The sequence below is a fragment of the Salvelinus namaycush genome, unplaced genomic scaffold (genome assembly GCF_016432855.1).
Source record: "Salvelinus namaycush isolate Seneca unplaced genomic scaffold, SaNama_1.0 Scaffold4, whole genome shotgun sequence".
Classification (NCBI taxonomy): Eukaryota; Metazoa; Chordata; class Actinopteri; order Salmoniformes; family Salmonidae; genus Salvelinus; species Salvelinus namaycush.
Window position 1 is genome coordinate 990,781 of NW_024061007.1, and position 72,089 is coordinate 1,062,869.

The 72,089-nt window shown below is 43.4% G+C and overlaps 2 protein-coding genes across 3 annotated transcripts; both read right to left on the minus strand.

Moving 5' to 3' along the window:
* Positions 1–3,716: 3,716 nt before the first annotated feature.
* On the minus strand, positions 3,717–40,043 carry LOC120040994 (tripartite motif-containing protein 16-like). 2 transcript variants are annotated; one of them, XM_038985960.1, is made up of 7 exons: positions 39,447–40,043; positions 38,081–38,176; positions 33,136–33,369; positions 28,272–28,362; positions 28,087–28,146; positions 27,298–27,850; positions 3,717–4,463 (listed from the first exon to the last, which is right to left on the minus strand). In XM_038985960.1, exons 1-6 carry the CDS (start codon positions 40,041–40,043, stop codon positions 27,327–27,329), a joined length of 1,602 nt encoding a protein of 533 aa, XP_038841888.1. In that variant the 3' UTR covers positions 3,717–4,463; positions 27,298–27,326. The 2 variants fall into 2 exon arrangements, with proteins under 2 accessions (XP_038841888.1, XP_038841887.1); XM_038985959.1 differs by having other exon boundaries at positions 28,272–28,431.
* Positions 5,122–14,503, minus strand: LOC120041024 (tripartite motif-containing protein 16-like). The gene is made up of 6 exons (XM_038985993.1): positions 13,832–14,503; positions 13,313–13,408; positions 7,057–7,290; positions 6,198–6,357; positions 6,013–6,072; positions 5,122–5,781 (listed from the first exon to the last, which is right to left on the minus strand). Exons 1-6 carry the CDS (start codon positions 14,426–14,428, stop codon positions 5,273–5,275), a joined length of 1,656 nt encoding a protein of 551 aa, XP_038841921.1. The 5' UTR covers positions 14,429–14,503; the 3' UTR covers positions 5,122–5,272.
* Positions 40,044–72,089: the final 32,046 nt, after the last annotated feature.

Sequence of the window (72,089 nt, forward strand, 5' to 3'; positions counted from 1 at the left end):
CCCCTGTACACTCCTTCACTAGGTTCTCCTTCTCATCCCTGACACCCCTGTGCACTTCTTCACCAGGTTCTCCTTCTCATCCCTGACACCCCTGTGCACTCCTTCACCAGGTTCTCCTTCTCATCCCTGACACCCCTGTACACTCCTTCACCAGGTTCTCCTTCTCATCCCTGACACCCCTGTGCACTCCTTCACCAGGTTCTCCTTCTCATCCCTGACACCCCTGTGCTCTCCTTCACCAGGTTCTCCTTCTCATCCCTGACACCCCTGTGCACTCCTTCACTAGGTTCTCCTTCTCATCCCTGACACCCCTGTGCACTCCTTCACCAGGTTCTCCTTCTCGTCCCTGACACCCCTGTGCACTCCTTCACCAGGTTCTCCTTCTCATCCCTGATACCCCTGTGTCCTCATTCACCAGGTTCTCCTTCTCATCCCTGACACCCCTGTGCGCTCCTTCACCAGGTTCTCCTTCTCATCCCTGACACCCCTGTACACTCCTTCACCAGGTTCTCCTTCTCATCCCTGACACCCCTGTACACTCCTTCACCAGGTTCTCCTTCTCCTCCCTGACACCCCTGTACACTCCTTCACCAGGTTCTCCTTCTCATCCCGGACACCCCTGTACACTCCTTCACCAGGTTCTCCTTCTCATCCCTGACACCCCTGTACACTCCTTCACCAGGTTCTCCTTTCATCCTTCTCTGTTTCAGAAGTGTGTAAAGCCCTGAAATAAATTGATAGAACAAAATCCCCTGTCCCTGATGAACTAGACCCCCGCTTCCTACACCTGGCTGCAGACATCATTGCTCTCCCCTATATTTCTAACCTCACGCTTGACGTGAAGGAAATCCCCAAGTTATGTAAATCTGCTTTTGTACTGCCTCTCCTGAAAGGTGGAGATCCTTCGCTACTTGACAACTATCGACCCATATCAACATCGTCTGTACTGCCTCTCCTGAAAGGTGGAGATCCTTCGCTACTTGACAACTATCGACCCATATCAACATCGTCTGTACTGCCTCTCCTGAAAGGTGGAGATCCTTCGCTACTTGACAACTATCGACCCATATCAACATCGTCTGTACTGTCAAAGGTACTGGAGTCCTTAGTTAGTAGGGAGCTGAAGGCCTACCTCCAAGAAAACAACTTCTTTAATGGAATGCAGTCAGGCTTTAGGTCTGGCCACAGCACTGTTTCAGCAACATTGAAGGTTTTAAATGACATCCACTGTGCTCTTGACAACAAGTGTGTCTGTCTTTATTGATTTGTCGAATGCTTTTGACACCGTGGACCATGCTGTGGTTGTGCAAAGGTTAAAATGTTGTGGAATTACAGGTCATGATCTAGATTGGTTTATAAATGACCTATCAAATCGTACACAATGTGTAATGGCGGATGGTTGTAAATCTGAGTCCATAGAGTTGTGCTCAGGTGTTCCGCAAGGTTCTATTTTGGGCCCACTGTTGTTCCTTTTGTATATCAACAACATTGGGGATCTTATTGAAACAGCGGATGTTCATTTTGTATATCAACAACATTGGGGATCTTAATGAAACAGCGGATGTTCATTTTGTATATCAACAACATTGGGGATCTTATTGAAACAGCGGATGTTCATTTTAATGCAGATGATACTGTTCTTTATTCAAGTGGTAGTAGTTTATCTTTAGCTTTTGAAAATGCCCAAAGAGCATTTAACATCATACAACAGAATCTGTATGATTTGAAGCTGGTTCTGAATTTCAAATGCCAGGCATGTTACTAATCATGTCATTGCTACATTGTCTGGACATACTATAGAGCAGGTCAAAGTGTACCTATATTTGGGTGTGTGGGTTGATGACAAGCTGAGCTTCACTGTTCATGTAGAGAACTGAATAAGGAAGCTCAAGCTGAAAATAGGTTTTTATTACCGGTATAAGGCTTGTTTTTCTCTGAAGGCCAGGAAGGAGCTGGTACGATGTACATTACTGGTGGTTTTAGATTTTAGTGACGTTATATATATGCAGGCCTCAACCACTACCCTGAGAGCACTTGATTCAGTCTATCATGCAGCCCTCACCCACTACCCTGAGAGCACTTGATTCAGTGTATCATGCAGCCCTCAGCCACCACCCTGAGAGCACTTGATTCAGTCTATCATGCAGGCCTCAGCCACGACCCTGAGAGCACTTGATTCAGTGTATCATGCAGGCCTCAGCCACTACCCTGAGAGCACTTGATTCAGTGTATCATGCAGCCCTCAGCCACTACCCTGAGAGCACTTGATTCAGTGTATCATGCAGCCCTCAGCCACTACCCTGAGAGCACTTGATTCAGTCTATCATGCAGCCCTCAGCCACTACCCTGACAGCACTTGATTCAGTGTATCATGCAGCCCTCAGCCACCACCCTGAGAGCACTTGATTCAGTCTATCATGCAGCCCTCAGCCACTACCCTGAGAGCACTTGATTCAGTGTATCATGCAGCCCTCAGCCACTACCCTGAGAGCACTTGATTCAGTGTATCATGCAGCCCTCAGGTTCATTACCAATCAGAAACGTCTAACACATCATTGTGATCTCTACAGCGCTGTTGGCTGGTCGTCATTGACCTTGAGTAGTCTTAAACACTGGTAGACACTGATTTATAAGGCCATGTTGGGTACAATGCCATTTAGTCAGGTCAGTAAATAAATATCAATTACAGTCCCATTCTGATTTGCTTCTAACAGTACCAACAATTAGAACAGGTCATGGTAGACATAGTTTTAGTTACTCAGCTCCGTGGTCCTGGAATTCTCTCCTGAACATTTTAAAATGTGATGATCTAGTTTCGTTGGTGGAGTTTAAACACTTGATCGATGTGTATATCATAGAAGATTGTAATTGTTTTTAGGCCAGCTGTTTTTTGTCAAGATTTTTTTGTTGTTAATGTAATATGTAAATGTTGTACTGCATGTGTGTTTATAATGTTGTTTAATGTTGTGTTAAATAAAAACTATAATAAAAAATCAATACAGGTACTGTATGTAGAACCATAGTAAAGACCAGTATGGACTATCAATACAGGTACTGTATGTAGAACCATAGTAAAGACCAGTATGGACTATCAATACAGATACTGTATGTAGAAACATGGTAAAGTCCAGTATGGACTATCAATACAGGTACTGTATGTAGAACCATAGTAAAGTCCAGTATGGACTATCAATACAGATACTGTATGTAGAACCATAGGAAAGCCCAGTATGGACTATCACTACAGGTACTGTATGTAGAACCATAGTAAAGCCCAGTATGGACTATCAATACAACGTGACCATTTAGAATGAGGCCCAGTTCAATGAGAGGAAGTCTTAACAGAACTGGGAGATGACAGACAGGAAGTGGGGGGGTGGAGATCTAATATATTGTTGTGCCAAACACTAAAGCATGATATTGTAATAAATCTACACCCTATTCCCTACGTAGAACACTACTTTAGACCTGGTCAGAAGCACCGTAGTGCACTACGTAGGGAATAGGGAACCATTAGGAACAGAGACAGTAATTCCCCTGAACATCTTCCTCTTCCTCATCTGGTTTCTTGAACAGCCCTTCACTCCTCCCCTCTTCCTCCCCTCCTCCCTTTTCATTCCATTCTATCAGCCACACCACTAGCTCACCTCCACACAATACATTTACAAGTTAAAGACACACCTTGGAATAAATAACAAAGGAAAACTATTACTAGATGAAGTTTAGTGTTTTTTATTATTTCCCATCACCATAAATCATATTTAATCACTGAACAGTAGCAGACCTAACTTCATCTGTTCCTGACTCTGGATAGTGGATTAAAAAGACCATCAATCTCCAATGATATTAAAGTACTTTTCTGAACATTACTGATATACTGAGTGGCAAGTCAAGATATCTGCTGGTTTTATTGTTTGGTCAATAGCACCACCTGCTGGACAGGTTTCATGTTGCTGGACTGAGCAGTATGGGAGGATGAAAGATGACACATTTAGGGCCGGTTTCCTGGACATCTACATTGAACATACTTTTTAGTCCAGGACTAGGATTAATCTGTGTCTGGGAAACCAGTCCATATAGTTTAGTAGAAAGTAAGTGATACCAGCTTGTAGTGGGCTGACTAGTCCTGAATTGTCCTTTAGTTCCTGGACCATTTTCCATGCAGCTCCAGGTGACAGAGAACACATCAATTAGAACCAACAAGCTGATCAATGATACTGAGGAGAATTACATAGAGACAGAGAACCAACTGAGAAAACATATCAATGGTTCTGAATGACAACCAATATACATCAACACCAGACATCATGATTCATGGAAATGTACAAGATTAAAACATTGCAATTACTAAAATATGAAAACATTGAATTTGAATTCATAACATCTTCTGAAGATCAAATCAGTTAAATCATTGTAGATAAAACAGAGCAGAATGAATCATCACATCTGGGGACCATCACCACCAGGACCCTACTACAGTTTAACCAGCTCAGCTATAGACTACACCAGCATGACTAGTATCTATGTATCTAGTATCTATGTGGACCCTACTACAGTTTAACCAGCTCAGCTATAGACTACACCAGCATGACTAGTATCTATGTGGACCCTACTACAGTTTAACCAGCTCAGCTATAGACTACACCAGCATGACTAGTATCTATGTGGACCCTACTACAGTTTAACCAGCTCAGCTATAGACTACACCATCATGACTAGTATTATTACATTACATTAAAGTCATTTAGCAGACGCTCTTATCCAGAGCGACTTACAAATTGGAAAGTTCATACATATTCATCCTGGTCCCCCCATGGGGAATGAACCCACAACCCTGGCGTTGCAAGCGCCATGCTCTACCAACTGAGCCACACGGGACCTAGTATCTATGTGGACCCTACTACAGTTTAACCAGCTCAGCTATAGACTACACCAGCATGACTAGTATCTATGTGGACCCTACTACAGTTTAACTAGCTCAGCTATAGACTACACCAGCATGACTAGTATCTATGTGGACCCTACTACAGTTTAACCAGCTCAGCTATAGACTACACCAGCATGACTAGTATCTATGTGGACCCTACTACAGTTTAACCAGCTCAGCTATAGACTACACCAGCATGACTAGTATCTATGTGGACCCTACTACAGTTTAACCAGCTCAGCTATAGACTACACCAGCATGACTAGTATCTATGTGGACCCTACTACAGTTTAACTAGCTTAGCTATAGACTACTCCAGCATGACTAGTATCTATGTGGACCCTACTACAGTTTAACCAGCTCAGCAGTACCATTGAGACAAAACCCAGGATAAAGGGGCTGAGTGAATGTGGTCTGGACTCTGTGGAGGAGGGTCATTGTGTCAGAGACACTGTAGAAGGACAGAGTACCTGCCTTGTGATCCAGGTACACTCCTACTCTGGAGGACTGAGGGCCTGATACTTTAGTCTCAACACTATTGTGTCTGAAACAATAACCACCACTATAGTAATGTAAACTCCAGGACTTGTTATTGTCTCCAAATTCACCATCTTCCTCTGTTCTGCTGATATCTTTATATGAGACTGCTGTATCAACATAACCAGTCCACTCCACCTCCCAGTAACAGCGTCCAGACAGACCCTCTCTACACAGAACCTGCCAGTTGTTGGTGAATCTGTCTGGATGGTCAGGATATGGTTTGACTTGGGCTGTACAGGTCACCTTTCTGTTCCCTTCAGACAGAGAGAGGTGTGTGTATGCTGTGTTTGGGTCCAGTGTGAGCTGACAGGAATCTGGGAGAAGAGCAGAGACCAATGAGGGGAGTCAGAACAATAAGTTAAGTCAGATACTGTATCTACCCTGTCTTTGATTAGAGCACAGCAGAGATCAAATCAGAGAAATATGAGCAGTCAGATAGATACCCAGTCTTTGATTAGATCTACTATTGCTATATATTTCTAGAGGGATTGTTAGGAGTGTCAGTAAAAAGAGACTGTTAGTTACTTCACAATAAAGAGACTCACATCGTAACAACTGTTCTCTGGTCTTGGGCTCTGGAGGCAGTACAACATCCACTAAATTCACTACAGACACACAAACACATTGACAGAGAGAGGGAATGTTATCATCAGACCATATTCCACATGTATATGACTAGTAGGGAACTTTCAATGGTCTAAAGTTGATGTTCTTATTGTTTTCAACACACCTGTAGTGGAGATCTTGGTCCATTCTCCTTTAAGGAAGTCTTCTAGTTTCTCTCTCAGTTCAGACACAGTCTTACTCACATCTCCAAAGTACTGAAGAGGACGGACAACGATGCTGGGTAAGTCTGAAGATACACTGATACTGGAGAGAGACTGATAACTCTGGAGAGAGAGAGAGGGACAGAGAGAGAGAGAGAGAGAGAGAGAGAGAGAGAGAGAGAGAGAGAGAGAGAGAGAGAGAGATGGACAGAGACAGAGAGAGGGACGGACAGAGGGAGAAAGAGAGAAGGACAGAGGGAGAGAGGGACGGACGGCGAGAGAGGGGGACGGACAGAGAGATAGGGACGGAGAGGGAGAGAGGGACGGACAGAGGGAGAAAGAGAGAAGGACAGAGGGAGAGAGAGGGACGGACAGAGAGAGAAAAGGATGGACAGAGAGAGAGAGAGAGAGAGAGGGACGGACGGACGGAGAGAGAGAGAGGGACGGACAGAGATAGAGAGAGGGACGGACAGAAATAGAGAAGGACGGACAGAGAGATAGGGACAGAGAGAGAGAGGGACGGACAGAGAGAGAGGGACGAACAGAGAGAGAGGGACGGACAGAGAGAGAGGGGACGGACAGAGAGAGAGAGAGACGGACAGAGAGAGAGAGACACAGACAGAGAGATAGACACAGAGAGAAAGAGAGAGAGGGACAAGGAAAGACAGGGACAGAGAGAGGGACAGAGAGAGAGAGAGAGAGGGAGAGAGAGGGACAGAAAGAGAGAGGGACAGAGAGACAGACAGGACAACATAATGATGTAGATGAATAGTTTCACATGAAGTTCATTTCATATCACATGTAACAAGACAGTTTAGTTACCTGGAGGAAATTGATGTGATCCTCTGTGTGTGAGAGCTGCTTCAGCTCAGTGCTTCTCTTCCTCAGCTCAGCTATCTCCTGCTTCAGTTGCTCCAGGAGTCCTTCAGCTTGACTCACTTGAGCCTTCTCTTGGGCTCTGATCAGCTCCTTCACCTCAGAGCTCCTTCTCTCAATGGAGCGGATCAGCTCAGTAAAGATCTGATCACTGTCCTCCACTGCTGCCTGTGCAGAGCGCTGGAGAGAGAGAGAGAGACAGAGAGACAGAGAGACAGAGAGACAGAGAGAGAGAATGAGAGACGATGTGAGAGAGAGAGAGAGAGAGACAAAGGGAGAGAGACAAAGAGAGAGACAAAGAGAGAGACAGAGAGAGAGACAGTAGGTTCAGTATCCTCTCTGCACCTCATTGAGTCAGAACGCTGCCACCCTGCTCTCCAGGTCCACCAGGCCTTGTCCCCCCTCCTGGACAGACAGGTACAGAACACCTCTTGGTCCTGCTCTACTCTCCTCCCTCCTGGACAGGCAGGTACAAAACACCTCTTGGTCCTGCTCTACTCTCCTCCCTCCTGGACAGACAGGTACAGAACACCTCTTGGTCCTGCTCTACTCTCCTTCCTCCTGGACAGACAGGTACAGAACACCTCTTGGTCCTGCTCTACTCTCCTCCCTCCTGGACAGACAGGTACAGAACACCTCTTGGTCCTGCTCTACTCTCCTCCCTCCTGGTCTAGTGATCGATGACATCAGAGGACGCTGCCCAATCTTTTCAGACACATGGACCATCTTAAACAGTATCATCCACAATGGGGCAAAACTAAACACAACTAATGAGCTAAATGACATCTTCAAAAACTGAACATTAATTAGGAATAAAATCTGATTTAAAAAAGTAAGATCCCAAACAAATATTACATCCTATATTACAGAACTGCTTCTCTCTTTTGATGCTTATTTTGTGGTGGACGCATCAAAGTGAACCTCCTATTTGCTACTAAATTCTGGAGATACGTTGCATTTGATGGAGTCTTGTACCTTTGCCAGAAAGGGTCAAACTCCTTCAAAAGCTCCATACATTCTAGAAAGTTCCCTCTATTTGTGCTTCCACTAGATTCATCATTGTCACGGAAACAAAGTCCCTGTCTTCCTAACATTGATGTGACCACAACAATTCTCCTCAGATACTCCCTTCTCTCCGCAATATCACTAGCATGGGCAGATGTTAAAATCTGACCAATGTTCCCATGATTGCTAGTTGCCTGGTAGCTTTGCCATGCCACAACACTGTCTCTGTGTGTTTGTGTTCATCTCATGTTTGACAAAGATAAACAAAGCTCTTTTCCAATTTTTGCAGCCATTACTGACAAAATAATAAAATGTAATGTTTTTTGCCAAAACCTCTACATGGAAAGCAGAAAGCTGTGATCAACACTGTCACCTTTTCTACACATGACCTCCTGATAACTGTTTTACAACGGCTACTGAATGAAAATAACTGAGTATGAAAAGATATGTGTCTGATGTTACGTCATCTGTCTCATTTATAGCCTGGCACAGATAGTAAAACTACATTAAATACAACGTTAACTAGATATCATCTGTCTCATTTATAGCCTGGCACAGATAGTAAAACTACATTAAATACAACGTTAACTAGATATCATCTGTGTCATTTATAGCCTGGCACAGATAGTAAAACTATATTAAATACAACGTTAACTAGATATCATTTGTGTCATTTATAGCCTGGCACAGATTGTAAAACTACATTAAATACAACGTTAACTAGATATCATTTGTGTCATTTATAGCCTGGCACAGATAGTAAAACTACATTAAATACAACGTTAACTAGATATCATCGCCACATAACTTATGTGGAATTTAAAAGACACCGTTACCGTTAGCGTTAGCTAGCTCACAACATCTGTCAGAGTCTTTTCTGGGTGGTAGGTGCATGGTTAACCTGTTGGGGACCAGGGGGTGCTATTTTCACTTTTGGGGAAAATCGTATGATTTTTAAACGGCCTCGTACTCAATTCTTGCTCGTACAATATGCATATTATTATTACCATTGGATAGAAAACAGTCTCTGGTTTCTAAAAACGTTTGAATTATTTCTCTAAGTGAAACAGAACTCCTTTTACAGACCATTTCCTAACCGGAAGTGAGATTTCCAAAAGCGAACTCTCTCTTCAAGAGCTTGTCTATAAAAGGGCATGTCACTTATGACTGTAGAAACACGTCATACGCCTTCGCCTGGGTGTCATGCGGAAGTGAGAGAAGAAATGACTTGATTATCTCGTGGACTGAGACGTGCGCACTTTTTTTTTTTTCCTGGGCGCGAAGTAGGACCTGTACTCGGCTCATGGAAGAACCTTTTTAAAGGTGAATATTTACATTTACATTTAAGTCATTTAGCAGACGCTCTTATCCAGAGCGACTTACAAATTGGTGCATTCACCTTATGATATCCAGTGGAACAACCACTTTACAATAGTGCATCTAACTCTTTTAAGGGGGAGGGGGGGGTTAGAAGGATTACTTTATCCTATCCTAGGTATTCCTTAAAGAGGTGGGGTTTCAGGTGTCTCCGGAAGGTGGTGATTGACTCCGCTGTCCTGGCGTCGTGAGGGAGTTTGTTCCACCATTGGGGTGCCAGAGCAGCGAACAGTTTTGACTGGGCTGAGCGGGAACTGTACTTCCTCAGAGGTAGGGAGGCGAGCAGGCCAGAGGTGGATGAACGCAGTGCCCTTGTTTGGGTGTAGGGCCTGATCAGAGCCTGAAGGTACGGAGGTGCCGTTCCCCTCACAGCTCCGTAGGCAAGCACCATGGTCTTGTAGCGGATGCGAGCTTCAACTGGAAGCCAGTGGAGAGAGCGGAGGAGCGGGGTGACGTGAGAGAACTTGGGAAGGTTGAACACCAGACGGGCTGCGGCGTTCTGAATATGATCTCTGGCTTCGATTTTCTTTGATACATGTCACAATATCATCCTAAAGTATGTTTTTTCAATATAGTTTAATTATATTATTGAAATTTATTCTGGACTTTAGACGTGATGCGTCGCAAGAATTGGTTCAAGAACGAGAGGTTAGCAACGCACGGCCAGTGTGCTTGCTAATTCTGAGGGAAATCGTTCGTTATGGATCCAAATAAAGTCGGTTCTGAACAAAGGACCCCTTGGAGAACATTCTGATGGAAGATCAACAAAGATAAGGACCCAATTTGGGATGCTTTTTCATATATATCTGTCGAACTGTGCTATGCTACCGTTTGCCTTGAGTCAATGTTGTTGTGATGTTAGCTATTGTAGTAAGCTAATATGACGATATATTGTGTTTTCGCTGTAAAACACTTGAAAAATCGGAAATATTGGCTCTATTCACAAGATCTTTGTCTTTCATTAGCTATCCACCATATATTGTTCTGAAATGTTTTATGATGTGTAATTAGTAGTTGACGTTGGTGTCTGTATTTTCTGGCTACTCCCGTGTGATTTCTGACTGTAGCTGTGATGGTGGCTATGATGGTAGCAGTAATGTAAAACTGATTTATAGCTAAAATATGCACATTTTTCGAACAAAACATAGATTTATTGTGTAACATGTTATAGGACTGTCATCTGAGGGAGTTTTTTCTAGGTTATTTAGGTTGGTTCTAGGTTGGTTCTAGGTTAGTTAGGTTAGCTACTTGCATGCTACCGTTGCTGTGAAAAATGTCTGTCTGTCTTTTGTATTTGGTGGTGAACTAACATAAATATATGTGGTGTTTTCGCTGTAAAACACTTCAACAATCGGAAATATTGTCTGTATTCACAAGATATTTGTCTTTCATTAGCTATCCACCATATATTTGTCTGAAATGTTTTATGATGTGTAATTAGGTAGTTGGTGTCTGTATTTACTCTGGCTACTCCCGTGCGATTTCTGACTGTAGCTATGATGGTAGCAGTAATGTAAAACTGATTTATAGCTAAAATATGCAATTTTTTGGAACAAAACATAGATTTATTGTGTAACATGTTATAGGACTGTCATCTGAGGTAGTTTTTTCTAGGTTATTTAGGTTGGTTCTAGATTAGTTAGGTTGGCTTGTGCATGCTACCTGCAGCCTACTTGTGCTGTGAAAAATGTCTGTCTGTCTTTTTTTATTTGGTGGTGACCTAACATAAATATATGTGGTGTTTTCTCTGTAAAACATTTAAAAAAGAGGACATATACCTTTAGAGGACATATAAATGCCGTCCCTTGTGCTCAGAGTCCCATCTCTTCTGCCACACATCTATCAAAATGTCTCTGATCTTACATTTGGCCTCACCTCTACCCAGTGGAACATTAATATATATTATATCTTGTTTCAAAGCTCTTTTAGATAACTGGTCTACAATTTAATTTCCTTCCACACCTGAATGTGCTGGGACCCAGCAGAATCTCACTACTACACCCATTCTCTCATTTCTCCATAATAACATTGATACCTACAACTGTCCAACCAAAACCACTGCCTTGTCTACTAGTATATTCCCAACAGTCATCTAGAACAGTAGCAGTGGGATGCTCAACCTCACAGCCTTTCAACCCAATAAGCTAATGACAATTTATTACGCCGTATATCCAAAGGCATCTCACCTGCCTCCACTAGTAAGACACATACAGATGTTGATTTAAATGCACCAATACATATCCTTAAAGCTATATACTGGATTCTGTCCAGCTTCTGAAGACAAGTCTTTGCTGCTGTTCCATAAACTATACACCTGTAATCAGTTGTTGTCCTGATCAGAGCTCTATAAATATCCATCAACGATTGTCTGTCAGCACCCCATTCATAACCAGAGACCCACACAACCAACTACCACGAAAGTGATGGAATGAGAGAGAGAGAGACATCGTTACAACACTGTACATAGACATAATATAACGTTTCTTCTTCTTTGGAGTTTAACGGTGGTTGGCATCCAATATGTTGCATTACCGCCCCCAACTGGACTATAATATAAATCTATTTTACTTTGTGATACAAAACGGGAAAAGGGGAAATTATCATAATACTAAGTAACACCATTCCAACTAACCCTACACTCATCAAAAACCCACTACCCCATTCCACTACTTTGACCCTATCTGCTCCTGCACCATGACAACTAACCCTACACTCATTAAAAACCCACTACCCCATTCCACTACTTTGACCCTATCTGCTCCTGCACCATGCCAACCAACCCTACACTCATTAAAAACCCACTACCTCATTCCACTACTTTGACCCTATCTGCTCCTGCACCATGCCAACTAACCCTACACTCATTAAAAACCCACTACCCCATTCCACTACTTTGACCCTATCTGCTCCTGCACCATGACAACTAACCCTACACTCATTAAAAACCCACTACCCCATTCCACTACTTTGACCCTATCTGCTCCTGCACCATGCCAACTAACCCTACACTCATTAAAAACCCACTACCCCATTCCACTACTTTGACCCTATCTGCTCCTGCACCATGACAACTAACCCTACACTCATTAAAAACCCACTACCCCATTCCACTACTTTGACCCTATCTGCTCCTGCACCATGACAACTAACCCTACACTCATTAAAAACCCACTACCCCATTCCACTACTTTGACCCTATCTGCTCCTGCACCATGCCAACGACCTGGGAGGACGGGACACCACCACTCAACACACCCTGGAACTCTTCTGAAGTCAAATCTCGTATGACCAAATACTTCTCTGGTTCTGAACTCTTCACCACACCTTCTACCTCACTTAACTCTCCCTCATTCATTTTTCATTTCACCTCCAGAACGACTCACTCTGTTTGCACTTGAATTGTAACATTTGAAATGTCTCTATTCTTTTGAAAATAAATGTTGTGTAATGTTTACTGTTCATTTCTGATTGTTTATTTCACTTTTGTTTACGGTTTATTTCACTTGCTTTAGCAATGTAAACGTATATTTCCATGCCAATAAAGCCCTATGAATTTAATTCAATTGAGAGTGAGAGAGTTGAATTGAATAGAGAGAGAGCTCCATTTTAATGTATCGGCGACATGAGTCAGTCATGGTTACTCATGGTTATGTGATGAGGTAGCCCAGTCAGTTACATGAACCAGTCTATTCTCTGAAAGGGGTCCAGACAGCCTGTTCTCAACAGTGGGGTCAGTGGGATTGGATAAGGGCCCCTCTCCCTCTCTCTGACTAGAGGAGAGAAGTCAAATAATATGTCTCCTCTGGTCAACAATACTCACCTTGAAAGACTTCACAGCTTTTTGGAGATTCTTCAGCTCCTTCTCTCTTTGCTGGAATCTCTGCTGGACCTTCTTCTGACTCATCCCCAGCTGCCTCTGTGGAGAATCACTCTTCAATGAGCTATCAAGCTTTATTAGTCCAGTAGATCAATAGTATAGTAATGTGACATAGGACCCATAGAGAGGAAGGTCTACAATCCTGAGGAAGTCCCTTTACAATATGATATTATGTTGCTATGTGAATGATTATAGTTTTTATGGTAGGCCTACATGTATCAAGGGGTTGAGACTGAACTTTGAACTCATAAAAGGCCATTCAGAATGATAATAGTGTTTGACTTTAGAAAATGGTGATACATTTGGAGAATCTGGGTTAACATATCTATATACTCAAGGTTTGTGTTCATATTTGTGGATCCATTTCATTTGAATTCTCTCATATTCAAACAGATTTAGTTCCTACTGTATCTTTAATTCTTTGTTTATCAGACAGTCACCAACAAGTTGTTCTGGTCTTACCTGTTTCTCAGTCCTCTCTGCTGCAGCTGACACTGTATCATGGCCTTTATGTTCATCCATTGTACACAGATAACAGATACACTGCTGATCGGTACGACAGTAAACCTCCAGCAGTTTGTCATGATGAGAGCAGATCTTCTCCTGTAGTTGTGCGGTGGCTTTGACCAGCTTGTGCTTCTTCAAAGCAGGAGATTCATAGTGAGATTGGAGGTGAGTCTCACAGTAAGAGGCCAGACACGGCAGACAGGACATGAGGGCTTTCTGCTTTCTGGTCCCAGTGCAGACATCACACGCCACATCTCCAGGTCCAGCATAGCACAGAGCAGGAGGGGGAGCAGCCTGGAGTCCTGTCTTCCTCAGTTTCTCCACCAGCTCAGCCAACATGTTATTTTTCATCAGCGTAGGCCTTGGAGTGAAGGTATGTCTGCACTGAGGACAGCTATAGACCCCTTTCAGAACATCCTGATCCCAGCAGCCCTCAATACAGATTCTACAGTAATTGTGTCCACAGGCAGTAGTGACCGGCTCCTTCAGTAGATCCAGACAGACAGAACAACAGAACTGGTCCTGGTCCAGCAGAACTCCTTGCTGAGCCATTTGGACGGTTGTTCACTCTCACACAGACAGACGACACAGAGACTCAGATCAGTTTCGTTTCCTCAGAAGAGAGCTTGTTGGAGGGGGAGGGACTTCCTGGTTCTGCCAGAGGGCTGGGGCTAGAAGGAGGGAGGGGTTAGAGGAATGGAGGAAGAGAGAGAGGAACTGCATGCAACAGCAAGAGGGAGACAAATAGTTTTGTTCCAAGGTTAGAGCCCTTAACATGGAACAAATGACATAATGAATGTTAAAATGTGAGTTGTTAGAATATCTGAAGGGTAACAGTTTCTATGAAGTAAGTATCATTATTTTAATGACCTTTATAATGCCTTATAATACACCTATGTGTTGTAATTAATCAATAAGGCCTGAGGAGGTGTGGTATATGGTTAATATACAGCACCACGGATAAGGACTGAGGAGGTGTGGTATATGGTTAAATATACAGCACCACGAATAGGGACTGAGAAGGTGTGGTATATGGTTAATATACAGCACCACGGATAAGGCCTGAGGAGGTGTGGTATATGGTTAATATACAGTACCACGGATAAGGCCTGAGGAGGTGTGGTATATGGTTAATATACAGCACCACGGATAAGGACTGAGGAGGTGTGGTATATGGTTAATATGCAGCACCACGGATAAGGACTGAGGAGGTGTGGTATATGGTTAATATACAGCACCACGGATAAGGACTGAGGAGGTGTGGTATATGGTTAATATACAGTACCACGGATAAGGACTGAGGAGGTGTGGTATATGGTTAATATACAGCACCACGGATAAGGACTGAGGAGGTGTGGTATATGGTTAATATACAGTACCACGGATAAGGACTGAGGAGGTGTGGTATATGGTTAATATACAGCACCACGGATAAGGACTGAGGAGGTGTGGTATATGGTTAATATACAGTACCACGGATAAGGACTGAGGAGGTGTGGTATATGGTTAATATACAGCACCACAGATAAGGCCTGAGGAGGTGTCGTATATGGTTAATATACAGCACCACGGATAAGGACTGAGGAGGTGTGGTATATGGTTAATATACAGCACCATGGATAAGGCCTGAGGAGGTGTGGTATATGGTTAATATACAGTACCACGGATAAGGACTGAGGAGGTGTGGTATATGGTTAATATACAGCACCACAGATAAGGCCTGAGGAGGTGTGGTATATGGTTAATATACAGCACCACGGATAAGGACTGAGGAGGTGTGGTATATGGTTAATATACAGTACCACGGATAAGGTCTGAGGAGGTGTGGTATATGGTTAATATACAGCACCACGGATAAGGCCTGAGGAGGTGTGGTATATGGTTAATATACAGCACCACGGATAAGGACTGAGGAGGTGTGGTATATGGTTAATATACAGTACCACGGATAAGGTCTGAGGAGGTGTGGTATATGGTTAATATACAGCACCACGGATAAGGCCTGAGGAGGTGTGGTATATGGTTAATATACAGCACCACGGATAAGGACTGAGGAGGTGTGGTATATGGTTAATATACAGCACCACGGATAAGGACTGAGGAGGTGTGGTATATGGTTAATATACAGTACCACGGATAAGGACTGAGGAGGTGTGGTATATGGTTAATATACAGTACCACGGATAAGGACTGAGGAGGTGTGGTATATGGTTAATATACAGCACCACGGATAAGGACTGAGGAGGTGTGGTATATGGTTAATATACAGTACCACGGATAAGGACTGAGGAGGTGTGGTATATGGTTAATATACAGTACCACGGATAAGGACTGAGGAGGTGTGGTATATGGTTAATATACAGCACCACGGATAAGGACTGAGGAGGTGTGGTATATGGTTAATATACAGCACCACGGATAAGGACTGAGGAGGTGTGGTATATGGTTAATATACAGCACCACGGATAAGGACTGAGGAGGTGTGGTATATGGTTAATATACAGCACCACGGATAAGGACTGAGGAGGTGTGGTATATGGTTAATATACAGCACCACGGATAAGGACTGAGGAGTTGTGGTATATGGTTAATATACAGTACCACGGATAAGGACTGAGGAGTTGTGGTATATGGTTAATATACAGCACCACGGATAAGGACTGAGGAGGTGTGGTATATGGTTAATATACAGCACCACGGATAAGGACTGAGGAGGTGTGGTATATGGTTAATATACAGTACCACGGATAAGGACTGAGGAGGTGTGGTATATGGTTAATATACAGCACCACAGATAAGGCCTGAGGAGGTGTCGTATATGGTTAATATACAGCACCACGGATAAGGACTGAGGAGGTGTGGTATATGGTTAATATACAGCACCATGGATAAGGCCTGAGGAGGTGTGGTATATGGTTAATATACAGTACCACGGATAAGGACTGAGGAGGTGTGGTATATGGTTAATATACAGCACCACAGATAAGGCCTGAGGAGGTGTGGTATATGGTTAATATACAGCACCACGGATAAGGACTGAGGAGGTGTGGTATATGGTTAATATACAGTACCACGGATAAGGTCTGAGGAGGTGTGGTATATGGTTAATATACAGCACCACGGATAAGGCCTGAGGAGGTGTGGTATATGGTTAATATACAGCACCACGGATAAGGACTGAGGAGGTGTGGTATATGGTTAATATACAGTACCACGGATAAGGTCTGAGGAGGTGTGGTATATGGTTAATATACAGCACCACGGATAAGGCCTGAGGAGGTGTGGTATATGGTTAATATACAGCACCACGGATAAGGACTGAGGAGGTGTGGTATATGGTTAATATACAGCACCACGGATAAGGACTGAGGAGGTGTGGTATATGGTTAATATACAGCACCACGGATAAGGACTGAGGAGGTGTGGTATATGGTTAATATACAGCACCACGGATAAGGACTGAGGAGGTGTGGTATATGGTTAATATACAGCACCACGGATAAGGACTGAGGAGGTGTGGTATATGGTTAATATACAGTACCACGGATAAGGACTGAGGAGGTGTGGTATATGGTTAATATACAGCACCACGGATAAGGACTGAGGAGGTGTGGTATATGGTTAATATACAGTACCACGGATAAGGACTGAGGAGGTGTGGTATATGGTTAATATACAGCACCACGGATAAGGACTGAGGAGGTGTGGTATATGGTTAATATACAGCACCACAGATAAGGACTGAGGAGGTGTGGTATATGGTTAATATACAGCACCACAGATAAGGACTGAGGAGGTGTGGTATATGGTTAATATACAGCACCACGGATAAGGGCTGAGGAGGTGTGGTATATGGTTAATATACAACACCACGGATAAGGACTGAAGAGGTGTGGTATATGGTTAATATACAGCACCACGTATAAGGACTGAGGAGGTGTGGTATATGGTTAATATACAGCACCACGGATAAGGACTGAGGAGGTGTGGTATATGGTTAATATACAGCACCACGGATAAGGACTGAGGAGGTGTGGTATATGGTTAATATACAGCACCACGGATAAGGCCTGAGGAGGTGTGGTATATGGTTAATATACAGCACCACGGATAAGGACTGAGGAGGTGTGGTATATGGTTAATATACAGTACCACGGATAAGGACTGAGGAGGTGTGGTATATGGTTAATATACAGCACCACGGATAAGGACTGAGGAGGTGTGGTATATGGTTAATATACAGTACCACGGATAAGGGCTGAGGAGGTGTGGTATATGGTTAATATACAGCACCACGGATAAGGACTGAGGAGGTGTGGTATATGGTTAATATACAGTACCACGGATAAGGGCTGAGGAGGTGTGGTATATGGTTAATATACAGTACCACGGATAAGGACTGAGGAGGTGTGGTATATGGTTAATATACAGCACCACGGATAAGGACTGAGGAGGTGTGGTATATGGTTAATATACAGCACCACGGATAAGGGCTGAGGAGGTGTGGTATATGGTTAATATACAGCACCACGGATTAGGCCTGAGGAGGTGTGGTATATGGTTAATATACAGCACCACGGATAAGGGCTGAGGAGGTGTGGTATATGGTTAATATACAGCACCACGGATAAGGCCTGAGGAGGTGTGGTATATGGTTAATATACAGCACCACGGATAAGGACTGAGGAGGTGTGGTATATGGTTAATATACAGTACCATGGATAAGGCCTGAGGAGGTGTGGTATATGGTTAATATACAGTACCATGGATAAGGACTGAGGAGGTGTGGTATATGGTTAATATACAGTACCATGGATAAGGCCTGAGGAGGTGTGGTATATGGTTAATATACAGCACCACGGATAAGGACTGAGGAGGTGTGGTATATGGTTAATATACAGTACCACGGATAAGGACTGAGGAGGTGTGGTATATGGTTAATATACAGTACCATGGATAAGGACTGAGGAGGTGTGGTATATGGTTAATATACAGTACCATGGATAAGGCCTGAGGAGGTGTGGTATATGGTTAATATACAGCACCACGGATAAGGACTGAGGAGGTGTGGTATATGGTTAATATACAGTACCACGGATAAGGACTGAGGAGGTGTGGTATATGGTTAACATACACATATTTATCAGATGCTATTGCAGGTGTAGTGAAATGCTTGTGTTCCTGGCTCCAACAGTGCAGTAATATCTAAAAATGCTTGTGTTCCTGGCTCCAACAGTGCAGTAATATCTAACATTGCTTGTGTTCCTGGCTCCAACAGTGCAGTAATATCTAACAATGCTTGTGTTCCTGGCTCCAACAGTGCAGTAATATCTAACATTGCTTGTGTTCCTAGCTCCAACAGTGCAGTAATATCTAACAATGCTTGTGTTCCTGGCTCCAACAGTGCAGTAATATCTAACATTGCTTGTGTTCCTGGCTCCAACAGTGCAGTAATGTCTAACATTGTGGTATCCCGGGAGGTCTACCCCGGGGGATGGTAATAGAGGGGAGGTACGTGAGGCGACGTTGGCTCCCTCTGCTGGGAATACGGGAGCTGGGCACCTCGACACGGACAGCTAAGTGGAGGTAATTAGAGGAAAGTGCCAACCAGCCGTGAAGGCTAAATAAAAGGTGCACGATGTCACACCTCTGGAGAGAAGGAAGAGAGACGGACACCAGTTAAGAGAGAGAAGGGAGAGAGAGAAGGGAGAGAGAGAAGGGAGAGAGAGAAGGGAGAGAGAGAAGGGAGAGAGAGAAGGGAGAGAGAGAAGGGAGAGAGAGAAGGGAGAGAGAGAAGGGAGAGAGACGGACACCAGTTAAGAGAGAGAAGGGAGAGAGACGGACACCAGTTAAGAGAGAGAAGGGAGACCGAGCAAAACCTAAGTTATTTCTTTGATATATTTATTTGCTGCCTTAAGTAAAGTTGTTTTTCAGACTAAAGCTCTAATCTGATAGTGGTAGTGGGGTGGTAGATGTCTAGTCTCCCTTATGGCTCTAATCTGATAGTGGTAGTGGGGTGGTGGATGTCTAGTTTCCTTTATGGCTCTAATCTGATAGTGGTAGTGGGGTGGTCTAGTCTCCCTTATTGCTCTAATCTGATAGTGGTAGTGGGGTGGTGGATGTCTAGTCTCCATTATGGCTCTAATCTGATAGTGGTAGTGGGGTGGTGGATGTCTAGTCTCCCTTATGGCTCTAATCTGATAGTGGGGTGGTAGATGTCTAGTCTCCCTTATGGCTCTAATCTGATAGTGGTAGTGGGGTGGTAGATGTCTAGTCTCCTTTATGGCTCTAATCTGATAGTGGTAGATGTCTAGTCTCCCTTATGGCTCTAATCTGATAGTGGTAGTGGGGTGGTAGATGTCTAGTCTCCCTTATGGCTCTAATCTGATAGTGGTAGTGGAGTGGTAGATGTCTAGTCTCCTTTATGGCTCTAATCTGATAGTGGTAGATGTCTAGTCTCCCTTATGGCTCTAATCTGGTAGTGGGGTGGTAGATGTCTAGTCTCCCTTATGGCTCTAATCTGATAGTGGTAGTGGGGTGGTAGATGTCTAGTCTCCCTTATGGCTCTAATCTGATAGTGGTAGTGGGGTGGTGGATGTCTAGTCTCCTTTATGGCTCTAGTCTGGTAGTGGTAGTGGGGTGGTAGATGTCTAGTCTCCCATATGGCTCTAATCTGATAGTGGTAGTGGGGTGGTGGATGTCTAGTCTCCATTATGGCTTTAATCTGATAGTGGTAGTGGGGTGGTAGATGTCTAGTCTCCATTATGGCTCTAATCTGATAGTGGTAGTGGGGTGGTAGATGTCTAGTCTCCCATATGGCTCTAGTCTGGTAGTGGTAGTGGGGTGGTGGATGTCTAGTCTCCATTATGGCTCTAATCTGATAGTGGTAGTGGGGTGGTGGATGTCTAGTCTCCCTTATGTCTCTAATCTGATAGTGGGGTGGTAGATGTCTAGTCTCCATTATGGCTCTAATCTGATAGTGGTGGATGTCTAGTCTCCATTATGGCTCTAATCTGATAGTGGTAGATGTCTAGTCTCCATTATGGCTCTAATCTGATAGTGGTAGTGGGGTGGTAGATGTCTAGTCTCCCTTATGGCTCTAATCTGATAGTGGTAGATGTCTAGTCTCCCTTATGGCTCTAATCTGATAGTGGTAGATGTCTAGTCTCCCTTATGGCTCTAATCTGATAGTGGTAGATGTCTAGTCTCCTTTATGGCTCTAATCTGATAGTGGTAGTGGGGTGGTAGATGTCTAGTCTCCTTTATGGCTCTAATCTGATAGTGGTAGTGGGGTGGTAGATGTCTAGTCTCCCTTATGGCTCTAATTTGATAGTGGTAGTGGGGTGGTAGATGTCTAGTCTCCCTTATGGCTCTAATCTGATAGTGGTAGTGGGGTGGTAGATGTCTAGTCTCCCTTATGGCTATAATCTGATAGTGGTAGTGGGTGGTGGATGTCTAGTTTCCTTTATGGGTCTAATCTGATAGTGGTAGATGTCTAGTCTCCATTATGGCTCTAATCTGATAGTGGAGTGGTAGATGTCTAGTCTCCTTTATGGATCTAATCTGATAGTGGTAGTGGGGTGGTAGATGTCTAGTCTCCATTATGGCTCTAATCTGATAGTGGTAGATGGGTGGTAGATGTCTAGTCTCCATTATGGCTCTAATCTGATAGTGGTAGTGGGGTGGTAGATGTCTAGTCTCCCTTATGGCTCTAATCTGATAGTGGTAGTGGGGTGGTAGATGTCTAGTCTCCTTTATGGATCTAATCTGATAGTGGTAGTGGGTGGTAGATGTCTAGTCTCCATTATGGCTCTAATCTGATAGTGGTAGATGCCTAGTCTCCTTTATAGCTCTAATCTGATAGTGGTAGTTGTCTAGTGCGTTAGGAGTAGTGACTAGTGTGTTAGGAGTAGTGACTAGTGCGTTAGGAGTAGTGACTAGTGTATTAGGAGTAGTGACTAGTGTGTTAGGAGTAGTGACTAGTGTGTTAGGAGTAGTGACTAGTGTGTTAGGAGTAGTGACTAGTGTGTTAGGAGTAGTGACTAGTGTGTTAGGAGTAGTGACTAGTGCGTTAGGAGTAGTGACTAGTGCGTTAGGAGTAGTGACTAGTGCGTTAGGAGTAGTGACTAGTGCGTTAGGAGTAGTGACTAGTGTGTTAGGAGTAGTGACTAGTGTGTTAGGAGTAGTGACTAGTGTGTTAGGAGTAGTGACTAGTGTATTAGGAGTAGTGACTAGTTCATTAGTAGTGACTAGTGTGTTAAGAGTAGTGTATTAGGAGTAGTAGGAGTTTTTCTTTGCATATAAAATGATGCATAGCTTACCATGTTGTTAGTAGTGTTATGTTGTGTGTTTCTCGTAGCATATAAAATAATGCATAGCTTACCATGTTGTTAGTAGTGTTATGTTGTGTGTTTCTCATTGCATATTAAATGATGCATAGCTTACCATGTTGTTAGTAGTGTTATGTTGTGTGTTTCTCGTTGCATATAAAATGATGCATAGCTTTCCATGTTGTTAGTAGTGTTATGTTGTGTGTTTCTCATTGCATATTAAATGATGCATAGCTTACCATGTTGTTAGTAGTGTTATGTTGTGTGTTTCTCGTTGCATATAAAATGATGCATAGCTTTCCATGTTGTTAGTAGTGTTATGTTGTGTGTTTCTCATTGCATATTAAATGATGCATAGCTTACCATGTTGTTAGTAGTGTTATGTTGTGTGTTTCTCGTAGCATATTAAATGATGCATAGCTTTCCATGTTGTTAGTAGTGTTATGTTGTGTGTTTCTCATTGCATATTAAATGATGCATAGCTTACCATGTTGTTAGTAGTGTTATGTTGTGTGTTTCTCGTTGCATATAAAATGATGCATAGCTTACCATGTTGTCAGTAGTGTTATGTTGTGTGTTTCTCGTAGCATATAAAATGATGCATAGCTTACCATGTTGTCAGTAGTGTTATGTTGTGTGTTTCTCGTTGCATATTAAATGATGCATAGCTTACCATGTTGTCAGTAGTGTTATGTTGTGTGTTTCTCGTAGCATATAAAATGATGCATAGCTTACCATGTTGTTAGTAGTGTTATGTTGTGTGTTTCTCGTAGCATATAAAATGATGCATAGCTTACCATGTTGTTAGAAGTGTTATGTTGTGTGTTTCTCGTTGCATATAAAATGATGCATAGCTTACCATGTTGTCAGTAGTGTTATGTTGTGTGTTTCTCGTTGCATATAAAATGATGCATAGCTTACCATGTTGTTAGTAGTGTTATGTTGTGTGTCTCTCATTGCATATTAAATGATGCATAGCTTACCATGTTGTTAGTAGTGTTATGTTGTGTGTTTCTCGTTGCATATAAAATGATGCATAGCTTACCATGTTGTTAGTAGTGTTATGTTGTGTGTCTCTCATTGCATATTAAATGATGCATAGCTTACCATGTTGTCAGTAGTGTTATGTTGTGTGTTTCTCGTTGCATATAAAATGATGCATAGCTTACCACGTTGTTAGTAGTGTTATGTTGTGTGTTTCTCGTTGCATATAAAATGATGCATAGCTTACCATGTTGTTAGTAGTGTTATGTTGTGTGTTTCTCGTTGCGTTTCAAGTCCTGTGCCGTCACTCTCTCAGGAGGAAGTTCAACAGGAGGAAGAGCTCCAGACGACACGTTATTATCAGGGTTCTATGAGAAACAGATATCAGAGTGTTCACGGTGTGACTATAGAACAGAGGCCTTAAGTCTCGGAGTTGGACACTGGGAATGTTAGTGCTAATTAGGTTTCATTTTTTAGTTAAATGTTTTATCACTGTTTGTTCATTTATAAGTTATTTCCAGGTTGATGTAATGTTGAACAGTATGGAGTTAAATGTTTTATCACTGTTTGTTCATTTATTAGTTATTTCCAGGTTTATGTAATGTTGAACAGTATGGAGTTACATGTTTTATCACTGTTTGTTCATTTATTAGTTATTTCCAAGTTTATGTAATGTTGAACAGTATGGAGTTAAATGTTCAGAATGGGGGACTGATGGATTCTGGGTTGTGACTCCTAAACTTGGACTAGTGTTAATTATCAGGTATCCTATTGAAACACTGAGTGGTCTAGAGAGTCTCAGAAGTTAGTATCTGTAGGAGGAATGTATCTGGTGGAGGCAGTTAACCAGGAATGTACTGAGTGAAGAAAAGATCATCACATGTTGACAGGCACTGATAAGGATGCAGAGCTGTGGATTAGTGAGGAAGGGGGTTGAGGTCAGGACAGGTCAGCTGAAGGGAGAAGGAACAGTTTGAGGCCTGTATAACTTCACTTCCTGCCTAGTAATATGTTTAGACAGGAGGAGATTCCACCCTAATTGGGGTATATATACTACCACTGATGTGAATATGTCTTTTGTAGCTGTATCGACCCAATGGGTGAATAAACTTGGTGTGATCTTTGATAAGCATCAGTGAGTTTTAACAGGTTCACTTAGAACCGAACAATAAGCAGTGCTTGATTGAGTTTGTTATAATGGAACCAATAGAAAAGTCCTAAAAGTACAAACATTAAAAACATTTCTTGCTCAGTTAGTCCCTCCCTGTTTCAGTTCATTTTCTTCAGTTTGGTGCCTCGTGGATATGATTCATGTCTCCGTGGAAACATCAATGTAAATTCACCTTTGATTTTTACTCCTCACTTTCCCTTTCAGGTCCATGGGGTTTTACTGCCCCCTGCTGGAGACTGGAGCACACTGCAGTCCCTTTCAGGTCTATAGGGTTTTACTGCCCCCTGCTGGAGACTGGAGCACACTGCAGTCCCTTTCAGGTCCATAGGGTTTTACTGCCCCCTGCTGGAGACTGGAGCACACTGCAGTCCCTTTCAGGTCCATAGGGTTTTACTGCCCCCTGCTGGAGACTGGAGCACACTGCAGTCCCTTTCAGGTCCATAGGGTTTTACTGCCCCCTGCTGGAGACTGGAGCACACTGCAGTCCCTTTCAGGTCCATAGGGTTTTACTGCCCCCTGCTAGAGACTGGAGCACACTGCAGTCCCTGGCTTTCTTTGTGCAGCCGGATGATGAGGCCCTCATCAATACAGGTACTGTATGTAGAACCATAGTAAAGACCAGTATGGACTATCAATACAGGTACTGTATGTAGAACCATAGTAAAGCCCAGTATGGACTATCAATACAGGTACTGTATGTAGAACCATAGTAAAGCCCAGTATGGACTATCAATACAGGTACTGTATGTAGAACCATAGTAAAGCCCAGTATGGACTATCAATACAGGTACTGTATGTAGAACCATAGTAAAGCCCAGTATGGACTATCAATACAAAGTGACCATTTAGAATGAGGCCCAGTTCAATGAGAGGAAGTCTTAACAGAACTGGGGGATGACAGACAGGAAGTGGGGGGGTGGAGATCTAATATATTGTTGTGCCAAACACTAAAGCATGATATTGTAATACATCTACACCCTATTCCCTACGTAGAACACTACTTTAGACCTGGTCAGAAGCACCGTAGTGCACTACGTAGGGAATAGGGAACCATTTGGAACAGAGACAGTAATTCCCCTGAACATCTTCCTCTTCCTCATCTGGTTTCTTGAACAGCCCTTCACTCCTCCCCTCTTCCTCCCCTCCTCCCTTTTCATTCTATTCTATCAGCCACACCACTAGCTCACCTCCACACAATACATTTACAAGTTAAAGACACACCTTGGAATAAATAACAAAGGAAAACTATTAATTGATGAAGTTTAGTGTTTTTTATTATTTCCCATCACCATAAATCATATTTAATCACTGAACAGTAGCAGACCTAACTTCATCTGTTCCTGACTCTGGATAGTGGATTAAAAAGACCATCAATCTCCAATGATATTAAAGTACTATTCTGAACATTACTGATATACTGAGTGGCAAGTCAAGATATCTGCTGGTTTTATTGTTTGGTCAATAGCACCACCTGCTGGACAGGTTTAATGTTGCTGGACTGAGCAGTATGGGAGGATGAAAGATGACACATTTAGGGCCGGTTTCCTGGACATCTACATTGAACATACTTTTTAGTCCAGGACTAGGATTAATCTGTGTCTGGGAAACCAGTCCATATAGTTTAGTAGAAAGTAAGTGATACCAGCTTGTAGTGGGCTGACTAGTCCTGAATTGTCCTTTAGTTCCTGGACCATTTTCCATGCAGCTCCAGGTGACAGAGAACACATCAATTAGGACCAACAAGCTGATCAATGATACTGAGGAGAATTACATAGAGACAGAGAACCAACTGAGAAAACATATCAATGGTTCTGAATGACAACCAATATACATCAACACCAGACATCATGATTCATGGAAATGTACAAGATTAAAACATTGCAATTACAAAAATATGAAAACATTGAATTTAATTAATTCATAACATCTTCTGAAGATCAAATCAGTTAAATCATTGTAGATAAAACAAGGCAGAATGAATCATCACATCTGGGGACCATCACCACCAGCATGACTAGTATCTATGTGGACCCTACTACAGTTTAACCAGCTCAGCTATAGACTACACCAGCATGACTAGTATCTATGTGGACCCTACTACAGTTTAACCAGCTCAGCTATAGACTACACCAGCATGACTAGTATCTATGTGGACCCTACTAGAGTTTAACCAGCTCAGCTATAGACTACACCAGCATGACTAGTATCTATGTGGACCCTACTACAGTTTAACCAGCTCAGCTATAGACTACACCAGCATGACTAGTATCTATGTGGACCCTACTACAGTTTAACCAGCTCAGCTATAGACTACACCAGCATGACTAGTATCTATGTGGACCCTACTACAGTTTAACCAGCTCAGCTATAGACAACACCAGCATGACTAGTATCTATGTGGACCCTACTACAGTTTAACCAGCTCAGCTATAGACTACCCCAGCATGACTAGTATCTATGTGGACCCTACTACAGTTTAACCAGCTCAGCTATAGACTACACCAGCATGACTAGTATCTATGTGGACCCTACTACAGTTTAACCAGCTCAGCTATAGACTACACCAGCATGACTAGTATCTATGTGGACCCTACTACAGTTTAACCAGCTCAGCTATAGACTACCCCAGCATGACTAGTATCTATGTGGACCCTACTACAGTTTAACCAGCTCAGCTATAGACTACACCAGCATGACTAGTATCTATGTGGACCCTACTACAGTTTAACCAGCTCAGCTATAGACTACACCAGCATGACTAGTATCTATGTGGACCCTACTACAGTTTAACCAGCTCAGCTATAGACTACACCAGCATGACTAGTATCTATGTGGACCCTACTACAGTTTAACCAGCTCAGCTATAGACTACACCAGCATGACTAGTATCTATGTGGATCCTACTACAGTTTAACCAGCTCAGCTATAGACTACACCAGCATGACTAGTATCTATGTGGACCCTACTACAGTTTAACCAGCTCAGCAGTACCATTATAATCATTGATCCTAAACCCAGGATAGAGGGGCTGAGTGAATGTGGTCTGGACTCTGTGGAGGAGGGTCATTGTGTCAGAGACACTGTAGAAGGACAGAGTACCTGCCTTGTGATCCAGGTACACTCCTACTCTGGAGGACTGAGGGCCTGATACTTTAGTCTTAACATTATTGTGTCTGAACCAATAACCACCTCTATAGTACTCTAATCTCCAGGACTTGTTATTGTCTCCAAATCCACCATCTGTCCCTCTCTCTGTTCTGCTGATGTCTTTATATGAGACTGCTGTATCAACATCACCAGTCCACTCCACCTCCCAGTAACAGCGTCCAGACAGACCCTCTCTACACAGAACCTGCCAGTAGTATGTGAATCTGTCTGGATGGTCAGGATATGGTTGGACTTGGTCTGTATCGGTCACCTTTCTGTTCCCTTCAGACAGAGAGAGGTTTGTGTGTGCTGTGTTTGGGTCCAGTGTGAGCTGACAGGAATCTGGGAGAAGAGCAGAGCAGAGACCAATGAGGGGAGTCAGAACAATAAGTTAAGTTAGAGACTGTATCTACCCTGTCTTTGATTAGAGCACAGCAGAGATCAAATCAGAGAAATATGAGGAGTCATACAGATACCCAGTCTTTGATTAGATCTACTATTGCTATATATTTCTAGAGGGATTGTTAGGAGTGTCAGTAAAAAGAGACTGTTAGTTACTTCACAATAAAGAGACTCACATTGTAACAACTGTTCTCTGGTCTTGGGCTCTGGAGGCAGTACAACATCCACTATATTCACTATGGACACACAAACACATTGACAGAGAGAGGGAATGTTATCATCAGACCATATTCCACATGTATATGACTAGTAGGGAACTTTCAATGGTCTAAAGTTGATGATCTTATTGTTTTCAACACACCTGTAGTGGAGATCTTGGTCCATTCTCCTTTAAGGAAGTCTTCTAGTTTCTCTCTCAGTTCAGACACAGTCTTACTCACATCTCCAAAGTACTGAAGAGGACGGACAACGATGCTGGGTAAATCTGAAGATACACTGATACTGGAGAGAGAGTGATAACTCTGGGGAGAGAGACAGAGACAGAGACAGAGACAGAGACAGAGACAGAGACAGAGAGAGAGAGAGAGAGAGAGAGAGAGAGAGAGAGAGAGAGAGAGAGAGAGAGAGAGAGAGAGAGAGAGAGAGAGAGAGAGAGAGAGAGAGAGAGAGAGAGAGAGAGAGAGAGAGAGAGAGAGAGAGGTCACGATCAGATGAGCTCCTGCATTTTTTTTTAAAAAAGATAGATTTAGAGTTAGATAAACTTGGATTTTTTGTCAGGAACACATACAGGATGCTACCCTCTGCAACATAACCCTCACTATGTCACCAAGACACATACAGGATGCTACCCTCTACAACACTATGTCACCAGGACACATACAGGATGTTACCCTCTACAACATAACCCTCACTATGTCACCAGGACACATACAGGATGCTACCCTCTACAACATAACCCTCACTATGTCACCAGGACACATACAGGATACTACCGTCTACAACATAACCCTCACTTCAAATCAAAACTCAAAACCTACAACCTGATTTTGAACGGGATTACGGAATCACCTGAAAGGTTTCACAACTACCAAGGATTATTATTCTATTCAGCAAATTCTCTGGAAAACAACAGAAACCTGAAAACACCACCCAACCTGGAACTGAGTGAGTAATGTTTAGTCTGAAACTATATTCTATTTCCAAAAGCCAAGAAGAAAAATACATGACATTACTTTATAAGGACTGAATGCTAACATAATTCTGCCAAGCTTGATACAACTTCGACTTGCACTTACGTGTCAAGTGAGAGGTGTCAAAGCCCATTAGCCCAACAATGGCAGGAGAGTCGAATAGTCTACCCCAACCAAATGGAGAGGACTTAGAAGCTGCCTCCCGCTGTTCAGAGGTAATTAAAATACAGTACCCTGTGTATGTAAAGAATGATAAGGCAAGAAAAGATCACAAAATGAAGCTCCTTATGGAAAATCAAGAGACACTTTTTGCTGACTATTACAAAAATGGGAACATCAGCAACCTTATCTTCCACACAAACCATCCCCTGGCATGGCACAGTGCTATATTAGCACACTACCCCTTTGTTATGAGAGGGGGGGTTAACCAGGGGTGGAAACTCAGGATACTAGACAATGAGGACTTTGAGTCAGCTAATATAAATCTCTATAAGTCTGGAACAGAATTGGTACAGGGCAACCCCAAACAGTTTCAGCTGGACTTTTAAATTTTACATTTAAGTCATTTAGCAGACGCTCTTATCCAGAGCGACTTACAAATCTTAAGAGTATATTTGACCTCTCAGCTTCCCTATCAAATCAAAAAATCTCAAATAGAAAACCGAAGAAAATGAACAACAATGACAAATGGTTTGATGAAGAATGCAAAAATCTAAGAAAGAAATTGGGAAACCACTTCTCCAATCTTTTTGGCTCTATAACAAAGAATAAAGAGCAAAAACATATACATGATCAAATACAAATCCTAGAATCAACTATTAAAGACTACCAGAACCCACTGGATTCTCCAATTACCTTGAATGAGTTACAGGACAAAATAAAAACCCTCCAACCCAAAAAGGCCTGTGGTGTTGATGGTATCCTTAATGAAATGATCAAATATACAGACAACAAATTCCAATTGGCTATACTAAAACCCTTTAACATCGTCCTTAGCTCTGGCATCTTCCCCAATATTTGGAACCAAGGACTGATCACCCCAATCCACAAAAGTGGAGACAAATTTGACCCCAATAACTACCGTGGAATATGCGTCAACAGTAACCTTGGGAAAATACTCTGCATTATCATTAACAGCAGACTTGTACATTTCCTCAATGAAAACAATGTACTGAGCAAATGTCAAATTGGCTTTTTACCAAATTACCGTACAACAGACCATGTATTCACCCTACACACCCTAATTGACAACCAAACAAACCAAAACAAAGGCAAAGTCTTCTCATGCTTTGTTGATTTCAAAAAAGCCTTCGACTCAATTTGGCATGAGGGTCTGCTTTTCAAATTGATGGAAAGTGGTGTTGGGGGTAAAACATACAACATTATAAAATCCATGTACACAAACAACAAGTGTGCGGTTAAAATTGGCAAAAAAACACACACATTTCTTCACACAGGGTCGTGGGGTGAGACAGGGATGCAGCTTAAGCCCCACCCTTTTCAACATATATATCAACGAATTGGCGCGGGCACTAGAACAGTCTGCAGCACCCGGCCTCACCCTACTAGAATCTGAAGTCAAATGTCTACTGTTTGCTGATGATCTGGTGCTTTTGTCACCAACCAAGGAGGGCCTACAGCAGCACCTAGATCTTCTGCACAGATTCTGTCAGACCTGGGCCCTGACAGTAAATCTCAGTAAGACCAAAATAAAGGTGTTCCAAAAAAGGTCCAGTCGCCAAGACCACAAATTCCATCTAGACACTGTCGCGCTAGAGCACACAAAAAACTATACATACCTCGGCCTAAACATCAGCGCCACAGGTAACTTCCACAAAGCTGTGAACGATCTGAGAGACAAGGCAAGAAGGGCATTCTATGCCATCAAAAGGAACATCAATTTCAACATACAAATTAGGATCTGGCTAAAAATACTTGAATCAGTGATAGAGCCCATTGCCCTTTATGGTTGTGAGGTCTGGGGTCTGCTCACCAACCAAGATTTCACAAAATGGGACAAACACCAAATTGAGACTCTGCATGCAGAATTCTGCAAAAATATCCTCCGTGTACAACGTAGAACACCAAATAATGCATGCAGAGCAGAATTAGGCCGATACCCACTAATTATCAAAATCCAGAAAAGAGACGTTAAATTCTACAACCACCTAAAAGGAAGCGATTCCCAAACCTTCCATAACAAAGCCATCACCTACAGAGAGATGAACCTGGAGAAGAGTCCCCTAAGCAAGCTGGTCCTGGGGCTCTGTTCACAAACACAAACACACCCCACAGAGCCCCAGGACAGCAACACAATTAGACCCAACCAAATCATGAGAAAACAAAAAGATAATTACTTGACACATTGGAAAGAATTAACAAAAAAACAGAGCAAACTAGAATGCTATTTGGCCCTAAACAGAGAGTACACAGTGGCAGAATACCTGACCACTGTGACTGACCCAAACTTAAGGAAAGCTTTGACTATGTACAGACTCCGTGAGCATGGCCTTGCTATTGAGAAAGGCCACTGTAGGCAGACATGGCTCTCAAGAGAAGACAGGCTATGTGCACACTGCCCACAAAATGAGGTGGAAACTGAGCTGCACTTCCTAACTTCCTGCCCAATGTATGACCATATTAGAGAAACATATTTCCCTCAGATCACACAGATCCACAAAGAATTCAAAAACAAATCCAATTTTGATAAACTCCCATATCTACTGGGTGAAATTCCACAGTGTGCCATCACAGCAGCAAGATTTGTGACCTGTTGCCACAAGAAAAGGGCAACCAGTGAAGAACAAACACCATTGTAAATACAACCCATATTTATGCTTATTTATTTTCCCTTTTGTACTTTAACCATTTGTACATTGTTACAACACTGTATATATATAATATGACATTTGTAATGTCTTTATTGCTTTGAAACTCCTGTATGTGTAATGTTTACTGTTAATTTTTATTGTTTATTTCACTTTTGTATATTATCTACCTCACTTGCTTTGGCAATGTTAACACATGTTTTCCATGCCAATAAAGCCCCTTGAATTGAATTGAATTGAGAGAGAGGGAGGGACAGAGACAGACAGGACAACATAATGATGTAGATCAGGGGTGTCAAAGTCAAATGGACGGAGGGCCAAATAAAAAATTTAGCTACAAGCCGAGGGCCGGACTGTTCGAATGTTCATTGAAAAATTTTTAAATGACGCATATAGTCTAGTGAACCTAATTGAACCTACTGAAAACCTACGGCAATGGTGTTTCTGCTCAGACTCACATTTAAAAAGAGTTGCCTTTTTTCTGGGCAAACTTCGTCACAAACTTTAATCATGCAGTTTTTGATGAAATCCCCCTCCGTAAATGGCCGGGCTGATTTAGCGATCTCTTCTGCCAAAATAAAACTGGCCTTGACAGCAGCCTGGCCTTGTGATTTGGCTTTTTTGAACAGAGCCTGTCGAGATTTGAGGCCTCGTTTTAATTCCTCTGCCTTTTGTAGCCTTTGTTCCATGTCCATATTCTTGTTTTTGTCCGCGTGTTTCGTTTCATAATGTCGTCTCAGATTATACTCTTTCAGTACCGCCACACTTTCTCCACACAGAAGACACACAGGTTTTCCAGCTACCTCCGTGAACATATACTCCGACTCCCACCTTGTTTGAAACCCCCGGTTCTCAGTGTCCACCTTCCGTTTTGCCATTTTTGATGGGTATCTGAAAGTTAATTTTACTGTGATGCTGACGACTGCTGTGCCAATAAATATTGAAATGAAGCAGCCTACTGCTCGGTGCGTCACCGTTGCATTGTGGGAAATGTAGTATTGGTGCGTGTAAAAGATCTGCGGGCTGCCGGCTTGCTGCGGTCTGCGGGCCGGTTCTAATAATAAATCAAGATCATCCCAGGGGCCGTAAAAAACCTTCTCGCGGGCCGGATGTGGCCCGCGGGCCTTGACTCTGACACCCCTGATGTAGATGAATAGTTTCACATGAAGTTAATTTCACATCACATGTAACAAGACAGTTTAGTTACCTGGAGGAAATGGATGTGATCCTCTGTGTGTGAGAGCTGCTCCAGCTCAGTGCTTCTCTTCCTCAGCTCAGCTATCTCCTGCTTCAGTTGCTCCAGGAGTCCTTCAGCTTGACTCACTTGAGCCTTCTCTTGGGCTCTGATCAGCTCCTTCACCTCAGAGCTCCTTCTCTCAATGGAGCGGATCAGCTCAGTAAAGATCTGATCACTGTCCTCCACTGCTGCCTGTGCAGAGCGCTGTTAAGAGAGAGAGACAGAGACAGAGACAGAGACAGAGACAGAGACAGAGACAGAGAGAGAGAGAGAGAGAGAGAGAGAGAGAGAGAGACAGAGAGAGACAGAGAGAGACAGAGACTTTAACCATTTGTACATTGTTACAACACTGTATATATATATAATATGACATTTGTAATGTCTTTATTGTTTTGAAACTTTTGTATGTGTAATGTTTACTGTTAATTTTTTTGGTTTATTTCACTTTTGTATATTATCTACCTCACTTGCTTTGGCAATGTTAACACACGTTTCCCATGCCAATAAAGCCCCTTGAATTGAATTGAATTGAGAGAGAGACAGTAGGTACAGTAGCCTCTCTGCACCTCATTAAGTCCGAACGCTGCCACCCTGCTCTCCAGGTCTTGTCCTCCCTCCTGGACAGGCAGGTACAGAACACCTCTTGGTCCTGCTCTACTCTCCTCCCTCCTGGACAGACAGGTACAGAACACCTCTTGGTCCTGCTCTACTCTCCTCCCTCCTGGACAGACAGGTACAGAACACCTCTTGGTCCTGCTCTACTCTCCCCTCCTGGACAGGCAGGTACAGAACACCTCTTGGTCCTGCTCTACTCTCCTCCCTCCTGGACAGGCAGGTACAGAACACCTCTTGGACCTGCTCTACTCTCCTCCCTCCTGGACAGGCAGGTACAGAACACCTCTTGGACCTGCTCTACTCTCCTCCCTCCTGGACAGGCAGGTACAGAACACCTCTTGGTCCTGCTCTACTCTCCCCCCTCCTGGACAGACAGGTACAGAACACCTCTTGGTCCTGCTCTACTCTTCTCCCTCCTGGACAGGCAGGTACAGAACACCTCTTGGACCTGCTCTACTCTCCTCCCTCCTGGACAGGCAGGTACAGAACACCTCTTGGTCCTGCTCTACTCTCCTCCCTCCTGGACAGACAGGTACAGAACACCTCTTGGTCCTGCTCTACTCTCCTCCCTCCTGGACAGGCAGGTACAGAACACCTCTTGGTCCTGCTCTACTCTCCTCCCTCCTGGTACCCCCTCCAGTAGCCTGCCCCGTAGCAGAGCTAGACCCAGCCTCTTCTCCCTGAGTCCTAGTAGGCTGGACAATAGAACGAGTCCAAACGGCCAAAGAACGCTGTCTGAGCTGGAACACAAGCGAGACCATAGCAAATGAATTGAAACGAACCTTCACAGAGCCTCTTCTGACTGGAATGATCCTTAGAATTACATTTCCCCTAAATGGCACCAAAAAATGTCTCCCTTTTTATTTGACCACTACAACCTGTTCTTAGGACCAAACTGGAAAATAACAACTTGTCTCCCCTCCTGGACCGCTTGGTGTTAAGTAGCAAACTAGGTGAAAAATCTATAAATCGCCTTTTTTAGGCAGATTTAGGCACTTAACCCTAGTGGCTCTGGATAAGAGTGTCTGCTAAATGACTCACATGTAAACTTAAATACAAAGTTAACTAGATATAATTTGTGTCATTTATAGCCTGGCACAGATAGTAAAACTACATTAAATACAACGTTAACTAGATATCATCTGTGTCATTTATAGCCTGGTACAGATAGTAAAACTACATTAAATACAACGTTAACTAGATATCATCTGTGTCATTTATAGCCTGGTACAGATAGTAAAACTACATTAAATACAACGTTATCTAGATATCATCGCCACATAACTTATGTGGAATTTAAAAGACACCGTTAACGTTACCGTTAGCTAGCTCACAACGTCTGTTACACTGTAACTTACCGGCAGCCTCACATAAAAACGTATTGGTTAACAAAGCTTTGATTATGACCAAAGTCTATAGTAGTGAAAAGTCTCTCTCTCTATTGTAACTTACCACAAATTGCCATCATAGCCTATCTACATGAATGTGTCCTGTCAGAGTCTTTTCTTCTCCGTTAACCGTTAGCTAGCAGTCTCGAGCCACAGCTGACATTGACCACAATGAGCTACAAGTAGGACTGACGTCACTAGCGGTGCAGCAGCCTCTGCAGCAGCAGCCTCCCCCGGGTCCTAGTGCCCGCCCGGTAACACGGTTAAGATGCGATAGAACGGTTGACGGGAAAACAACAAATCACAGAGAAAATATATTGAATTGTTTAGGGTAGCTTTAGCTTTGGCTTTAATAAATTCTGAAAATACTTGAAAACCAAAATAAAAAAGAATAGTAGCCCTCCTCAGGAACCACAAAACCCTCACAGACCAACTTCTTCTTCTATGATATAATGGCGGTCCACAAACCAGCGTTAAAGGTGCATGGCGACACCTACTGTGCTGGAGTGTGTCCAAACACGGTTTACACCATTTCTAAATCCTCCTACCTAACTCAGAACTTCTGAGAAAATAAAAAAGAGTCCTACTAACTTCTAATAGACCCTCCCCCATCCCCCAAATCCCTTCCAAACCCCCCAACCCCGTCCAACCTCAATGACCCTACACTTCAATCTTTCCCTCTCTTCAACATCCTTACAACAATATAACAACACATGCTCCACCGTTTCATTGACCATACCCTCCAGACACAAACCATTCACATGCTGCCAACCAGATGTAAGGACCAGTTCAATGTACAATGTCCTAAACACAATCGAGTAAACACCACCTCTTCCTTCCTAATCTGACCTTTGAATCTTGGTCCACCAACCTTTCTTTGGAGGGAATATAAATGCTGGTCCTTGTTGCTCAGAGTCCCATCTCTTCTGCCTCACATCTATCAAAATGTCTCTGATCTTACATTTGGCCTCACCTCTACCCAGTGGAACATTAATATCAATTATATCTTGTTTCAAAGCTCTTTTAGATAACTGGTCTACAATTTAATTTCCTTCCACACCTGAATGTGCTGGAACCCAGCAGAATCTCACTACTGCACCCATTCTCTCAATTCTCCATAATAACATTGATACCTATAACTGTCCAACCAAAACCACTGCCTTGTCTGCTAGTATATTCCCAACAGTCATCTAGAACAGTAGCAGTGGGATGCTCAACCTCACAGCCTTTCAACCCAATAAGCTAATGACAATTTATTACGCCGTATATCCAAAGGCATCTCACCTGCCTCCACTAGTAAGACACATACAGATGTTGATATAAATGCACCAATACATATCCTTAAAGCTATATACTGGATTCTGTCCAGCATCTGAATACAAGTCTTTGCTGCTGTTCCATAAACTATACACCTGTAATCAATTGTTGTCCTGATCAGAGCTCTATAAATATCCATCAACGATTGTCTGTCAGCACCCCATTCATAACCAGAAACCCACACAACCAACTACCACGAAAGTGATGGAATGAGAGAGAGAGAGACATCGTTACAACACTGTACATAGACATAATATAATGTTTCTTCTTCTTTGGAGTTTAACGGCGGTTGGCATCCAATATGTTGCATTACCGCCCCCAACTGGACAATAATATAAATCTATTTTACTTTGTGATACAAAATGGGAAAAGGGGAAATTATGATAATACTAAGTAACACCATTCCAACTAACCCTACACTCATTAAAAACCCATTACCCCATTCCACTACTTTGACCCTATCTGCTCTTGCACCATGCCAACTAACCCTACACTCATTAAAAACCCACTACCCCATTCCACTACTTTGACCCTATCTGCTCCTGCACCATGCCAACTAACCCTACACTCATTAAAAACCCACTACCCCATTCCACTACTTTGACCCTATCTGCTCCTGCACCATGCCAACTAACCCTACACTCATTAAAAACCCACTACCCCATTCCACTACTTTGACCCTATCTGCTCCTGCACCATGCCAACTAACCCTACACTCATTAAAAACCCACTACCCCATTCCACTACTTTGACCCTATCTGCTCCTGCACCATGCCAACTAACCCTACACTCATTAAAAACCCACTACCCCATTCCACTACTTTGACCCTATCTGCTCCTGCACCATGCCAACTAACCCTACACTCATTAAAAACCCACTACCCCATTCCACTACTTTGACCCTATCTGCTCCTGCACCATGACAACTAACCCTACTCTCATTAAAAACCCACTACCCCATTCCACTACTTTGACCCTATCTGCTCCTGCACCATGCCAACGACCTGGGAGGACGGGACACCACCACTCAACACACCCTGGAACTCTTCTGAAGTCAAATCTCGTATGACCAAATACTTCTCTGGTTCTGAACTCTTCACCACACCTTCTACCTCACTTATCTCTCCCTCATTCATTTCCATTTCACCTCCAGAACTCAGTCTGGTGCACGACTCACTCTGTTTGCACTTGAATTATAACATTTGATATGTCTCTATTCCTTTGAAATGAAATGTTAGTGTAATGTTTACTGTTCATTTCTGATTGTTTTTTTCACTTTTGTTTATGGTTTATTTCACTTGCTTTAGCAATGTAAACGTATATTTCCATGCCAATAAAGCCCTATGAATTTAATTCAATTGAGAGTGAGAGACAGCTCCATTTTAATGTATCGGCGACATGAGTCAGTCATGGTTACTCATGGTTATGTGATGAGGTAGCCTAGTCAGTTACATTAAACAGTCTATTCTCTGAAATGGGTCCAGACAGCCTGTTCCCAACAGTGGGGTCAGTGGGATTGGATAGGGAACCCTCTCCCTCTCTCTGATTGGAGGAGAGAAGGGAATGGTGTGTCTCCTCTGGTCAACAATACTCACCTTGAGAGACTCCACAGCTTTTTGGAGATTCTTCAGCTCCTTCTCTCTCTCCTGGAATCTCTGCTGGACCTTCTGCTGACTCATCCCCAGCTGCCTCTGTGGAGAATCACTCTTCAATGAGCTATCAAGCTTTATTAGTCCAGTAGATCAATAGTATAGTCATGTGACATAGGACCCATAGAAGACACGGATACAAATATTGAGGAAGTGTCTGTCTGAAATTATATCATTATGTAGTCATGTGAATGATTATAGTTTTAACAGTACACAAATCAGAGAGTTGATTGGGTGTTTGATAACAAATGACAATGGTGTTTGATAACGAATGATAATTGTGTTTGATATCTAATGATAATGCTGTTTGACTTGTTGGATTCTAGCTAGAAATATACGTATTCATGTTACCATACTATAACGTACTGATGACTTTACATGTATAAGGAATGTATATGTTGGGGTCAATGACGGGTGGATAGGAACTGGGTGTATGGAAAGTTACTGAGAGAGACAAGGGGAAGTGCTGAAATATTCTGTTCAAACATGTTATTGTTGAATATCAATGTTCCTAAAGAGGGAGACAAAGGGCAACTAGTTTCAGTCTCTGATAAGGCAGGCCAGCTGCAGAACTAGGGAGGAGTCAGGAATTCAACAGTCTAGTTAGTCTCTGACAAGGCAGGCCAGCTGCAGAACTAGGGAGGAGCCAGGAATTTAACAGTCTAGTTAGTCTATGATAAGACAGGCCAGCTGCAGAACTAGGGAGCAGCCAGGCATTTAACAGTCTAGTTAGTCTCTGATAAGGCAGGCCAGCTGCAGAACTAGGGAGGAGCAAGGAATTCGTCTCGAGGTCAAGCCACCATAACGACCCTCATACTACAGTCCTATCTCACACACATACACTTCCACACCCACGAAGGTTTAAGCATCAGACAGGGCCATGACTACACCAGTGAGAGGAACCAATTCAGTTCCTGCCTAGCAACAGAGATGTATTGGCTGTCTAGATGTGTAAGGAGTTGGTCCTGCCTAGCAACAGATATGTATTGGCTGTCTAGATGTGTAAGGAGTTGATCATGCCTAGTATGAGGTTATAATATATGTTCTTGTGTAATCATACATTGCCTTTGCAGCTGTATGACCCAGTGGGTGAATCAACTTGGTTTGAGTTTTTACTCTGTTCAGAACCTAACAGACTTTATAAAATGGTGATACATTTGGAGAATCTGGGTTAACATATCTATATATGTGTGTGTTCATATTTGTGGATCCATTTCATTTGAATGATCTCATATTCAAACAGCCTTAGTTCCTACTGTATCTTAAATGTTTTGTTTGTCAGACAGTCACCTGCAAGTTGTTCTGGTCTTACCTGTTTCTCAGTCCTCTCTGCTGCAGCTGACACTGTATCATGGCCTTTATGTTCATCCATTGTACACAGATAACAGATACACTGCTGATCGGTACGACAGTAAACCTCCAGCAGTTTGTCATGATGAGAGCATATCTTCTCCTGTAGTTGTGCGGTGGCTTTGACCAGCTTGTGCTTCTTCAAAGCAGGAGATTCATAGTGAGATTGGAGGTGAGTCTCACAGTAAGAGGCCATACACACCAGACAGGACATGAGGGATTTCTGCTTTCTGGTCCCAGTGCAGAAATCACACGCCACATCTCCAGGTCCAGCATAGCACAGAGCAGGAGGGGGAGCAGCCTGGAGTCCTGTCTTCCTCATTTTCTCCACCATATCAGCCAACATGTTATTTTTCCTCAGATTAGGCCTTGGAATGAAGGTCTCTCTGCACTGAGGACAGCTATAGACCCCTTTCAGAACATCCTGATCCCAGCAGCCCTCAATACAGCTCCTACAGTAACTGTGTCCACAGGGGATGGTGACTGGTTCCTTCAGTAGATCTAGACAGACAGAACAAGATAACTGGTCCTGGTCCAGCAGAACTCCCTGATGAGCCATTTTGACGGTTGTTCACTCTCACACAGACAGACGACACAGAGACTCAGATCAGTTTTGTTTCCACAGAAGAGAGTTTTTGGGAGGTATGGACTTTCTGGTTCTACCAGATAGGTGAGTTTAGAGAGAGGGAGGGGTTAGAGAGAGGGAGGGGTTAGAGGGAGGGAGAGAGAGAGAAATGCATGCAACGTCGAGAAGGAGACAAATATTTTAGTTCCTAGGTTAAATTATAGTTCCTGGTTACATTTTATTTAATCCATTTTAGAAAAAGACTGTAATGTAACCAAATGTGGAAAAAGTCAAGGTGTCTGAATAACTTCTGAATGCCCTGTAATGCCATCTACAGTGCCTTGCTAAAGTATTCACCCCCCTTGGCATTTTTCCTATTTTGTTACCTTACAACCTGAAATTAAAATAGATTTTATGGGGGGGGTTGTATCATTTGATTTACACAGCATGCCTACCACTTTGAAGATGCAAATTGTTTGTTATTGTGAAACAAACAAGAAATAAGAGAAAAAAACTGAAAACTGGAGCGTGCATAACTATTCACCCCCCAAAGTCAATACTTTGTAGATCCACCTTTTGCTGCAATTACAGCTGCAAGTCTCTTGGGATATGTCTCTATAAGCTTGGCACATCTAGCCACTGGGATTTTTTCCCATTCTTCAAGGCAAAACTTCTCCAGCTCCTTCAAGTTGGATGGGTTCCGCTGGTGTACAGCAATCTTTAAGTCATACCACAGATTCTCAATTGGATTGAGGTCTGGGCTTTGACTAGGCCATTCCAAGACATTTAAATGTTTCCTCTTAAACCACTCGAGTCTTGCTTTAGCAGTATGCTTTGGGTCATTGTCCTGCTGGAAGGTGAACCCCCGTCCTAGTCTCAAATCTCTGGAAGACTTTGCAGCTCCTTCAGGGTTTTCTTTAGTCTCTTTGTTGCCTCTCTGATTAATGCCCTCCTTGCCTGGTCCGTGAGTTTTGGTGGGCGGCCCTCTCTTGGCAGGTTTGTTGTGGTTCCATATGTTTTCAATTTTTTAATAATGGATTTAATGGTACTCCGTGGGGATCTTCAAAGTTTCTGATATTTTTTCATAACCCAACCCTGATCTGTACTTCACAACCTTGTCCCTGACCTGTATGGAGAGCTCCTTGGTCTTCATTGTGCCGCTTGTTTGGTGGTGCCCCTTGCTTAGTGGTGTTGCAGACTCTGGGGCCTTTCAGAACAGATGTATATACTGAGATCATGTGACAGATCATGTGATACTTAGATTGCCCACAGGTGGGCTTTATTTAATTACTTATGTGACTTCTGAAGGTAATTGGTTGCACCAGATCTTATTTAGGGGCTTCATAGAAAAGGGGATGAATCCATGTGATCTCACCACTTTTCCAGGTTTTATTTTGTTGATTTTTTTGAAACAAGTAATTTTTTTCATTTCACTTAACCAATTTGGACTATTTTGTGTATGTCCATTACTTGAAATCCAAATAAAAATCAATTTAAATTACAGGTTGTAGGCAACAATATAGGAAAAACGCCAAGGGGGGTGAATACTTTTGCAAGGCACTGTATTACAGCGCTTTGGTCCACTATGCTTTATGCCATAAATAAACTGTTAAATACCCGGGAAAGACGTGAGTGTGAATGCATATGGGGATACAAAGATTCTATGACATTCATTGGCTGAGCTACAACCTTCTATTGCCGAGGAGACAAAAAATACACTTTGCTTGGAAAGTAATCTAATTCTGTCGATATCAGTTGATTGAGCTATTAACTTCCTGTAAAATAGAATATGTTTAAACCCAGTCAGCTTTTAGGGAAACACTTGTGACCGTCTCTAGTTGGGTTAAGCCACGGAAGTTAAAGCTTAAATATTACTGTATTGTTCTGCCCACTCTGTCTGGGGTGGAAAGGTAGGCCCACTCTGTCTGGGGTGGAAAGGTAGGCCCACTCTGTCTGGGGTGGAAAGGTAGGCCTACTCTGTCTGGGGTGGAAAGGTAGGCCCACTCTGTCTGGGGTGGAAAGGTAGGCCTACTCTGTCTGGGGTGGAAAGGTAGGCCCACTCTGTCTGGGGTGGAAAGGTAGGCCCAAAGATTCCTTGATGCCCTTCCAGACTCCCTCTGCCTACCCAAGGACGTCAGAGGACAAATATCAGTTAACCACCTAACTGAGGAACTCAATTTAACCTTGAGCAATACCCTAGATGCAGTTGCACCCCTAAAAACTAAAAACACTTGTCATAAGAAACTAGCTCCCTGGTATACAGAAAATACCCGAGCTCTGAAGCAAGCTTCCAGAAAATTGAAACGGAAATGGCGCCACACCAAACTGGAGTCTTCCGACTAGCTTGGGAACACAGTACCGTGCAGTATCGAAGAGCCCTCACTGCTGCCCTCACTGCTGCTCGATCATCCTACTTTTCCAACTTAATTGAGGAAAATAAGAACAATCCTAAATTTATTTTGGATCCTGTCGCAAAGCTAACTAAAAAGCAGCATTCCCCAAGAGAGGATGGCTTTCACTTCAGCAGTAATAAATTCATGAACTTCTTTGAGGAAAAGATCATGATCATTAGAAAGCAAATTACGGACTCCTCTTTAAATCTGCGTATTTCTCCAAAGGTCAGTTGTCCTGAGTCTGCACAACTCTGCCAGGACCTAGAATCAAGAGAGACACTCAAGTGTTTTAGTACTATATCTCTTGACACAATGATGAAAATAATCATGGCCTCTAAACCTTCAAGCTGCATGCCGGACCCTATTACAACTAAACTACTGAAGGAGCTGCTGTCACGCCCCGGCCATAGAGAGGCTTTTATTCTCTATTTTGGTTAGGCCAGGGTGTGACTAGGGTGGGCATTCTAGTTTCTTTATTTCTATGTTTTCTATTTCTTCGTTTTTGGCCGAGTGTGGTTCCCAAACAGAGGCAGCTATTTATCGTTGTCTCTGATTGGGGATCACATATAAGTTGTCATTCTCCTTTTGGTGTTTGTGGGATCTTGTTTTTTGTTAGCTCTGTGAAGCATGCAGAACGTAACGTTCGTTATTATTTTGTTGTTTGTTTGGTGTTCTGAGTAAATAAAGAATCATGAACACGCTGCACCTCGGTCTCCTTCCGACGACAAACGTTACAGCTGCTTCCTGTGCTTGGCCCTCCTATGTTGAACATAATAAACGGCTCTCTAGCCACCGGATGTGTACCAAACTCACAAAAAGTGGCAGTAATAAAGCCTCTCTTGAAAAAGCCAAACCTTGACCCAGAAAATATAAAAAACTATCGGCCTATATCGAATCTTCCATTACTCTCCCAAAAAGGCTCTGCATCTGTCCTCGTGCTACTAGACCTTAGTGCTGCTTTTGATACCATCGATCACCACATTCTTTTGGAGCGATTAGAAAATACACCAAATTGGTGTACATGGACAAGTTCTGGCCTGGTTTAGATCTTATCTGTCGGAAAGATATCAGTTTGTCTCTATGAATGGTTTGTCCTCTGACAAATCTACTGTACATTTCGGTGTTCCTCAAGGTTCCGTTCTTGGACCACTATTGTTTTCACTATATATTTTACCTCTTGGGGATGTCATTCGGAAACATAATGTTAACTTTCACTGCTATGCGGATGACTGTACATTTCAATGAAACATGGTGAAGCCCCAAAATTGCCCTCGCTAGAAGCCTGTGATTCAGACATAAGGAAGTGGAAGGCTGCAAACTTTCTACTTTTAAACTCAGACAAAACAGAGATGCTTGTTCTAGGTCCCAAGAAACAAAGAGATCTTCTGTTGAATCTGCCAATTAATCTTGATGGTTGTACAGTCGTCTCAAATAAAACTGTGAAGGACCTCGGCGTTACTCTGGACCGTGATCTCTCTTTTGACGAACATATCAATAATGTTTCAAGGACAGCTTTTTTCCATCTACTTAACATTGCAAAAATCAGACACTTTCTGTCCAAAAATGATGCAGAAAAATGAATCCATGCTTTTGTTACTTCTAGGTTAGACAACTGCACTGCTCTACTTTCCGGCTACCCAGATAAAGCACTAAATAAACTTCAGTTAGTGCTAAATACAGCTGCTAGAATCCTGACTAGAACCAAAAAATTTGATCATATTACTCCAGTGATAGCCTCCCTACACTGGCTTCCTGTTAAGGCAAGGGCTGATTTCAAGGTTTTACTGCTAACCTACAAAGCATTACATGGGCTTGCTCCTACCTATCTTTCTGATTTGGTCCCGCCGTACATACTTACACGTGTGCTACAGTCACAAGACACAAGCCTCCTAATTGTTCAGAGAATTTCTAAGCAAACAGCTGGAGGCAGGGCTTTCTCCTATAGAGCTCCATTTTAATGGAATGGTCTGCCTTCACATGTGAGAGATGGAAACTCGGTCTCAACTTTTAAGTCTTTACTGAAGACTCATCTCTTCAGTGGGTCATATGATTGAGTGTAGTCTGGCCCAGGAGTGTGAAGGTGAACTGAAAGGCTCTGGAGCAACGAACCGCCCTTGCTGTCTCTGCCTGGCCTGTTCTCCTTTCTCCACTGGGATTATCTTTCTCTAACCCTATTACAGGGGCTGAGTCACTGGCTTACTGGTGCTCTTCCATTCCGTCCCTGGGAGGGGTGCGCCACTTGAGTGGGTTGAGTCACTGACGTGATCTTCCTGTCTGGGTTGGTGCCCCCCCTTGGGTTGTGACGTGGTGGAGATCTTTGTGGGCTATACTCGGCCTTGTCTAAGGATGGTAAATTGGTGGTTGAAGATATCACAATAGTGGTGTGGGGGCTGTGCTTTGGCAATGTGGGTGGGGTTATATCCTGCCTGTTTGGCCCTGTCCGGGGGTATCATCGGATGGGGCCACAGTGTCTCCTGACCCCTCCTGTCTCAGCCTCCAGTTATTATGCTGCAGTAGTTTATATGTCGGGGGGCTAGGGTCAGTCTGTTATATCTGGAGTACTTTTCTTTTATCCGGTGTCCTTTGTGAATTTAAGTATGCTCTCTCTAATTCTCTTTCTTTCTTTTTTCTCTCTCTCTCTCGGAGGACCTGAGCCCTAGGACCATGCCTCAGGACTACCTGGCATGATGACTCCTTGCTGTCCCCAGTCCACCTGGCCGTGCTGCTGCTCCAGTATCAACTGTTCTGCCTGCGGCTGTGGAACCCTGACCTGTTCACCGTGCTACCTGTCCCAGACCTGCTGTTTTCAACTCTCTAGAGACAGCAGGAGCGGTAGAGATACTCTTAATGATCGGCTATGAAAAGCCAACTGACATTTACTCCTGAGGTGCTGACTTGTTACACCCTCAACAACTACTGTGATTATCATTATTTGACCATGCTGGTCATTTATGAACATTTGAACATCTTGGCCATGTTCTGTTATAATCTCAATAAGCCAGAAGAGGACTGGCCACCCCTCATAGCCTGGTTCCTCTCTAGTTTTCTTCCTAGGTTTTGGCCTTTCTAGGGAGTTTTTCCTAGCCACCGTGCTTCTACACCTGCATTGCATGCTGTTTGGGGTTTTAGGCTGGGTTTCTGTACAGCACTTTGTGACATCAGCTGATGTAAGATGGGCTATATAAATACATTTGATTTGATTTGATATCTTCTTCCTCCCATCCTTACTGGGATTTACATTTAGCAGACACTCAGGAGCAATTAGGGTTAAGTTCCTTGCTCAAGGGCACACCGGCAGATGTTTCACCTTGTGGGCTGATTTATAGTAGAGGTTAGTCAGATAAATCATTGATGTGACTGAGGGGGAGTAGAGATTATTTACCTGAAATATTTCCCCTGAGGGCCAAGAAGGTATGTAACACAGATAAGAGGAGAGATGTCTTCCAGTGTTCTGTTCTCACCACAACATGCTCTTCCACATTCTCACACACATTCCTCACTGCTGCAGACCTTAGCCTGAGTCCCAGTCTATTTGTGCCATCATGCCAACTCCTTGTCACTCATGGTGATGCCAAATGATTGGCTTGACAACAACAGCAATAGAGTTGGCAAGAACACAAATCTATGACCAGGCTACAGACACCTGGGATTATTCCTGTAGTCAACTCACACTGCACTGTAGTCAACTCACACTGCACCACAAACACACACACTAACCCACTACTTTAACCTCCCCACGTCTACCTTTGACTCATTCCTCTCTGCCTCCCTCTTTCCACTCCTCTCCTCTTTTGACCTCACCCTCTCACCTTCCCCCCCTACTCACAAGGCAGGCAATACGCTTGACCTCATCTTTACTAGATGCTGTTCTTCCACTAATCTCATTGCAACTCCCCTCCAAGTCTCCGACCACTACCTTGTATCCTTTTCCCTCTCGCTCTCATCCAACACTTCCCACTCTGCCCCTACTCGGATGGTATCGCGCCGTCCAAACCTTCGCTCTCTCTCCCCCGCTACTCTCTCCTCTTCCATCCTATCATCTCTTCCCTCTGCTCAAACCTTCTCCAACCTATCTCCTGATTCTGCCTCCTCAACCCTCCTCTCCTCCCTTTCTGCATCCTTTGACTCTCTATGTCCCCTATCCTCCAGGCCGGCTCGGTCCTCCCCTCCTGCTCCGTGGCTCGACGACTCATTGCGAGCTCACAAAACAGGGCTCCGGGCAGCTGAGCGGAAATGGAGGAGAACTCGCCTCCCTGCGGACCTGGCATCCTTTCACTCCCTCCTCTCTACATTTTCCTCTTCTGTCTCTGCTGCTAAAGCCACTTTCTACCACTCTAAATTCCAAGCATCTGCCTCTAACCCTAGGAAGCTCTTTGCCACCTTCTCCTCCCTCCTGAATCCTCCTCCCCCCCCCTCCTCCCTCTCTGCGGATGACTTCGTCAACCATTTTGAAAAGAAGGTTGACGACATCCGATCCTCGTTTGCTAAGTCAAACGACACCGCTGGTTCTGCTCACACTGCCCTACCCTGTGCTTTGACCTCTTTCTCCCCTCTCTCCCCAGATGAAATCTCGCGTCTTGTGACGGCCGGCCCGCCCAACAACCTGCCCGCTTGACCCTATCCCCTCCTCTCTTCTCCAGACCATTTCCGGAGACCTTCTCCCTTACCTCACCTCGCTCATCAACTCATCCTTGACCACTGGCTACGTCCCTTCCGTCTTCAAGAGAGCGAGAGTTGCACCCCTTCTGAAAAAACCTACACTCGATCCCTCCGATGTCAACAACTACAGACCAGTATCCCTTCTTTCTTTTCTCTCCAAAACTCTTGAACGTGCCGTCCTTGGCCAGCTCTCCTGCTATCTCTCTCAGAATGACCTTCTTGATCCAAATCAGTCAGGTTTCAAGACTAGTCATTCAACTGAGACTGCTCTTCTCTGTGTCACGGAGGCGCTCCGCACTGCTAAAGCTAACTCTCTCTCCTCTGCTCTCATCCTTCTAGACCTATCGGCTGCCTTTGATACTGTGAACCATCAGATCCTCCTCTCCACCCTCTCCGAGTTGGGCATCTCCGGCGCGGCCCACGCTTGGATTGCGTCCTACCTGACAGGTCGCTCCTACCAGGTGGCGTGGCGAGAATCTGTCTCCTCACCACGTGCTCTCACCACTGGTGTCCCCCAGGGCTCTGTTCTAGGCCCTCTCCTATTCTCGCTATACACCAAGTCACTTGGCTCTGTCATAACCTCACATGGTCTCTCCTATCATTGCTATGCAGACGACACACAATTAATCTTCTCCTTTCCCCCTTCTGATAACCAGGTGGCAAATCGCATCTCTGCATGTCTGGCAGACATATCAGTGTGGATGACGGATCACCACCTCAAGCTGAACCTCGGCAAGACGGAGCTGCTCTTCCTCCCGGGGAAGGACTGCCCGTTCCATGATCTCGCCATCACGGTTGACAACTCCATTGTGTCCTCCTCCCAGAGCGCTAAGAACCTTGGCGTGATCCTGGACAACACCCTGTCGTTCTCAACTAACATCAAGGCGGTGGCCCGTTCCTGTAGGTTCATGCTCTACAACATCCGCAGAGTACGACCCTGCCTCACACAGGAAGCGGCGCAGGTCCTAATCCAGGCACTTGTCATCTCCCGTCTGGATTACTGCAACTCGCTGTTGGCTGGGCTCCCTGCCTGTGCCATTAAACCCCTACAACTCATCCAGAACGCCGCAGCCCGTCTGGTGTTCAACCTTCCCAAGTTCTCTCACGTCACCCCGCTCCTCCGCTCTCTCCACTGGCTTCCAGTTGAAGGTCGCATCCGCTACAAGACCATGGTGCTTGCCTACGGAGCTGTGAGGGGAACGGCACCTCCGTACCTTCAGGCTCTGATCAGGCCCTACACCCAAACAAGGGCACTGCGTTCATCCACCTCTGGCCTGCTCGCCTCCCTACCTCTGAGAAAGTACAGTTCCCGCTCAGCCCAGTCAAAACTGTTCGCTGCTCTGGCACCCCAATGGTGGAACAAACTCCCTCACGACGCCAGGACAGCGGAGTCAATCACCACCTTCCGGAGACACCTGAAACCCCACCTCTTTAAGGAATACCTAGGATAGGATAAAGCAATCCTTCCAACCCCCCCCTTAAAAGATTTAGATGCACTATTGTAAAGTGGCTGTTCCACTGGATATCATAAGGTGAATGCACCAATTAGTAAGTCGCTCTGGATAAGAGCGTCTGCTAAATGACTTAAATGTAAATGTACCTGTATGTCTCCTCTGTCTAGGATCAGTAACCCACTACCTGTATGTCCCCTCTGTCTAGGATCAGTAACCCACACTAACCCACTACCTGTATGTCTCCTCTGTCTAGGATCAGTAACCCACACTAACCCACTACCTGTATGTCCCCTCTGTCTAGGATCAGTAACCCACACTAACCCACTACCTGTATGTCCCCTCTGTCTAGGATCAGTAACCCACACTAACCCACTACCTGTATGTCCCCTCTGTCTAGGATCAGTAACCCACACTAACCCACTACCTGTATGTCCCCTCTGTCTAGGATCAGTAACCCACACTAACCCACTACCTGTATGTCTCCTCTGTCTAGGATCAGTAACCCACACTAACCCACTACCTGTATGTCCCCTCTGTCTAGGATCAGTAACCCACACTAACCCACTACCTGTATGTCCCCTCTGTCTAGGATCAGTAACCCACACTAACCCACTACCTGTATGTCTCCTCTGTCTAGGATCAGTAACCCACACTAACCCACTACCTGTATGTCCCCTCTGTCTAGGATCAGTAACCCACACTAACCCACTACCTGTATGTCTTCTCTGTCTAGGATCAGTAACACACACTAACCCACTACCTGTATGTCTCCTCTGTCTAGGATCAGTAACACACACTAACCCACTACCTGTATGTCCCCTCTGTCTAGGATCAGTAACCCACACTAACCCACTACCTGTATGTCCCCTCTGTCTAGGATCAGTAATCCACACTAACCCACTACCTGTACGTCCCCTCTGTCTAGGATCAGTAACACACACTAACCCACTACCTGTATGTCCCCTCTGTCTAGGATCAGTAACCCACACTAACCCACTACCTGTATGTCTCCTCTGTCTAGGATCAGTAACACACACTAACCCACTACCTGTATGTCTCCTCTGTCTAGGATCAGTAACCCACACTAACCCACTACCTGTATGTCCCCTCTGTCTAGGATCAGTAACCCACACTAACCCACTACCTGTATGTCCCCTCTGTCTAGGATCAGTAACCCACACTAAGCCACTACCTGTATGTCTCCTCTGTCTAGGATCAGTAACCCACACTAACCCACTACCTGTATGTCCCCTCTGTCTAGGATCAGTAACCCACACTAACCCACTACCTGTATGTCCCCTCCGTCTAGGATCAGTAACACACACTAACCCACTACCTGTATGTCCCCTCCGTCTAGGATCAGTAACCCACACTAACCCACTACCTGTATGTCCCCTCCGTCTAGGATCAGTAACACACACTAACCCACTACCTGTATGTCCCCTCCGTCTAGGATCAGTAACCCACACTAACCCACTACCTGTATGTCTCCTCTGTCTAGGATCAGTAACCCACACTAACCCACTACCTGTATGTCCCCTCCGTCTAGGATCAGTAACACACACTAACCCACTACCTGTATGTCCCCTCCGTCTAGGATCAGTAACCCACACTAACCCACTACCTGTATGTCCCCTCCGTCTAGGATCAGTAACACACACTAACCCACTACCTGTATGTCCCCTCCGTCTAGGATCAGTAACCCACACTAACCCACTACCTGTATGTCTCCTCTGTCTAGGATCAGTAACCCACACTAACCCACTACCTGTATGTCTCCTCTGTCTAGGATCAGTAACCCACACTAACCCACTACCTGTATGTCCCCTCTGTCTAGGATCAGTAACCCACTACCTGTATGTCCCCTCTGTCTAGGATCAGTAACACACACTAACCCACTACCTGTATGTCTCCTCTATCTAGGATCAGTAACACACACTAACCCTCTACCTGTATGTCCCCTCTGTCTAGGATCAGTAACCCACTACCTGTATGTCTCCTCTGTCTAGGATCAGTAACCCACACTAACCCACTACCTGTACGTCTCTTCTGTCAATCGGTTTTCTACTCAGAGATGTATAGTTATTAGCTAGTTTGTTTCTACTGATACAAACTGTCTTTGTGTAACTCAGGAATGCGGCTAAGAGCAGTTTGGGTGTGACCACAGTAAGTGACATATCCTGTTTGTTGGTATCTGCAAAGGACACAGCTGGGTAGAGACATGTCAGAGAACAGAAACCAGCTGGAGCAGCAGCACCTAAATATCAGCAGAGAAGAGTACAGACACAGGCAGTTATCAGTTATCTGCACTCTATGTCTCCACCCATGTCTTCACACAGCAGCACCTGAATATCAGCAGAGAAGAGTACAGACACAGGCAGTTATCACTGGTCTCCACTCTATGTCTCCACCCATGTCTTCACACAGCTGCACCTGAATATCAGCAGAGAAGAGTACAGACACAGTTATCACTGGTCTGCATTCTATGTCTCCATCCATGTCTTCACACAGCTGCTAACTGCCATGTAGACAAAGAGGTTCTGCTTTTCTATAAAAGATGAGACCCAACCCTGTTTGTTGAACTTTAGGCTCTGCACTGTTGAGTAATGGTCAAATATCAGCAGAAATGTCACGACTTTCAACGAAGGTGGCTCCTCTCCCTGTTCGGGCGGTGCTCGGCGGTCGTCGTCGCCGGCCTACTAGCTGCCACCGATCCATTTTTCCTTTTCGTTTGTGTCTGTCTGTATTGTTTACACCTGTGTCCTATTAGTTGATTTGGGTGGGTTTATTAACCTCCGCTGCCTGCTAGTCTATGTGTGGGATTGTTTGCTGTGGTTACGTTGTTAGGGGTTTTCTTTCTTTCTTTCTTGTACCGTTTTGGTGTTTAGGAGTAAAGGTTTCTCCTCCGTGTGTGGCGTTTATTTCCCTGTGTGTGTCGACCTCTTTTGGGCGTAATTCCCCCCCATGTTGTTGTTGAGTTGGGACTTCTGAATAAAGGATTGTGTCACTGGGACTTCCTTGCTCTCCTGCTCCTGATTCCTGCACCTCCCTCCTTCTAGGAGGCACGTAACATATAGTTATATATTATATTATATAATATAATATATATTATATTATTATATAGTTACACATAGTTCCATTTACTGAGGAAGTAGGTTTAATATACACACTGACATTCTGAAGTTTATAACGTTATAACATTATAACATCCCAACTACATGTTAGGGTGGAATGTTCCATTTACTGAGGAAGTAGGTTTAATATACACACTGACATTCTGAAGTTTATAACGTTATAACATTATAACATCCCAACTACATGTTAGGGTGGAATGTTCCATTTGTCAACATTAAGGTCAGAGTTATGTTATTGTAGACAGAGAGGTTATACTGACAAGGACTTTCCCCCAACTGGAGACCGGTTCCATTTGTCAACAGTAAGGTCAGAGTTATGTTATTGTAGACAGAGAGGTTATAATGACAAGGACTTTCCCCCAACTGGAGACCGGTTCCATTTGTCAACAGTAAGGTCAGAGTTATGTTATTATAGACAGAGAGGTTATACTGACAAGGACTTTCCCCCAACTGGAGACCGGTTCCATTTGTCAACAGTAAGGTCAGAGTTATGTTATTGTAGACAGAGAGGTTATACTGACAAGGACTTTCCCCAACTGGAGACCGGTTCCATTTGTCAACAGTAAGGTCAGAGTTATGTTATTGTAGACAGAGAGGTTATACTGACAAGGACTTTCCCCCAACTGGAGACCGGTTCCATTTGTCAACAGTAAGGTCAGAGTTATGTTATTGTAGACAGAGAGGTTATACTGACAAGGACTTTCCCCCAACTGGAGACCGGTTCCATATACTATATCTCTGATTTACCACCCCAAGATATCCCTGCACAATGTCTATTTGCTCCCCTACTGGATGGAAACTACAAGTGTAATGGCTGAGCTCAATGCAATGGCACTTATTCATATAGATGGTCCCGTGTGGCTCAGTTGGTAGAGCATGGCGCTTGCAACGCCAGGGTTGTGGGTGCAATTCCCACGGGGGGACCAGGGTTCAATTCCCACGGGGGGACCAGGATGAATATGTATGAACTTTCCAATTTGTAAGTCGCTCTGGATAAGAGCGTCTGCTAAATGACTTAAATGTTAAATGTTAGATCCTTCAAACTCCCCAAACAGGGAATCAGATCCCAATCAAAGGTGTTATCACCTGCTCCACTAAGGCAGGTGTCTTATAACTTGTCCAAGGGGGGGAAATTATTCTGGTAAAAGAAAGCGCGAGTTAAAAGTACGAATCTCAGAGCATCGTAGCACCATTAGGTGCACAATCTCGACATACCCAGTTGCGGCCCACTTTTTGGAAGCGAACCACTCGATTTCGTCCCTACGTTATATCAGCATCGAACATGTCTCCCTCCCTAGGAGAGGGGGTGACCTCGACAATCTATTGTTGAAACGAGAGGCTGCCTGGATCTTTCATTTATAGACCCTTGCTCCCTTCGGTCTCAACGTAGACTTTGATCTGAAGCCATTCTTGTGATTATTGTGATTTTGCTATTCATTGTAAATGTTTGTAGGCTTATGTAGCCAAATTGTATCTATGATCGTATGCTATCCATTCATTAAAAAAATATATATTTAACCTTAATTTATCCAGGTTTTTCTCATTGAGATAACATCTATTTTCCAAGAGAGACCTGGTCCAATAGCAGCAGGGGGAACAACGTTTCAGACAAAACAACTTACATACACTAACACAACATTAAACAAAACTATAAACACACACAGTACAACAATTACATATTACGTTAAAAACACGAAAGTCTTGACTAAAAAACAGCTGTCCTAAAGACAATTACACTCTATGATATTTACATCGATCAAGTGTTTAAACTCCACCAACAAATCTAGATCATCAAATTTTAAAATGTTCAGCAGAGAATTCCAGGACCACGGAGCTGAGTAACTAAAACAATTTCAACCATGACCTGTTCTAATTCTTGGTACTGTTAAAAGCAAATGAGAATGAGACTGTAATTGATATTTATTTACTGACCTGACTAAAAAAGAACAGAGATAAAAATGGCATTTTACCCAACATGGCCTTATAAATCAGTGTCTACCAGTGTTTATGAGTATGAGAGAACACAGTAGACGGCACACGTCAAACGTGTGATTTATGACCCTATGTTATGGGTCACGTGGTCATGTCCATGTATGGGCATCCTGCAGGACATCCTGTCAGGAAGTTCTCAAGCGCTCTAGGGAGTGCCCATATATGGGCATCCTGTCGTTCCGTTCTCACGCTTTAGAGTGAGTGTTTATTTAACCAGATAGTGCATCTGTTCCTTTGAAGCTGTCATGATGATTGATGTGTAGGGACCTCGTTGAACTGGGGAATGTGTTTGAACATTTCAAAGAGTATGGTCCCCCACCCTGTTGTAGTGACCTTAGGGCTGTTGTCTATGAAACAGGAATGTCCGGGGGTTTTGGGGGCAGCCGCGGTTATTTTCTGTTTAGTGTTTTGTTGCACCTTGCAGAACTGTTCGTTTGTTGTATTGTTGTTTTTGTTCGAGTGTTCATATTTATTAAACTTATGATGAATACTACCACGCTGCAACTTGGTCCTCTTCTCCTTCTCCCGACAACGATCGTTACACTACCGATCCTCGACTTCGGCGATGTCATTTACAAAATAGCCTCCAACACTCTACTCAGCAAACTGGATGTAGTCTATCACAATGCCATCCGTTTTGTCACCAAAGCCCCATATACTACCCACCACTGCGACCTGTATGCTCTAATCGGCTGGCACTCGCTACATATTCGTCGCCAGACCCACTGGCTCCAGGTCATCTACAAGTCTATGCTAGGTAAAGCCCCGCCTTATCTCAGCTCACTGGTCACGATAACAAAACCCACCAGTAGCACGCGCTCCAGCAGGTATATTTCACTGGTCATCCCCAAAGCCAACACCTCTTTTGGCCACCTTTCGTTCCAGTTCTCCGCTGCCAATGACTGGAACGATTTGCAAAAATCGCTGAAGCTGGAGACTTATATTTCCCTCACTAACTTTAAACATCAGCTAACCGATCGCTGCAGCTGTACGTAGCCCATCTGTAAATAGCCCACCCAATCTACCTACCTCATCCCCATATTGTTTTATTTACTTTGCTGCTCTTTTGCACACCAGTATCACTACTTACACACCTTCATCTGCTCATCATCATCTGCTCCTCTATCATTTCAGTGTTAATCTGCTAAATTGTAATTACTTCGCTACTATGGCCTATTTATTGCCTTACCTCCTCACGCCATTTGCACACACTGTATATAGACTTTCTTTTTTTTCTATTGTGTTATTGACTGTACGCTTGTTTATTCCATGTGTAACTCTGTGTTTGTCGCACTGCTTTGCTTTATCTTGGCCAGGTTGCATTTGTAAATGAGAACTTGTTCTCAACTAGCCTACCTGGTTAAATAAAGGTGAAATCAAACAAAATTCAAATGTCTCCATGGCTTTGATGCAGACTGAAATATGGTCGTTTACTGACATCTAGTGGTGGTGATACGCTACTGCAGGTAATTTGGGTCAATATTCTGCAGGTTTCAGTGCTGTTTAATTTTTTCCTTGGTGCATTCAGTTAATCTAAGTCAACAGAATGGTAGTAACTGACATGTTGGTTGTTATTACAAATGGTAGTATATTATAGGATATATTATCATATGAGTCATGTACTCTACAGAGCCAGGAATCTCTTCAAGTGATACAGTTTTGTCAGGGTGTGGAGGAAGAGGTGAAAGACAGTTCTGGCAGAACATATGAGGATGGAGCAAATGAGAGAAGGTGCACAGAAAGACAAAGTGAGGATGCTGAAAAACAAGCTGATCAGTGACTTTGCTAGCAAAGAAGCTGAGCTCTTGGTGAGTAAGGCTGAGTAAGGGCCAGTGATAACTGTTAAATGGCAGGGCTATGGATATTGGATCACTACACACATGAGGCCCACAGGCAGAGAACAAGATATATCTCAAAGTAATGGCTGGATTGTCATAAAATACGTTGTTCACAATCAAGACCCCAAGTGGAAGAAACCTGTTGACTTGGTGACCTCTTGACCTTTCCTCTAGCGCCACCATCAGGCCTTTTCATTTCCATGTTGTTTTCCATTTCCACTTTTACAGCTGCTTATTGTCTCGTTGGTATGGATACCAAGTTAAAATATCTGCTGCTGATTTTATTAGTTTGTTATATCATTCTATAGATGATCAAGTTCATTTATTTTAATTGAAGAGGTTATAATGTATATTTAAGTTATATTTATTTTAAGTTATTCATTAATGTTAAGAGAATTTTCAATTCAAGAATTTTCCCATTAAAATGTAAAAGATGTCTTTTAGCACATTTCATCAAATAGTGAATTCCACTGTATGCAGAATGTTGCCTGTGTTATACCTTCACAGCTCACTGTCAGGAAATATCCTACAGTAAATATTGGACTACAAGAGTTGCAAGCCTGCAAAGGTAGAGTTATTTAAATCTTTGAATGGGTGGATTGTGTTCTGGAGGTGTGTGGTTACAGCAGTTGTGCAGGGTTGGTGTGGTGGTGGGGCCCAATGTGATATCTTTTCATGGGGCCCCAAATCCATGACGGCACCCCTGGGTGAAACTATAGTTTCACTCCTCCATATGTGCACAGCAATATGCCTTCTGTATTCCTTTAATCAGAGAGCTCTTTACCATCTCTATGCTCCTATTATTAAGCTATGATATAGTTATATAGGTACATCTAATAAATCCTGCAGAGCATCATCAGAGCAAAGGGTGGCTACTTAAACAAATCAAAATATGTTGTTTTTTATTTTTCAAACACCTTTTTTTGTTGGTTAATATGTGATTATATGTTATTTCAAAGTTTTGATGTCTTCACTATTATTCTACAATGTAGAAAATAAAGAAAAACCCTTGAATGAGAAGGTGTGTTCAAACTTTTAACTGGTACTGTATGTCAAGACAACGTTAGCGGTGTGACTTCTCAGAAATGTTAATCTGTTTCCCAGAACTGCCTGTTGCGCTGTTGTCCAGCGGGCTGGTATCATTTGCAATGGATGTAAACACAGACTTTGTTGACTTGTGAGGCCAGTGGTGTACATGGTGAGTTAAGACAATCAGAAATCAGACATTGCCAAATGGGCACTTTCCTACATCTGAATGCATTCTGGAGAGAGACACACCATAACTTCACCACCTCCCCTTCTTCTTGAGGCAAAACGTTAAATTATTCTCATGACACATTATCTTCACACATGTTTAAGGCGATTTTCACTGACAGTCGCAACTCAATCAACTACACCTACTGCCATGCCCACTACCCAATTCGCAGGCTTTCCAAACACACTGGGGGGATTTGAAACAATCCACAGCATTTATTTTAATGAAGTGAATGGTCCTCTGTGGCTAAGATGCTCCCTGGTGAAGTATTTTTATAATGTTATTTAGACAGGAGTAATTCTATAATGTTGTGGAAACATCACGTTACTTTAGGGCAATCCAGCATCCTAACTGTGCACTGTGAACGTGCTAACTTTCCTTTCCATTTCACAAGAAGCTGAAACCAGAGATCTGTAAATAATGATGAGATGCTCATGTCTCCGCCCTAACAATGGGGATCTTAGACTATACACCGGTTATAAAGAGGATTCATGTGCTTCATTTGAAGGAGTTATTTGGCCACTTTGGTACAGACCTTATTAAAACATATAGGACTATGGGCTAGGCTACATGAGGTGTGATACTAACCTTATTAAAACATATAGGACTATGGGCTAGGCTACATGAGGTGTGATACTAACCTTATTAAAACTTATAGGGCTATGGGCTAGACTACATGAGGTGTGATACTAACCTTATTAAAACATATAGGGCTATGGGCTAGGCTACATGAGGTGTGATACTAACCTTACTAAAACATATAGGACTATGGGCTAGGCTACATGAGGTGTGATAATAACCTTATTAAAACATATAGGACTATGGGCTAGGCTACATGAGGTGTGATACTAACCTTATTAAAACATATAGGACTATGGGCTAGGCTACATGAGGTGTGATACTAACCTTATTAAAACATATAGGACTATGGGCTAGGCTACATGAGGTGTGATACTAACCTTATTAAAACATATAGGACTATGGGCTAGGCTACATGAGTTGTGGTACTAACCTTATTAAAACATATAGGACTATGGGCTAGGCTACATGAGGTGTGATACTAACCTTATTAAAACATATAGGCCTATGGGCTAGGCTACATGAGGTGTGATACTAACCTTATTAAAACATATAGGACTATGGGCTAGGCTACATGAGTTGTGGTACTAACCTTATTAAAACATATAGGGCTATGGTACATGAGGTGTGATACTAACCTTTTTAAAACATATAGGACTATGGGCTAGGCTACATGAGGTGTGATACTAACCTTATTAAAACATATAGGACTATGGGCTAGGCTACATGAGGTGTGATACTAACCTTATTAAAACATATAGGGCTATGGGCTAGGCTACATGAGGTGTGATACTAACCTTATTAAAACATATAGGACTATGGACTAGGCTACATGAGGTGTGATACTAACCTTATTAAAACATATAGGACTATGGGCTAGGCTACATGAGGTGTGATACTAACCTTATTAAAACATATAGGACTATGGGCTAGGCTACATGAGGTGTGATACTAACCTTATTAAAACATATAGGACTATGGGCTAGGCTACATGAGGTGTGATACTAACCTTATTAAAACATATAGGACTATGGGCTAGGCTACATGAGGTGTGATACTAATCTTATTAAAACATATAGGGCTAGGCTACATGAGGTGTGATACTAACCTTATTAAAACATATAGGACTAGGCTACATGAGGTGTGATACTAACCTTATCAAAACATATAGGGCTAGGCTACATGAGGTGTGATACTAACCTTATTAAAACATATAGGACTATGGGCTAGGCTACATGAGGTGTGATACTAACCTTATTAAAACATATAGGACTATGGGCTAGACTACATGAGGTGTGATACTAACCTTATCAAAATATATAGGGCTAGGCTACATGAGGTGTGATACTAACCTTATTAAAACATATAGGCCTATGGGCTAGGCTACATGAGTTGTGGTACTAACCTTATTAAAACATATATGGCTAGGGTACATGAGGTGTGATACTAACCTTATTAAAACATTAGGGCCTATGGGCTAGGCTACATGAGGTGTGATACTAACCTTATTAAAATATATAGGACTATGGGCTAGGAAACATGAGGTGTGATACTAACCTTATTAAAACATATAGGACTATGAGCTAGGCTACATGAGGTGTGATACTAACCTTATTAAAACATATTGGACTAGGCTACATGAGGTGTGATACTAACCTTATTAAAACATATAGGACTATGGGCTAGGCTACATGAGGTGTGATACTAACCTTATTAAAACATATAGGACTATGAGCTAGGCTACATGAGGTGTGATACTAACCTTATTAAAACATATAGGACTAGGCTACATGAGGTGTGATACTAACCTTATTAAAACATATAGGACTATGGGCTAGGCTACATGAGGTGTGATACTAACCTTATTAAAACATATAGGACTATGGGCTAGGCTACATGAGGTGTGATACTAACCTTATTAAAACATATAGGACTATGGGCTAGGCTACATGAGGTGTGATACTAACCTTATTAAAACATATAGGACTATGGGCTAGGCTACATGAGGTGTGATACTAACCTTATTAAAACATATAGGACTATGGGCTAGGCTACATGATATATATATATATATATATATACAGATAAACATTTGACCAGGATTTCTCTAAAGACAATTATTAGACTTTATAGGTAATTTTGATGAAAATACTGTAAAATAAAAACATCTTTCAAGAAAGCAACTGATTTACCTCACTAGTTTGTATGATTATGTTAACGTAATTGTGTATTTCTGTAAAAATAAGGAATTAAAAAAAAACGTAACAGACCCGTTTCTATATAATATCATATTTCTTTAATTAATAGGAATGACTTCTATATTAAAACCGAGCTCAGAATTAATGAAGACAATATTGAGTCTGCTATTCAGGAAGGAAAACCTAACGTATCTGATATTAAAGGAAGACAGTTAAATCATGTCCCATATAGTACATTAGATAATAAGGTATCGAGGAAGCTATAATTCTTTCTTGCTCTCACTGACATAATCTAAATTATATAACTGCCTTCATGTTGCTGGACCCCACAAAGAGTAGCTGCTGCCTTGGCAACAGGAACTAATGGGGATCCATAATAAACCCCAGGAAGAGTAGCTGCTGCCTTGGCAACAGGAACTAATGGGGATCCATAATAAACCCCAGGAAGAGTAGCTGCTGCCTTGGCAACAGGAACTAATAGGGATCCATAATAAACCCCAGGAAGAGTAGCTGCTGCCTTGGCAACAGGAACTAATGGGGATCCATAATAAACCCCAGGAAGAGTAGCTGCTGCCTTGGCAACAGGAACTAATGGGGTTCCATAATAAACCCCAGGAAGAGTAGCTGCTGCCTTGACAGGAACTAATGGGGATCCATAATAAACCCCAGGAGAGTAGCTGCTGCCTTGGCAACAGGAACTAATGGGGATCCATAATAAACCCCAGGAAGAGTAGCTGCTGCCTTGGCAACAGGAACTAATGGGGATCCATAATAAACCCCAGGAAGAGTAGCTGCTGCCTTGGCAACAGGAACTAATGGGGATCCATAATAAACCCCAGGAAGAGTAGCTGCTGCCTTGGCAACAGGAACTAATAGGGATCCATAATAAACCCCAGGAAGAGTAGCTGCTGCCTTGGCAACAGGAACTAATGGGGATCCATAATAAACCCCAGGAAGAGTAGCTGCTGCCTTGGCAACAGGAACTAATGGGGTTCCATAATAAACCCCAGGAAGAGTAGCTGCTGCCTTGACAGGAACTAATGGGGATCCATAATAAACCCCAGGAGAGTAGCTGCTGCCTTGGCAACAGGAACTAATGGGGATCCATAATAAACCCCAGGAAGAGTAGCTGCTGCCTTGGCAACAGGAACTAATGGGGATCCATAATAAACCCCAGGAAGAGTAGCTGCTGCCTTGGCAACAGGAACTAATGGGGATCCATAATAAACCCCAGGAAGAGTAGCTGCTGCCTTGGCAACAGGAACTAATGGGGATCCATAATAAACCCCAGGAGAGTAGCTGCTGCCTTGGCAACAGGAACTAATGGGGATCCATAATAAACCCCAGGAAGAGTAGCTGCTGCCTTGGCAACAGGAACTAATGGGGATCCATAATAAACCCCAGGAAGAGTAGCTGCTGCCTTGGCAACAGGAACTAATGGGGATCCATAATAAACCCCAGGAAGAGTAGCTGCTGCCTTGGCAACAGGAACTAATGGGGTTCCATAATAAACCCCAGGAAGAGTAGCTGCTGCCTTGGCAACAGGAACTAATGGGGATCCATAATAAACCCCAGGAAGAGTAGCTGCTGCCTTGGCAGGAACTAATGGGGATCCATAATAAACCCCAGGAAGAGTAGCTGCTGCCTTGGCAACAGGAACTAATGGGGATCCATAATAAACCCCAGGAAGAGTAGCTGCTGCCTTGGCAACAGGAACTAATGGGGATCCATAATAAACCCCATGAAGAGTAGCTGCTGCCTTGGCAACAGGAACTAATGGGGATCCATAATAAACCCCAGGAAGAGTAGCTGCTGCCTTGGCAACAGGAACTAATGGGGATCCATAATAAACCCCAGGAAGAGTAGCTGCTGCCTTGGCAACAGGAACTAATGGGGATCCATAATAAACCCCAGGAAGAGTAGCTGCTGCCTTGGCAACAGGAACTAATGGGGATCCATAATAAACCCCAGGAAGAGTAGCTGCTGCCTTGGCAACAGGAACTAATGGGGATCCATAATAAACCCCAGGAAGAGTAGCTGCTGCCTTGGCAACAGGAAGTAATGGGGATCCATAATAAACCCCAGGAAGAGTAGCTGCTGCCTTGGCAACAGGAACTAATGGGGATCCATAATAAACCCCAGGAAGAGTAGCTGCTGCCTTGGCAACAGGAACTAATGGGGATCCATAATAAACCCCAGGAAGAGTAGCTGCTGCCTTGGCAACAGGAAGTAATGGGGATCCATAATAAATACAAACACATCAACTTTGGAAGTGGATTATCTTTGATCAATTGCATTTATTGAAGAAGTTGTCATTCATGGAAGGGGTTTGTGATGGAGGGCTCAAATAAAAAATAAAGAAGACAACATCAAATGTAATAAAATATCAACATCTTCATTATCCCCCAATGTTTCTCCACCTTCTGGGAGGAGCCAGGCGGGGCCACAGAGCGGGTAAATACAGATTCTTCTTCACTGACATCAATGAACACATAGATGGAGATCTAGAGGAACAAAACGGAAAACCAAAAGTATAAGATCCAGAAGTGAAGCTTAAGTACTGGAAGCATGGAAACACAATGGACACATCTACAGCTTATTTGTAACGGCTTTCGTTGGTTGAAGGAGAGGAGGACCAAAGCGCAGGTACGTTTCCATATTTATTAGAATACTTTTTCAACACGAACAAAAACAATGAACAGACGGAAACCAAATAAGCTACAGTCCTGAACATGGGAACACAAAATACATGAACACACGAACAGGAACAATCACCCACAAACAAACAGTGCAAACAGGCTACCTTAATATGGTTCCCAATCAGAGACAACGTAAAACACCTGCCTCTGATTGAGAACCATATCAGGCCAAATGACAACCTAAACATAGAAACACATAACATAGACTACACCCACCCAGCTCACGTCCTGACCAACTAAACAAAGACTAAACAAAGGAAATAAGGTCAGGAACGTGACATTATTAGACTTGCTTTAAATGAGAATGACAGATCTAAAACACACATTTCTATGTGGATTTGGTCAGGTCGCCCAAAAAGATGTGACATATTGCAGCGGTAAGGCAAAAACCTGTTGTTTCTGAAAGACATGTGAGGTGCTCCGTGTTCCTGCTGGTAGCCTCAACAAGGACATGTGAGGTGCTCCGTGTTCCTGCTGGTAGCCTCAACAAGGACATGTGAGGTGCTCCGTGTTCCTGCTGGTAGCCTCAACAAGGACATGTGAGGTGCTCCGTGTTCCTGCTGGTAGCCTCAACAAGGACATGTGAGGTGCTCCGTGTTCCTGCTGGTAGCCTCAACAAGGATAAGGGGAAATATCCTGGAGTCTGGTGGAGATGGCTACAACCAGACTCCTTGGAAATCAGATGACAAACCTGCCTGGATTAGCAAGAGAAAACATGGTACGTGTTTCTAGACAATTGTAGTCAAGACGGCTACAATTTACACCAGAGTATACAGGTTCCAGTACTCTACTAACACTTCACACAACTAATTGTAGTCAAGACAGCTACAGTTTACACCAGAGTATACAGGTTCCAGTACTCTACTAACACTTCACACAACTAATTGTTGTCAAGACAGCTACAGTTTACACCAGAGTATACAGGTTCCAGTACTCTACTAACACTTCACACAACTAATTGTAGTCAAGACGGCTACAGTTTACACCAGAGTATACAGGTTCCAGTACTCTACTAACACTTCACACAACTAATTGTTGTCAAGACAGCTACAGTTTACACCAGAGTATACAGGTTCCAGTCCTCTACTAACACTTCATACAACTAATTGTTGTCAAGACAGCTACAGTTTACACCAGAGTATACAGGTTCCAGTACTCTACTAACACTTCACACAACTAATTGTAGTCAAGATGGCTACAGTTTACACCAGAGTATACAGGTTCCAGTACTCTACTAACACTTCATACAACTAATTGTTGTCAAGACAGCTACAGTTTACACCAGAGTATACAGGTTCCAGTACTCTACTAACACTTCAGACAACTAATTGTAGTCAAGACAGCTACAGCTACAGTTTACACCAGAGTATACAGGTTCCAGTACTCTACTAACACTTCAGACAACTAATTGTAGTCAAGACAGCTACAGCTACAGTTTACACCAGAGTATACAGGTTCCAGTACTCTACTAACACTTCACACAACTAATTGTTGTCTAAATTGAAGACCACGATCATTTTAATGAGATTTTGGTGCTAGCCAGTAATTCAAATGTGCACACAGTCCAGTAAGTTTCCCAAAATCCCAAGTTTTCAAAAATCCTGGATGGAGGATTCCAGATTTCCTGCTTATTCCTTTCTGATTCCGTGAATCTTCCAACCGGGTTTTCAAAGAATGTTGGGAAAGTTACCAGATTTTTGCATCTACCTGGGACAGAACTCACCCACGTCTGTATTATAGAACGAGCTCCCTAAGTAACAATGAGATGACAACTGGGACCGACCGGCTCGATTCGGTCTTATGTATCAATATTAGAAATTGTGTTTTTTACATTGGATATAAGTAGAGACTCAGAGCTAGAAAATGGTATATCATACACTACAGTTGAGGAACAATGGGAAAGTAATTCTGCTTTGAAAGTTGATCAACTTGTAACACCACTTTTATAAAAATGGCCCTTGAATGTTTTGGTACACCTACCTGAGAGCTCTTTGTCTAACCTCATTCAGCATCGACCCCACCCATCTCTTTAAGGATTCACATGTGAGGCCATGTGCTAAACAGAGTGAGTACAGTACTGTGCTAAACAATCAGAGATGACAAGACTACGTTTATCGACATGTCTGTAGACAGTTGTCGCATTGACATCATGAACATATTTTAGTCTGACATCCATTTTTTTGTTGTTGTTATGAAAAAGTATAAACAGAAAAATGACACTGCATAATATTTGGAGCCTGGTGGTCCAAAATAGCGTGACAGGTGTATATTTCCACACTATGAGGTTGGAATGATTCTGAGAAATTGGTGGTGGTCCAAAATAGCGTGACAGGTGTATATTTCAACACTATGAGGTTGGAATGATTCTGAGAAATTTTGAAAATTATGATACCCTCTTAAAACCTGTTAGGGCTGCAAGCCCGATGTCGGTACACCTATGACAACATCCAGCTCAAGTGCAGGGCGCGAAATTCAAAATCTATTTTTTTTTTATATTTAACTTTCACACATTAACAAGTCCAATACAGCATTTGAAAGATAAACATCTTGTGAATCCAGCCAACATGTCCGATTTTTAAAATGTTTTACAGCGAAAACACCACGTATATTTATGTTAGTTCACCACCAAATAAAAAAGAGGACAGACATTTTTCACAGCACAGGTAGCATGCAGGTAGCATGCACAAAGCCAACCTAACTAACCTAGAACCAACCAAACTAACCTAGAAACAACTCCCTCAGATGACAGTCCTATAACATGTTACACAATAAATCTATGTTTTGTTCGAAAAATGTCCATATTTGAGCTATAAATCAGTTTTACATTACTGCTACCATCATAGCTACAGTCAGAAATAGCACGGGAGTAGCCAGAGTAAATACAGACACCAACGTCAACTACCTAATTACTCATCATAAAACATTTCAGAAAAATATATGGTGGATAGCAAATGAAAGACAAAGATCTTGTGAATACAGCCAATATTTCCGATTTTTTAAGTGTTTTACAGCGAAAACACAATATATCGTTATATTAGCTTACTACAATAGCTAACACACAACAGCATTGATTCCATGTAATCGGTAGCGATAGCACAGTTCGACAGATATATGAAATAGCATCCCAAATTGAGTCCTACCTTTGTTGATCTTCCATCAGAATGTTGTACAAGGGGTCCTTTGTTCAGAACCGTCTTTGTTTGGATTCAGAACGAACTCTTTCCCTCTTGAATTAGCAAGCACACTGGCCATGCGACGCTAACCTCTCCTTCATGAGCAAAGTCATACAACGCATCACGCTAAAACTCCCGAATAAATTTCAATAATATAATAAAACTATATTGAAAAAACATACTTTAGGATGATATTGTGACATGTATCAAAAAAAGATCTAAGCCGGAGGTTGTATTCGCCCATAACGACGGGTTTCCAGAAGGTGATTCCAGGTCCTACTTCGCGCTCTGGAAGAAAAAAAATAATGGCGGACCTCTCATTCCAAGAGGGTGTATTCAATCTCTGAACAAGATAATCAACTCATTTCTGCTCTCACTTCCGCTTGACACCCAGGGGAAGGTGTATGACGTGTTTCTACAGTCCTAAGTGACATGCCCTTTTATAGACAAGCTCTTGAAGAGAGACCTCGCTTTCGGAAATCTCACTTCCGGATAGGAAATAGGCTGCAGAAGGAGTTCTGTTTCACTTAGAGAAATAATTAAAACGGTTTTAGAAACTAGAGAGTGTTTTCTATCGAATAGTAATAATAATATGCATATTGTACGAGCAAGAATTGAGTACGAGGCCGTTTGAAATGGGCACCTCTTTCCAGGTTACTCAATACTGCCCCTTCAGCCATAACAGGTTAAGGTAGGATGTTCTCACTGTTTGTTTGTGGGTGATTGTTCCTGTGTCTGTGTCTGTATGCACCACACGGGACTGTTTCGTGTTTTCGTTCGTTTTTTTAAGTGTTTTACAGCGAAAACAAAATATAGCTGTCAGGACCCGGTGCGAGAAACAGTCACTAAATCGGCAGAACCCAGAAGATGAGGCAGACACAGCAGTACTAGAGATGGTGGTTTAATAAAAAATAGATATCTTCCAAAATACAAAGAAAATCCACAAAGTGGTAAAAACAGCAAGGGAAAAACAAACCTCAAAAGACTAATACAAAATACAAAAGAACAAAACCAGAGAACCTCTGGAAAATCCAACAAGAGAAAAATATATGTTCACAACAAGGCTTGGGCTGGGGCTGGGTGCTAACATACACCCGGGTGACAGGTGAGGCGAGAGGAGTGCCCCCACAGAAGGACTTGGGACCTTGCTGCCTTGGGAACAAACAACCGATTAGCAGGACCTCCTCCAGGGCCCGGTTCGATGGCTTGAGCTTGTTTCACGGTATCCTCCACTTGCCACGAGATCGGAGCCACGATCTTAGCGGCAGGAAGAACAGTCATGTCAGTATCTTCTCGAATGGCAGGAGAGTAGACTCGTGACAAGGCATCCGGTTTGAGATTCTTCGACCCGGGTCTATAGGTGAGAATAAACTGGAATCGGCTGAAGAAAAGAGACCATCGAGCTTGTCTGGAGTTCAACCGCTTCGCCTGCTGGATATACTCCAGATTTTTGTTGTCCGTAAGCACTTGAAACGGTTGCGAAGCCCCCTCGAGCCAGTGTCTCCATTCCTTCAATGCCATCTTAACCGCTAGGAGTTCACGATCCCCCACATCGTAATTCCTCTCGGCCGGGGTAAGCCGGTGAGAGAAGAAGGCGCAAGGATGAAGCCTCTTGTCTTCACCCCTCTGAGACAGGACAGCTCCAACACCAACCTCTGATGCGTCTACCTCCACCACAAAAGGTTCATCCGCCGTCGGTAGTGTCAGGATGGGAGCAGAGAGGATGCGCTGCTTGAGCCCTTGGAAGGCCGTCTCAGCTTCTCTTCCCCACAGAAACCTTGTGTTGCCACCCTTGGTTAAAGCTGAGAGAGGGGCTGCCACCGAGCTGAAGTTCTTGATGAACTTGCGGTAGAAGTTAGTGAAGCCCAGGAAACGCTGAACTTCCTTAACGGACTTGGGGGTGGGCCAATCTGCTACCGCCCCTACCTTCTTGGGGTCCATCTGGACTCGACCGGGTTCCACTACAAATCCCAGGAACTGTACTCGAGAGGAATGGAATTCACACTTTTCCGGCGTAACGTACAAATGGCTGTCTAGGAGGCGTTTGAGCACTTGTCTGACATGCTTAGTGTGTTCTTGAAGGGAGCTCGAAAAGATGAGGATGTCATCCAAGTAAACAAACACGAAAATGTTAAGCATATCCCTAAGCACATCGTTTATGAGCGCTTGGAACACAGCCGGGGCGTTGGTCAGGCCGAAGGGCATCACCAAGTATTCGTAGTGACCAGTAGGCGTGTTGAAAGCGGTCTTCCACTCGTCACCGGGTTTGATCCGCACAAGATGGTATGCGTTCCGCAGGTCAAGCTTAGTGAAGACCACTGCTTCCTGGAGCAGCTCAAAGGCTGTGGCCATAAGGGGTAGCGGGTAGCGGTTACGGACGGTTATGGCATTAAGTCCCCGGTAGTCGATGCAAGGACGTAATCCCCCGTCTTTTTTGGCCACAAAGAAAAACCCTGCTCCCGCCGGCGAGGTGGATGGACGCATGAGGCCTGCTGCCAGAGCGTCCTTGATGTAGGTATCCATAGCAGCTCGTTCGGGAGGAGATAGGGAAAAGATCCGACCCCTGGGGGGGCAGGTGCCCGGAAAGAGGTCGATGGGGCAATCGTAAGGTCTATGGGGTGGTAGTTTGGTGGCCCTCTGTTTGCTAAATACCGGTTTGAGGTCATGGTAACACTCGGGAACTCGGGACAGGTCGATGGATTCTAGAGACTCGGGAGGGGAACTCGGGGAACTTGGGAAGATACAAGTGGCTTGGCACGTAGGACCCCACTGCTTGATAGTGCCCACAGACCAGTCGATGTGAGGGTTATGGCTGTGAAGCCAGGGGTATCCAAGGACGAGAGGGAACTCGGAACACGAGGTCAGATGAAAGTTCATCACTTCCTGGTGTTGGGAAACTGAAAGACGCAAGGGGGTAGTGACACGAGTGACAAGTCCAGATCCCAAAGGGCTTCCATCCAACGTAGTAACCCTTATGGGGTCACTTAGAGGATCAGAGGGAACGCCATTCTCCTTCGCCCAGACACCATCCATGAAGTTACCTGCGGCTCCAGAGTCTACCAAGGCTTGAAGGGGAAGCTCGTGGTTGTCCCAGGAAAGGGTAACTGGAATGAGCAGGCGGGAGTTGGATGGATGAGAGGAGGTTATGTTTCCCGTTACCGTCCTCCCAGGCCTGCACGGGAGAGTGCGTTTTCCCTGGAGCCCGGGACACGTGGAGAGGAAATGGCCCGGTTTGCCGCAATATAGACAGCATCGCTCCCTCATCCGGCGGTCTCTCTCAGCCTGGGAGATGCGTCCAACCTGCATGGGTTCCGGTGGAGTCAGCGGGGATAAAGGTGGAGACTCGGAGCTGGGACCGATAGGAGCTAGGGTGAGAGATCTACGGTTGAGCTCTCTCTCTCTCAGACGCTGGTCTATGCGTGAAGCCAACTTGATCAGGGACTCGAGGTTGTCCGGTGGTTCCCGAGTGGCCAGTTCATCTTGGATGGTGTCGGAAAGGCCCTTCAAAAAACACACTGTGAGCGCCTCGTCGTTCCAGCCACTTGCTGCTGCCACAGTGCGGAACTGGATGGCATAGTCCGTCACGCTGCGCCGACCTTGGCGGAGAGTCAGGAGCTGTTTCCTAGGAGGATTCTGTCAGGTTTTGGCCAGGACTGTTCTGTTTTTTTGTCACTAGATGTCCCCATTGCACCTTTTTTGTACCTTTTGTTTTTCCCTTGCTCTAATTATTGTTTGCACCTGTATGTCGTTCCCTTGTTAGTATTTAATCCCTGTGTGTTCCTTAGTTCCTTGCTCAGTGTTTGGGCTCAGTGTTTCTGTCAGGACCCGGTGCGAGAAACAGTCACTAAATCGGCAGAACCCAGAAGATGAGGCAGACACAGCAGTACTAGAGATGGTGGTTTAATAAAAAATAGATATCTTCCAAAATACAAAGAAAATCCACAAAGTGGTAAAAACAGCAAGGGAAAAACAAACCTCAAAAGACTAATACAAAATACAAAAGAACAAAACCAGAGAACCTCTGGAAAATCCAACAAGAGAAAAATATATGTTCACAACAAGGCTTGGGCTGGGGCTGGGTGCTAACATACTACGATGTGGGGGATCGTGAACTCCTAGCGGTTAAGATGGCATTGAAGGAATGGAGACACTGGCTCGAGGGGGCTTCGCAACCGTTTCAAGTGCTTACGGACCACAAAAATCTGGAGTATATCCAGCAGGCGAAGCGGTTGAACTCCAGACAAGCTCGATGGTCTCTTTTCTTCAGCCGATTCCAGTTTATTCTCACCTATAGACCCGGGTCGAAGAATCTCAAACCGGATGCCTTGTCACGAGTCTACTCTCCTGCCATTCGAGAAGATACTGACATGACTGTTCTTCCTGCCGCTAAGATCGTGGCTCCGATCTCGTGGCAAGTGGAGGATACCGTGAAACAAGCTCAAGCCATCGAACCGGGCCCTGGAGGAGGTCCTGCTAATCGGTTGTTTGTTCCCAAGGCAGCAAGGTCCCAAGTCCTTCTGTGGGGGCACTCCTCTCGCCTCACCTGTCTGTCTGTCTGTCTGTCTGTCTGTCTGTCTGTCTGTCTGTCTGTCTGTCTGTCTGTCTGTCTGTCTGTCTGTCTGTCTGTCTGTCTGTCTGTCTGTCTGTCTGTCTGTCTGGTTGTTGTTGCTATCAGTATTAAAAAGCCTTACAACTCTATGCACAAGGACTACTTTAACTTCTCTGTGCTACGGATCCCTTTTACGGGATCACTTTCCTAAACAACCGCTAGAATTGCTGGGCGCCAAATGCATAAATATTACAACAAATATTTATAATCATGCAATCACAAGTGAAATATACCAAAACACAGCTTAGCTTGTTGTTAATCCACCTATCGTGTCAGATTTTGAAAATATACTTTACAGCGAAAGAAATCCAAGCTTTTGTGAGAGTAGCTTTCAACGCTACAACAGCTAGCCCCAAATTAGCATGGTCACGAAAGTCGGAAAAGCAAAAAAATTAATCGCTTACCTTAGATAATCTTCATATGTTTGCACTCACGAGACTCACAGTTACACAATAAATGTTCTTCTTGTTCGATAAATATTACTCTTATCATAAAAAAACGCCATTTGGGTTGCGCATTATGTTCAGAAAATCAAAGCCGTGTTCTGTTCAACAAATTCCAAAAAAGTATCCGTAATGGTCGTAGAAACATGTCAAATGTTTTTTAGAATCAATCCTCAGGTTGTTTTTAACAAACATAATAGATAATATTTCAACCGGACCATAACCTATTCAATAAGAGACAAACGGAAAATGGGGAGCTCCTCTCGCGCGCGCAGGAAACATTCAGAGGACACCTGACTACTTTTGAAAAATCTCATTCATTATTCAAAATAAAAGCCTGAAACTATGTCTAAAGCCTGGTCACAGCCCGAAGAAGCCATTGGAAAAGGAATCTGGTTGATACCCCTTTAAATGGAGGATAGGCGGGCCAGGAAACACAGATTATATTTTTTTTATCACTTCCGGGTTACATTTTCTCAGGTTTTTGCCTGCAGAATAAGTATTGTTATACTCACAGACAATGTTTTGACAGTTTTGGAAACTTTGGAGTGTTTTCCATCCTAATCTGTAAATTATATGCATATTCTACGATCTGGGCCAGAGAAAATGTGTCACGATCGTCTTGATATGAGTGAGAGGACCAAGGCGCAGCATGATATGAATACATCTTCTTTTTTATTATATTGAAGACGGAACACGAAAACACTTATTCAAACTAACAAAACAACAAACGACCGTGAAACTACAAACGCAAGTGTACACACAAACTACTTACGTTCGACATAGACTAGACATATACAATGACCCACAACAGCTAAAGCCTATGGCTGTCTTAAATATGGCTCCCAATCAGAGACATCAGTAACCAGCTGTCTCTAATTGGGAACCCATTCAGGCAACCATAGACTTTCCTAGACAACTACACACAACACTAAACCATCTATACTCCTTAACCCTCTAAACCATACAACCCCCTAGACAATACAAAAACACATACTTCATGATGTCACACCCTGACCTGACTAAAATAATAATGAACACAAAGATAACTAAGGTCAGGGTGTGACAAAATGTCCGTTTACGTTGGGCACGTTATTTAAAAAAAATATATAATAATTCTGACCCTGAATTATTACTGAATTACTGAAGAGGTTAATTAACCTGTCTTGCCCCGAAAAGGCAGCGCGCGAAATTCAAAAATATTTTTTTGAAATATTTAACTTTCACACACTAACAAGTCCAATACAGCAAATGAAAGATAAACATCTTGTGAATCCAGCCAACATGTCCGATTTTTTAAATGTTTTACAGCGAAAACACCACGTATATTTATGTTAGCTCACCACCAAATACAAAAAAGCACAGACATTTCTTTCACAGCACAGGTAGCTTGCACAAAACCAACCAAACTAACCAAGAACCAACCAAACTAACCAAGAAACAACTTCATCAGATGATAGTCTTATAACATGTTATACAATAAATCTATGTTTTGTTCGAAAAATGTGCATATTTGAGGTATAAATCATAGTTTTACATTGCAGCTACCATCACAGCTACCATCACAAAAAACAGCACCGAAGCAGCCAGAGTAATTATAGAGACCAAGGTGAA

Excerpts from the sequence above, each read along its gene's own strand:
- LOC120041024 (XM_038985993.1), bottom strand. The coding sequence starts at position 14,428 with ATGGCTCAGCAAGGAGTTCTGCTGGACCAGGACCAGTTCTGTTGTTCT. Across the intron at positions 13,409-13,831 it reads CAGAGAGGACTGAGAAACAG|AGGCAGCTGGGGATGAGTCA; the intron begins GTAAGACCAGAA and ends GATTCTCCACAG. Across the intron at positions 5,782-6,012 it reads CAGAGAACAGTTGTTACGAT|ATTCCTGTCAGCTCACACTG; the intron begins GTGAGTCTCTTT and ends CTCTTCTCCCAG.
- LOC120040994 (XM_038985959.1), bottom strand. The coding sequence starts at position 40,043 with ATGGCTCATCAGGGAGTTCTGCTGGACCAGGACCAGTTATCTTGTTCT. Across the intron at positions 28,432-33,135 it reads ATCACATCCATTTCCTCCAG|AGTTATCACTCTCTCTCCAG; the intron begins GTAACTAAACTG and ends CTCTCTCCCCAG. Across the intron at positions 28,147-28,271 it reads GACCAAGATCTCCACTACAG|TGAATATAGTGGATGTTGTA; the intron begins GTGTGTTGAAAA and ends GTGTGTCCATAG.